At 44.5% G+C, this 71,694-nt stretch overlaps 2 protein-coding genes across 3 annotated transcripts; both read left to right on the plus strand.

Moving 5' to 3' along the window:
• The first annotated feature begins 8,559 nt into the window (after positions 1-8,559).
• Cadm3 (cell adhesion molecule 3) lies at positions 8,560-38,303 on the plus strand. 2 transcript variants are annotated; one of them, XM_038349601.1, is made up of 10 exons: positions 8,560-8,641; positions 26,317-26,418; positions 29,071-29,211; positions 29,781-29,933; positions 30,615-30,752; positions 31,103-31,273; positions 33,542-33,632; positions 34,031-34,200; positions 37,201-37,326; positions 38,089-38,303. In XM_038349601.1, the coding sequence occupies exons 1-10, from the start codon at positions 8,560-8,562 to the stop codon at positions 38,205-38,207; spliced, it is 1,293 nt and encodes a 430-aa protein (XP_038205529.1). In that variant the 3' UTR covers positions 38,208-38,303. The 2 variants fall into 2 exon arrangements, with proteins under 2 accessions (XP_038205529.1, XP_038205530.1); XM_038349602.1 differs by lacking the exon at positions 26,317-26,418.
• A 3,400-nt stretch (positions 38,304-41,703) lies between these two features.
• Positions 41,704-43,275, plus strand: Ackr1 (atypical chemokine receptor 1 (Duffy blood group)). Its single transcript, XM_038350122.1, has 2 exons — positions 41,704-41,844; positions 42,280-43,275. Exons 1-2 carry the CDS (start codon positions 41,824-41,826, stop codon positions 43,273-43,275), a joined length of 1,017 nt encoding a protein of 338 aa, XP_038206050.1. The 5' UTR covers positions 41,704-41,823.
• Positions 43,276-71,694: the final 28,419 nt, after the last annotated feature.

Genomic DNA, 71,694 nt, shown 5'->3' on the forward strand with positions numbered 1-71,694 from the left:
GCAGTCAGTGGAGAGGAAGCACTGAGAAACTCAATGTCAAAAGGCAGTGTTATTTCTTAGTGTGAACCATTCCTGTGAACTGTTCTAATGAGGTATTTACATGGTTTCCTTGGGGATCAATGAACTTTGTCAGGAGATGCAGCTGTAGCAAGTCGTTTCTTAGGGTTGTCAGGGTTTAGGAATCACCCACAAGCACTTGGCACTAGAAACAGGAATTTTTGTTATTAACTCATGGAACCAGAGTATCCTGGGGAATCTAAATTGTTTGAGTAAGTGCCTCCAAGTCAGTCTTTCTTTGATCAGGCAAAGAAAGATATGTTGGAATGACCAGAGGCTTTTAAGACATCTAAGATTTCTAGGGTTAAGGCTATGGCTTAGCTGGTTGAGTGCTTGCCACATAGCATATGGTGGCAGTTTATGTCCCTAGCATCCGGGTATATGGCAGGCAGATGTGATGGCCCTTTCAGTCCCAGTGTGGCAGAGGAAGTGACGGTATTCCTATACCACATTGGCTAGCTAGATTAGCCCAATTGGTGAGCTCTGAGTTCTATTAAGAGACCCTGCCTCAATGTATAAAACAGAGAAAAATTGGAAAATAAACCCAGCGTCAACCTCTAGCATTCACATGCAGGTGCAACCATACACATGTGACTATGAGCATGTATATACATCTACACACAGAGATATCACCCCTACTACTTAACATATAATTTATAGGAAACTACCAAATTGCTTGAGTCACAAATTCCTCATCTATAAAAAGGGAATAATACTGTTTGCATGCCATAAGGCTGTGCATAAAGAATACATAATGAAGAATATGTGAAGTGCCAAGCACACAGTAGGCACCCCATGAATGCCAAATAAAGAAATGTATGTATGAATATATTAAAATTACACATGAATGAAAAGTGTATGCATTGACTTTTTACTGTGCTTGCTGTTTGAGCCTATAACATTCTTTACCATCAAAGAGAGCTCAAGTCTCACAGAATGACGATGGAATCCAGAGCTAGGGACCAACCTCCCTCCTTTGTTTGCTACTTTATTTATGAACTCACCTTCCATTCAACTGCTCTAGCAATCACCCCTAGCCTTTCTCACTGCTACTGTCCCAAAAGAAAACAATTGACTCAGTTTCTTCTTGCCTGTCCAGTTTGCCCTTGACTTGACCCATGGTCTGGGCTCCTGGGGCTGCTGCTGAGTACAGACTATTTCTTCCAGGAACTGAAGTAGTGACCAGACATCCCAGTTTTAGCAGTAAAGGCTCTGTTCATGACCACTGGAACAGTCCAGTCTTACTACTGATCTACACCATAAAATATAAGCTGCTGTGAGCCAATGTCCAAGTGCTAACTGATGCTCTGGATATTTTCTCTAACTTACCCGTATGATCTAAGACAAGACCACACTCAGCGGGTCTTAGTTAGTGTCATGGTACTAGTTTTCTGGGACCCAGGGCGGTCAAGCTTTTGCAGCTCTTATCCATCATCTATCCAGCACTGCCTGCGTTATCGCTCTAAAATGGAAATCTGACTTGACATTTCTCTGCTTAAGCCCTTCAATGACTGCTTGTGTGCAGAATAAAGAACAATCTAGCATAAATTTCCTCAGAGTCTAGCCACAACTTCAGTGTTCCCTGATTCACCATTTCAGGATACACTAGTCCCTCCTTCACGTCTTTCATTCCATTGACATCTGGCCAATTCCTTGTCTCAACATTTCTCTTAAGTTTAATTCCCATCTCTCCTCCGTTCCCTCTGTACCTCATGTGTACACACTACCACACTATCTTGTCATGGTGAATGTGATTGCAAGCCTGTCCTTTCTTTTGGACTATGAATTCCTCTAATGTGGTTTTCATGACTTATTCTTCTTTGTATTTTGTTTTCCAAGCACTGACATTTTGCAATAGAATTTTAAAATTCACCTTCACAGAAGGATTTTTAAAAGCAACCCACTTCTGTTGAATGGTCTCAGTTATCAAGCATTGGTGTTCCCAAATAGTAACCTATTCTTGACACTTGTATTATTCGTCACAGGTAAATATGGTTCAAAACTGGCACAAGGTTGGAAATGGGGTAAGAAAATTGGCCTACTGAATATTTAATTTTGTAATTTAAAAATATCTAGCTAGGCATGGTGGCACATGCCTGTAATCCTGGCACTTGAGACATAGAGGCAGAAAAATTAGAAGTTCAAGGTCAGATACAGACAAAGTTAGAAGCCAGCTGAGACTTCTTGAAAGGCAGTTTCAAAAATGAATAAATAGACAAATAAATAAATAATGTGATTGCTTAAGCAATTTCTTAAGAGGCTACCACAAAATATCCAACCCCTTCCAACAGGCATTGTTCATCACATAGAAACTTCTCCAGAGGTTATGAAGAAAAGAAGTCACGATTAGGGAGTAGAGTTCAGATCTGGACAGAACGTGGTGGTTTCGTACACAGCCTAGGCCTGTTTATTCAACAAGTGTGCTTCTAAAGACTCTTGTGGCATGTAGTCTATATTTACAAATGCAGAAGAACGTAACTGTTCAGAAATGTTCTAGAACTTTCCTTGGGAACTCCCTTAGGAAGCAGCACATCAATCAACCAATGCCACTGACTATTGTTTTACAGACAGGTCTTAGCTTTTTCTATTGCTCAGAATGAACCACCAACTCACATACAAAGTGTGCATCCTTAAAGGTATTTGTCCAAATTACAAGTGATATTTAAAGGATGAGTGTTTTCCACAACTACAGCAGTACAAAAGAAAGTTGCATGAAGCTAAAAATGAGGCTCATGGGACAATGCCAGGTTAGCAAACTCCAAGACTAGGTTAGAACACAAGATGACAGACAGACAGGCGGTAGATAAATAGGCAAGTAGTACGCTCTAAAGTCAATTATAATAATTATAAAGTGCATCTTACACAGATAAAAGTATTTCGCATGTATATTAAAATCAGCCTAATCAGTTTATGAATAGAATATCCATACAACTAAATACATGCATACCTGTGTGGCATATGCCATCAAATTATGATTATATGCATGTATCTGCTTATGTGGAAAATGGTTGACTGAGCCTATGTTTGTAAACTTGACATTTGGTTTAATTCAGAATTAAGTAAACTTGCTATTCTTTCAGTTTTTACACTGGGACTCATGGGTACAAAGTTAGAGAAGAAAATTATTGCAAAATCTTCAGAACACAGTGAGAGATCTATAATAGTTGATGTATATATTTAATATAATAGTAGCACCCAGAAAGAAAGATTACCCTCAGGTGGAAGGCTTTACACAGGTGGTAGCACCTAATCAAACTTTGGATGGATAAACACAATTTTCATCAGGCTTGATGAGACGGGCAATCCACGTATAGAGAAGGGTATGTGCAAAGACACTGAGGCATGAAACAACTTAGTGTGTTTGGGGAATTACAAGCAGCTTGATATTGCAGGAACACAGAATCAAGGTGAGCAGTGTGGAAGCTCTTCACAGGAGAGGCTACCGATCCCCAGGTAACGGAAAACGCACATTTTCATTTGCAGAAGGTTATATATGTCTGCTGTCTTTTCATAATACATCAATCAGCCTGGAGCTGGAACAATGGTGACACACAAATTTATTATATGATTTTATTTTTGCTTGAATTTATCACAAAACAATTTCCCCCATCTCTGCTCCTATTTGTTCTGTTTCCCTTCTGCTCCCTCACGGTGTACTCATTTCCCTCTGTAATGTGGTAATCCCAGCCCCTTCTGCCTCACAGAGTCTCCTCCTATATCAATCTGAGTCTATCGACAGCCTCATAGGTCATCTTCTTGTCTAACGTCAGGCAACTCCGCTTCTCTGACATTAAGAACTAAGCCCACATGACCTTCAGAGCCAAGCTCTGAGCAGCTTTTCTGGCTAAGCACAAAGTTAAGAATGTAGACTTTGAGGCCTGGATTTGTGTCGTTCCCCATCATGGTGCAACCGGGCTTCTTCGGGCCTACCATCCTCATCTGTCATAGAGGTGATGAGCACTGCGCAAGGACATGTGAGTATTAAATTGTGTAACAAGTGTGGAGAATTTAGCTGAGAACCTGGCCCTTAGTAGTTATTGCTAATTATAAATTCCAAGTGTCTAGTGATTGTCATCCCTAAGTCACACACACACAGACACACACACACACACACACACACACACACACACACACACACACACACACACGGCGATTTAATTTGGTAGCTATTTACCTTGACTTTATCTGCTTGCCTGGAAAACTGTGGGAGGCAGCGCTGCCCTGTTACACAACGCCAATTAGAACGATGCCCCCTGGGGTTGTGCAATATGGCTACTCTGAGAAGGCGAAGGCGAGAAGGCTTTTCTCTGCAGTGAGTTCCTTTCTATAGTCTGAATATTTTAACTTCATCAATAAATTACTTTAATGTTTCAAAGTACCAATAGGGTCTGTGGGCAGGGACATGCAGGGATTTTGTAATTTGCTCGATCTCTACTTTGTTCTGTTACTTATTTAAAAATAAAACAAAAACCACTAATGATATGTAGAAGTCAAGCCAGCGGGTATTAGTTGAGATTTTAGGAGAAGACGGGTCAGAATTACTTGTTGGCAGACAGCAGGTGAACACAGGGTCATGGATCGAGCAGGCCTGGCTGTGGATCCCCTGATTACGAATACAATCATGTTACACCCTGTTTTACAACGGCAACGGAACTAATAAATTCAACCACATTAGGTAGCTGCCGGGACCCACATGAGATACTGTGTGTATAAAGCACTCAGCATGAAGGCTGTAAATGATGGCTTCGTAATTCCTGGGATCTGAGGCCACTTTTTATCATGTACATGTTGCTTTCCTCCTTGCCGGCTTGAACCTGGTTACAATGAAGATACTAGTTAAAACTGATAATTAAGTTGGGGCTGTTATTAGGACTGGTAGTTAGACTCCCTAATAGATTAGGGTTAGGATTAAAATTAGAATTCAATTAAGGTTAGAATTAAAATTCGTTCCGAGGTTATTATTAAGGATGGTGTTAATTAAAACTGGATAATAGAAGTAAGGGCTGGTACTGCCAAGTACTGGTTTAGTTGGGTGGAAAATTGAAGAGGAAAGCAGTGTAGGTCGGGACCTGCAGAGAGTCGACTGATAAGAGTCACAGAGAAGGAAAGGGTCAGAGTGCGAGGAAGGATCTGAGGGACTGCTGAGGCACATCTTCTCAGATGTGTTTTTTTTTTCTATAGGTGTTGCTGGTCCCTCCCAGAGGAGCACATAAAACTCACCCTTTATAAGCTAAGCTCCTTCTCGCTCCCCTTTGAGCAGAAGCTGCGTGGGGAAGGAATGCCCAGGGCCCACACAGCTGTGTCTAGCCCAGCATCGGTGCCAGTATCACATTCCACACCCCCAGATCCCCAGGCTGTTGCTGAGTGGACAGAGGCATGCAGGAGGCCATGCTCACCCTCTCTCCACTCCCCTTCTTGATTCTCCCCAAATTTCACCGTAGCTCCCAGCTCTGTCATCCTACAGACAATCCATCTCAGACCTTGTGCAAGTCTCTGGGAAATGCAAATTGTATGTCATAGCATTTTCGAGTGAGGAGTAACCATAGAGATCACAATCCAGCATAGATACTTATGTTCTACCTATTTTTATGATCGGATAATCCTTGTAGGTCAGTCTTTCTTTGTAATGTTCCTTTTTCTAAGCAAATGACATGCTTGTAAGATTCAAGGGGCTGATGCAGACAGGGAAATAGAAGAATTATAGAGAATGGGTTCTTCTAAGTGGAATACATTCCTTGTAGGAGAAACTACCATTTTGAGGTAAACAGGAGAAGGGAACTCTTCAAACTGGACGTTTATTTTTTGTTCCTGGGTCTGATCCTCCTCACCCTTCTTGACTTCAAAGGGTACTTACTATCTGTCCCTCACCCAGTCCTGCCAGCCTTCACTAGCTAGATATTGAACACAGAAAGCCACTTGGCTTCTGAGCTTCATTTTCCTCATCTGTTCAACAAAGACCCAGTTTAAAAGGATGCTCTTCAAGGTTCTTTGCAGCTCTAATACATTTTTATTCCATAACTCTAAAAGTCAACGGCAACTTCATATGACCAAGATCTAAAAGGCTGCCAAACTCATCCTGATGACGCGATGAAGGAAAGAGGAGCCAGTAGGAAAAGAGCATCCCAGAGACTAATTTGCTAGCCTTAATAGTGCCTCACCAAAACAGCTCTCCTTCTTCCTCCCACCCCTGGTACCCACCCCTTACAGTAGAGGGCGGGGCCAGAGTAGCAGTCATCAGAGAATTAAGGACAGGCAGAAGGGGATCCTGTGAAGCACCAGATGGAAAAGATGGCTAATTAAAGGACTTTGGGACTTAATCCCACATCCCGCCTACCCCCACCTAACTCACCTCCACACCCCTTACCCTGTCCTCTCTAAATCCAAGGCTAAACGTTTCTCGTAGCTCAAATACTCTTTATCCATCAAGAGCCTTTAACTAGAAAAGCCTGATCCTTCCCACCGAGGCTGACAGTTTGTTTTGTTGTTGGGTTTTGTTTCACCACCCTTCCGTCCTTTTCTTATCATACCCAACCCCATACCAACCTGGTCCCACCTTCATCAAGAAGTGTAATCTTCCTACAAACTCTCCTTACCCTGTCCAACCTCCCCCCCTTACATCCCTGTCTCCATGTCCCCACACTGTATGTTACTCCATTGTCACTGCTCAGACTTCCAGAGAGTAGAGAGCTAGGGGAGGCAAAAAGAGCCAGAGTTGCCAACACGGGTCAAATCAGACATTGTTCAATATTGTCTAGGAAAAAAAAATAATTACCACCCAGACAGTCAAGAAATGTCCAAGAGGCAAGCAGACTTCTTCTCTAGAAACTATAAAGTCCAGAAATAGTGAGAGGAAAAATATCAGAGCAGACCCAGACCAGCCTGCAGGCTTCCCTGAACAGTATATTCTCAGCCCCAACTTCACTGCTTGTGATTTAGACAAGGCTTTACCCGTTACAGATTATGTTCTGCAGGCTGTCCTCAGGTTCTTAGATGACAGGGACATTAACTACATCACCATCCAGAACTAAGAAACCTTGACATAGGGACAGAAAGATTACTCAAACATTAAAGGCTAGCAAAAGAACGCAGCATGGGAAATGGGCTGCAGGCGTTATTAGAGACACCCACATCTCACTTCTAGAATGAAACACCCTATACTCTTCCCTCTGGTGCCCACTGCTGTGTCTTCTGCTGTTGAGTGAATATAAAACCTGGCTTAAGATAGATCAGGTTTATTATTTTTAAAGAACTCTTAGCATACCTAAAATTGCCTGATTTTTAGGATTCTAAAATTTAGGAATTCATTCCCCAAAGCTAAATTCTGACAAAACTAACACAGAAAGATCCTTTTCTGAAACATACCAAAAAAAAAAAAAAAAACAAAAAAAAAACAAAAAAAAAAAAACCCTCTCTCAGAGATAACCTGGAAGAACAGCAAACACTGGGACTTGGGACTCCTGGGTGTGAGCAAGTGCACTGTCTTTCTCATCCATCTTCTATATAGCCTTGGGGAGCACAGAGGCATTCATCACACGGTTTCTTGGTCTGTAAGAGGGTGTGTGGGTCTGCCTTTCACCGTGGGTTCTTGCTAGCTAAAAGTTGAGAAGATGAGAATCTGTGGAAGGCTGAGAAGAAGGGGGTATTGAAGGGCTAGCTGGGGCTAAAGAGGGCATCGAGGAGAGAAACTTGGAGTTACTTTGCAGGACATTTCTTTGGTTTAGTGTCTGGGATGATGTCTTTGAAGAAGACTTGAGAGGGATTGAGTCCCGTGACCTCCTTGGGTTTGTTTTGCAAAGGAGATGGCCTGGAGCCACAAATTGTTGCTGGACAAGTAGAAGGTCTTGAAGAAGAGGAACTAAGAAGGCTAAGCTTAGGAGAAAGGCTTGAGTAAGTAGGTACCCTGGGGAGGTATACTTGGCCACACTGCTGATAGGGGTGCCCTAGCTTTGGGGATCCCGGTTGCCTAAGGAGAAGGCGGGGCCGGAGGATCTCAGGCTAGTGGGCACGCCCTTGCCCAGGCCTGCAGTGGACGCTCTCGCCAGCTGGCCCACCGCCCTGCCCACCTCCCCTCTCCCCACCCCAAGCCTAAGAGGGGTGAGCGTGGGGTCCCATTGCTGAGCCAGCTCCCTTCATTTCCTCTACACCCGAGTGATGCTGGAGGAGCTCCCGGGGGAGAAGATGGAAGGCACCACAAAAGCGCTGAGGGGGTGTGGGAGGCGGGGGGGAGTAGGGAATGCGGCATCCAGGCCCCCCCGCCACCAGCCCAGCCCCCCTTCACCCCCCCTCCACCTCCAACCGAATGGTTTGCTCCGAGCGCCCTATTTAATCCCGGCGACTGCAGCAGCGCCGGCTCCCTCCCGGTACCCGCCTCGGCCCCGGGCTTGGAAGCCGCTCCGGGGGCGCCCTTTTGGACAGCGACGCCGTCTACCCAGTGCCCCCGGCCCCAGTCCCCGGAGATCCAGGCTCGCCAGCGCCCAGCCGGGTAGGCGGCCAGGAAGCGCGATGGGGGCCCCTTCCGCCCTGTCCCTGCTCCTGCTCCTCGCCTGCTCCTGGGCGCCCGGCGGGGCCAATCTTTCCCAGGACGGTGAGTGAGGGAGGGGGCGGCGCCAGGGGAGGTGACCAATGCCCCGAGGTGGGGGTTCAGATTGGGAGTCGGGAGCAGGGAGCCTGTTGGCTTTGTTTAGAAGCGAGGGTTCAAGTCGCCAGCCTCTTGGAATACCCTTGTGTCTGTCTCTGAGCGCTGTCTCTGAGGACCGTGGGGTGTGCCGGCGTGTGCACCCTTCTATGTACAGAGCCCACTGTGTGTGTCTGCGTGTGCAGTAGGGGTCTGGATCTCGGGAGGTTGCTGTCTATTTGGAGCAGCCGGGGTCTGGAAGTGTTGATGTCCGTGTGTGTCTGGGTGTGCGCGTCTATGTTGGTGTCTGGTGCTGCGTTTCTGTGTCAGAGTCTGTGTGTATGTCTGTGTCAGTGTGTGTTGGGGGCGGAGTGAGATTTGTCGCTGTTTCAGTCAGGGCGTGTGTTGGGTGTTTGTGTATGTATGTCTGTAGGGGTTGGGTGGCCAGAACGATCCCCCAAACTGCTGCGTGCAAACATTTCTGCTCCCCCGCGCGTCCCCCACCCGCCGCGGAGCTCGGAGTGGGCAGGGAAGGGGGCCTGGGTGAGGTTGTCGAGGGGGGCGTGGGCAAAGGAGAGGGGCTTCTCCTTGAAGCAAAACAACAACACTAGGCGGAGGGGGCCCCAGTTTGGCTCTAGTCCTAGTGGTGGCAAAATCTGGGAAAGGAAACCTATACTTGGGTGCGGGGCAGCAAAAGGAGAGAGTAAGATATTTGGGGAGAAGGATCGATGGGGAACCCAAAGCTTTCCTGAGCTGAGCATCAATTTTCCCAAATTTAGGGCGGGGTAGCAGACTAGCCTCTTTGCCCCAGTCTTTAACTCAACCCTTCTTGGGTTTGGAAAGGTAAAGAGGTGAAGGAAGGAAGTGGGGGGGTGAAGAAAGGAGGCGGGGCCAAGGGAGAGGGGACTTGGGGAAGAGCCCCTCCCGCCCCAGGCCAGGCTATGTAGGTCAGCGCTGTGGGGGCACCTCAGCCTTCTTAAGGACTGCTCGTGGTTAATGGGGTGGCTTGAAGAAGTGTGTAGAGATAAGAAGAAGGGCACCCCAGCTTAGAGCCTCAGGTCCCTGGAGGAGGGAAGACTAAAGGAATGCATCCTCCTCCTCTCTCTCTTGGCCTGTCAGTGGTGGGCTGGGTGGGGAAGGGAAGAGGAACGGGAACAGGACCTCTGCGGAGAAAAGGGAAGTGGGGAGAGTAGAGGGAGGGTGGTGGCTATGCCCGGCTAGATGCCAACGGAAAAAAAAAAGGAAAGAAAAAAAAAAAAAACAGAAAGAACCGCAGGGGAGGAGAAAGGGGAGGTGGTTCCTGGGCGATGGACCCAGTGGCCAGCAGGGATGGGCACAGGGCGGGGCAGGGTGGAGAGGGGAGGGGTTGGAACTGGGGAGGATGATGTAGAGAATTTCATCTGAGGAAAGCCGGCTGGGAGCCAGGGTGCTGGAGGAATAATAGCCCCACCTTGCCTGACCTCCTCCCCTTACCCTGTCTCTGTCCTGGTAAAGGAGCTTCCCCTGGTGTGAGGACCCTGGGGATCCCCTCTCTACAGTTGGTTGGCTGACTCCTTTTACTCTGTACTCCCCAAACTCCCCAAAGGAAGTTCCTCCCATCACCACAGGGATGGCAGTCTCTTCTCTTGCACATGGAATCCCTGTCCCCAGAAGACTGCACTGGTGACCCTGCTCACAGAGGAGATGAGCAGTTGCAAAAGGGGACAGTGGGTGTTTGTGCCTCAGTAATGACTCTCCTAAAAGGCCTTGACTTTCAGTGAAGTCCCTGTCTTCCCCATACTCATAGGTGAATTAAAGAAGCAAGTGCCCAAACTACAGTCCTTTGGCAATAAGAACTAAGAGTGCCAATCTAAGACCTGAAAAGAGAAAATGATCACATCAGTAAGCTTCAGGCTTTTCTTCTTTAGAACATAAATGACAAACTGGAGTAAATTTGTTCAGTGACCATATCTTTCCTCACCCAATGCATGACAACTCTTTCTTGTTCTTCAACTTGGGAACCTAGCCCCTATTTGGGCTTAAAGTTCAGAAAAAGAAAATTGTTGTATTCTCGGCTTAGAAATAAATATAGTTAGAGCAGTAACTTGGAGGAAGGAGGGAAAGGTAGTAACTTCTGTATGAGGAACTAAAGAGAATGGGTCAGGAAAAGGGAAATAGTTAGGACACTGTTTCCAAAGAAAATTCCAACCAAGCCTCCAGAATATCTGTGCAGAGGGCAGTGCCTGCACTGTTTGAAACATAACCATTAAGTATCCTCCACTCAATTAATTCCATACCCTGATTTCTGAGTCTGGGAAAGTGAGTGCCAATGATGGAAAATAAATTCATAGATTATATACTCCATGGATGCCACTCCTGGAGGCCATTCTGACTAGCATCATGAAGGGTATATAGCACCCCTGAGTTCACCTGGAGCTCCTGAGCAGGGTGCTAGGTGATGCTTAACTCAACCTGTAATGTTTGACCCAATCTAGGAGAGATGTGGTGTAAAGACTTAAGGACAAAATAATCCAGCATGCTGAAGCCAAAATGGTCAAAGGTGCTGTGACTGGGAAGCTAATTCCACTGAGAATCAGAAAAACAAACTTCATGTGCTGCTGAGGTGTAAAAGCTCCTTTGGGTACAGCATAAATATTTCAGACTCATAAAGATGGGCAGGGATTGAGAAGTTGAAATAAGGTAGGGCTATCTGAACCTGGCCGTTAGTGCTGTGGCCACAAGCCTAGGAATTTGCCACCTGCCCTCCCTTCTGGTCTTTCTCCACTAGTACTGGCAGACGTTGGCAGCTCCAGTTTGAGAAACACAAGGTCTGTGAACTTAATGCACCCTGTGGTCATGTCTCTGGTGAGCAGCTTGACATTCAATATTGTGACCAGCCTTCTCAGGGTTCTTTATTCCCGAGTTATTTTCAGGACAGTGATTTAACCCAGTGGATGGACAACCTTGCTTTGCTTCATTCCAGGTTATAGCAACTTAACCTTTCAGTGTTCCACACATGCATTAGTTTTCCTTCCCAATGACCTTCTGTCCACTGCCATGCATTCTGCAGCCCCCTGGCCAGGTGCCCAGTGTGGAGATCATGCCCAATGTGCCGGAGAAGCCCAGCATTCTCTGTAGTGTTGCCCACGGATCTGCTTGGCAGATCTGCTCCATTGAGTTTCTGTTCCTTGTTATAGCTGTAAGAATTCTGTCTGTTTTTATTTCTGTTCTCTTCTTAGTTCCTGCTATAACTCTTGGGAAGGACATACTCTCCCTTAAGATTTGCACAGCATCTGACACAAGGAAGTTAAGGCCATCAGAGAGATACTGGGATGACATAGTTAATTCATTGACTATTCAGTTTGCCTAATGTGGGTGTGAAATGGCTACCCAGAAATTACGGCTAGATATCCTAGCCTAAGTTTGGCCTAGGCTTAGATGGCACTGTTGGTTTCGATAGTTTTCTCTGGGACCCTAGTATCTGCCTCATTAAGGAAAAGAGACCACCGGAGAATTGCCGAAATTAGTGTCTGTAGCCTTTGCCCCATTCTTGGCTTCTCTGTATTCTTTAAGTTACACCTGACTTTTGCTATAGTCCAATTTCTCTGCCCTCTGCCAAAAGTCAGCTGAGCCATCAGAGTGCACTTAGGCTTCCTTTCTTCCTCTTCCAACTGAGGAAAGAAGACCTAGTCCAATTTCAAGAGTGACATGTTGGAGATATTCAGCATCCTCTTGAAATGGGTGACTCATAGTTCTGCAGCCATGAAATTCCACAGATGGCATCTTTTTGGTGTTGTTCTGGTCATTTTGAAATGGCAGACAGGACATGATACCACTGCACTATGAATCTTTAGATTGGACTTAGGCATTTATTGCTGCTGCTCACTGCACTCTGATATGTAGAACGGTGTTTAAAGCTGTTTGTTCTTAAATCGTGTGGTAGGGGGAAATCTCACAGTTGTCAGAGAAAGAAAACCCTTGGGGCTGTGCCTAGTTACATTCCACACTGTCTCCTACTCCAGCGGAGCTGCCTATTGGCTCCACAATCATTTTTTTTTTTTTTGTCATCTGAGTCTCTGTAAAGGAATGTCATCTAAGGATGGCAGTCTAGGCTTTTGATTCTCCTGAAAGCAGTCAGCTTCTTGCTGAATGAAAAACCCAGAGCATTAGAAAATTGGAGTAATGATATCTTCTTTTTATTTTTTCTCTCTTTTGTAGACTCGTGAATACTTGTCAAGCTCCCCACCACTAACCTCTACGCTAGCCCAAGATCTTCTTTTATTTTTAGTGTTAGAGTCTAGTGCTTCCTGTTTAACCACTGGCTACAGGTCAATATACTGGAACGAGAGAGAGAGAGAGAGAGAGAGAGAGAGAGAGAGAGAGAGAGAGAGATCACAGAAGAGTCTCATAAACCACTAGGAAAAGATTCAAGTCTCTAAGAACACAGTCAAATTAAGAATAAACACTCTATATCATTTTCAAGTGGAGAAAAACATGTCTCCAGGGCAAAGACCCATCTCTGCTGCCAGGATCAGCAGTGGTAATGGTTCTCTATAAGGTCAGAAGCAGCTGGGGCTCAGGCTCTTACAACTATGCCAGAGAAATTTCAAGCCAGCACTGTGGTATGTGACGAGGAGGTCCATCCATTCTAATACTGAAAAAAAATCTATCTCTCAGGAGTAGAACACATACATCTATTGAGATATTTTTTTCCACACACAGTGGCTCATTAAAGCTATATAATCGTTATTGAACCAGCAAGTATTAAAGACTCACTTATTAATTTACCAAAATTTTCTTAAGTAAAAAAGCCAGTTACTAAATTTCTCCAATAAAAACCCTGGTGACACAACTCTTTTCTGGGGGAGGGGGTGTGGATGTTGTTTTGTTTTGTTGAGACCGGGTTTCTCTGTATACTGGGACTTGCTTTGTAGACCAGCGTGACCTCAAACTCAAAGTAATCTGCCTGCCTCTGCCTCCTGAGTGCAGTGATGAAGGCATGTGCCACTTTGCCCAGCAGAAACCACTCATCTTAAAGAGTCTGGTCTCATGCTTCTTCTCCTTTTTTCATCAAATATTGACTTTTTATAGAAAATTGGAGACTATCAGAACATTTGTGTATGTTATATAACCTATCTGATAATTATACACATTTTGGCTTCCTTATATCCTAGTGTTTCTGAAGGGAGCAGGTCACAGGAAGTTTATGTCATTTCCTTAACTAGACAATAGTCCTAACTTTATTTTTTAATAACTTGTAGCAAATTAAAATCTCTTCATCACCACTCACACTTAGATAATTTGGTTAATGATCACACACTAACTAGTAACTAGTAGTGGTCCTCAGTCTTCTGGGTGTATGTAACAGACTCAGAGTCCTTCGGGGGAAAAAAATTGATGGGCGTCATGTGATGCTAACAGAAATCTGGCTAAGTTCTGTGGGCACCAGAGCCTGCTACCTTGCAATGCCAGGTCCCAATCTCCTTTCAAATAAACTACCTGTGCTTTGAACTCTCCATGGTGCTGGCCCCTCATGGTAACACTCCAGGCACTGCTTGTTGCTCTCCATGGTCCTGCTCCACCTATGCTTTATCATCTCTGCTCTCCCAGAGCAGCCCTCAGAACTGGCTTTCCCTCCCCCCTCCCCCTTCCGAGTCAGAAATACATGCGGCCCTGATATTTGAAAAGGAAGTCCACACCCTGTTACAGAGATATAGAGTTCTCCTGACTAAACATCCCTAGGAAGGAGACAAAATAGTATTTCTCAGGTGTACATGTTCAGGAAATTGGGGTCTACAGTGTCCTCAGATGGCCTTGAAATAATTCCATGTTTTACTGTAGCTGGAACCATACTTTAAAATGGCCCTACAGATGCTGTGTTTTAGACTGAGATGACATTGTTCCTGTCTGATAATCACATACACTCCACAGATGTAGAGTGTAGAATGAGTCCTCCTCAGTCAGAAGCATGCCGCTCTCAATAGCACCCTGATTCTGATGCGAGTCCCACCTGTCCCTACCATAATGCTTGCTTTCCTCTGTCCTGTGCCTCAGCAATGCAAACACGATATATAATAAACTAGGCAATAGAAAATCCCCAACATATGAGAGGCATAGAAACTAAAATCAGAACCCTGATTCACTCCTTCCACTTTTGTAACCATCTTTTATGGAGAAAGTGGCCTTAAACACAAACGTCATCCTGGATTCATGTCCTTGGCCAAATCTCAGTAGTTGCATCTTTCAGATGGACTCTCTTACACATCTGCCCAATAATCTGATGACACCGAGTGCCATCCACCTAGCCAGCCTGTTCAACACTTTATATCAAATCAGGGCAAGCTCCTCTTCCCCTGAGTCTAAACTGTCCCATGTCGATTTCTACATGAATGACCCAGAGAAGTGTCTAGGAGGCTGGATACCTAAATGACTTGCCAAGGTGTCTCCTTCATTTCCTCACTTGAAGCAAGAAGAAGCTTCATCCATCAAGGGCAGATAATGTAAGTGATTTACCTCTATGAGAGAGCCTTCTGGAAGATAAGATTGAGGTTGCAGCAACAGCTGGACTATCTTGCATCCACTCATTTCCCTGGACACTCTGATCTAGTGAAGAGCAGACTTATTTCCAGAAGGATTGAAATGCAGATTCTAACATTTTTCAGTATGTCCTTCATCCCTGTGTGAGATCTTACATCTGGAAAGGTGTCCAGGAGAAATACACACACACACACACACATACACACACACACACACACACACACAAATCTATATATGACTGCATTTGCTAAAGAATTATTTTTTCTTTTCCCCAGCTAGGCTTGTACTAATTGTATATTGATTGCTAATTATAAACACCTTTAGCTCATTTACTTCTACTTCAGGGTCAAGAAGGTCGGGAGTAGCACCTTGCCCTGGGGAAAAGAAAATGTGATGGAAGTCTGTGTCACATCCACTCATCTATAAGTTGACCACTACCTGTCCCTCTTCTTTGTCTTCAAAATTGTCTCAAATATTAGCAAAGTAGGATGAAGAGCTAGGACTTTGAATATCAGGTGCTATTCAGAATGGGCAAGACTTTGTTTCCTGTGTTTGTTTATTTACCTTCCATGCCTCAGCCCTTTGCTTTCCAGCCAAAGCTCCACCCAGGTTAAAAAGTTCCTAAATGTGAATTTATTCATGGGGCCTCTGATTTAAATATTTGATACCCTTGAGAAATGCAGAAAATCTCTGCGTGCATCAGCGACAGATAACATGGAACTGACCATCGTGTCCACCCCTTTAAGGAACCCGAGGCCAAGTTCTTCCATTATAAAATGAAGGGCCAGCTTTACCATCTGCTCCTAGCCATTTGTCACTCGACAAACACAAAATTACAGTGGGACAGTGGCACTCACTAGTTCTCACACTTCCGGATAATGGCATCTTTCCCAAGGACATAGTATATGTTCCCCCTCCAACTGGCATCTTATAATCTCACACAAATATAAAACACAGCACCACTAAGCCCCCGAGCCTTCCATGTTTTCATTTGTCCTCAACTGCTGTCAATGCCAAGTCTTTTCTAGTTTCCAAGCCCTGGAGCCCGGTGTCAGTGACAGATGGACCGGGCCTCGGCCCTGGGGAAGAGAGGATTCTAGGCCTTTCCTGGGGAGTTTGAGCAGAAGAAAGAGACAACATTCTGCTTTGGGGGGGGAAGCTCTGAGGTTAAGCCATATGGTTTTCTGGAAGTAAGGGGTTCTGATTAATATGAGCATGTGAAAGGGGCTCTGTATCTGGGTCATAATAAAAGCTGTGTGTCTGAGACAGAAAAAAATAAAAACAGGCATATGAATAATGAGAATCATAGTGTGTTGAAGGACACGTGCTGAAGGAGAGAAAAAGGATGACCGAGTTGGAAAATACAAGCATCTTAGGGAGCTAAGAGCAGACATAACCGCATCAAAGCTGAGATACTCATTGGAGGCTTAAAAAGAGGGAAGGAGGGACCTTTCTGTCAAAACAGCGTTATTTGCCATTTTGGAGACTGTGGGATTTGTAGACACGGAAGAATGTGTCTGTCTCATAGAAGAGTTAAAACTACCAGAAAAGCACAAAGTGAGGCTAGTATGTACAATGCAATGCGGCACTCTTAAAAATACAGATTTTCTTTTTCAAGTGATAAGAATGAAGGAGAGAGAGAGAGAGAGGGAGACTAAGTCTCATTTAGTCTTATGGGAATCAGGGAACGAGAGTAGTGTGAGTGGGTGTAAGGAGCAGAACACATTTTTCTTCATGTAACACTCCTAACCATTGCCCTGAACCTGTCATTCACACCCAGCCTCTGATCATCCAGTGAAGGGAAACAGTAAAAACAAGTCAGGAATATCAGAACCAGCAGAGATGAATGCTTTCCTGCCTGCCTCATAACAAATTACGCTTTTCAGAGTATTGCTATCCTTCCACACCAAACCATCGCCCCAAAAGATCTAAATCACCAACGAAACAGCGATGTATAGGGTGGGACCCTGTAAGAAAGGGAATCTGCATATGCATGCAGACAGGTCAGGTACCAGGCACCAGGTAGGAAGAGACATGTTGGAAGTCAGACTTGAGATCTCTCACCGTCAGGAAATCTGTTCTTTGCATATCCCTGGTTTGCTGAGCTTTATCACTCAGTCTCAACCAATCCCCACCATCCCATACCCTTCCAGTGCACTAAATGAGTTCCAGGTTCAATTCTGTTATGTTTCCTTTCCTAACTGCTTTCTTATTTCTGTTTTGAATTTTTTTATTTAGTCGCATTTTATGTATATCGGCGTTTCGCCTGCATGCATGTCTATGTGGGTTGGATCCCCTGGAACAGAAGTTGCCTACAGTTGTGAGCTGCCATGTGGGTGCTGGGAATTGAACCTGGGTCCTTTAAAAGATCCCAGATGCTTTCCTACAGTATGGGAGAATGCATATTTTTTCTAGTTCTATTTGTGTGTATTGTATGTAAGAAATAACAAGTTTTAGGAAGGATATAAAACTCTTCTGCTCAGGTTAAGGGGGCATCAAAAACCTTCAGACAAAACCAGCCTCTTGGCTACTGTACCAGAGTACACAGCCCACAACAAACCTGCCCTGATTTCTGAAGAATGAGATCACTGTGGGAAGGCATGAGGAGTTGAGGTAACAGACCCTGCAAAAGGCTGCCATCATCCCAGGTACCATCCTGTACCTACACAGAACCTGTTCTCCAGAAGTTCTCCGCGATGAATTCCAGTGCTCTGCTCCCCACACCCTACCTCCTTCACAGACTCCTGCTGCAGAAGGCTAGATGTTTACTTAGAACCCACACTTCCAAAATAAGGGAGCTAAGATGAACAAGGACCTGTTTAGGATCAGATGCCCCTCCTTTATGTCTCCCAACTGCGTTTGTCCTTGTTACAACTCAATATTGGCTGCAGAGGGGCTTGTTTTAGTTGGGGGCCAGCCTAGGGCTCCCTCTCAGCGCTAATGCACCAAGAACACTGACTCAGTAGCAAATCAAAGCAACAGCTGTCCCCACCTCCTTCTCTGCCACCCACTTCCCAGTCTCTGCTCCTCAGAATCTTAACTAAGTCTGTGAGCATCACCCCCACCCCAGCCTACCACAAGCCCACTTCTGCCTCCAGATTTTTTTCTTTCTAGCTCAAGAATAGGACATGCTCCTCTGCTTTTTTTCTTCCCAGCTAGTTTAACCCCTCTCTCTTCCACATCACAATCATGTACATGTTCCCATGGCTGTGCAAGTTACACGCTTCAGCAAGTAGATTCAGGAGCGTGTGCATACATGTGTGTGTGTGCGCGCGCGCACGCACACACACACACACACACAGTATGCACAAAGTCTTATTCTCATGGCCACTGTGTTTAGCTCCTAAGGACACAGCAGTGGCTTCTGACTTTCAAATTCCTCTTTTGTGGGAACTGAAGTCTGTCTTATGGCCTGACATTTGTGAAAATGTGGCAGATGACACTCCTTTGTCTCATCCCAACTTCTCCAACCTGTCTGAGAGTTAGTAAGCTTACTTCCCTTGAACTTTGGGGTCCTTCCCATATGGTGATAAGAAGCAGAGTAGAAATCACCAGATAAAAATGTCACACTCAGTGGCAACTGAACCTCTGAATTAGCTATTCGACAAGGACTCCTACGAAGTGGTGATAAGCACAAAAGACCAGAGTCATAACTATAGCTCCCACTAACTGCCTGTGGGACTTCTTCCAATTCTCACACTTCTCGGGGATTTCAGTTCCTCGTTGTTAAAATGAGCAGCTGGATTTGGGGATGTGGTTCAGCAGCTTGTAAACATGCATGCTCACACGCACACGCACACGCACACAACGGTATTGGACTGACTGCTACTTATGATTGTGTCAGCTCTGAAAGCCTATACTTGTGAAAGTCGTGGAGGAGAAACCATGTTGCGTAAATTAATTGTAACAGAAAGAGGAGAAAAATCATTGCACTCTGGTGCCAGAGTCAGAAAGGCATCCTTCCCTTTCTGTCTGATAGTCAACGATTTTAGGAGTAACCAGCTCTGTCCATTAGGGGTCAGTAGAAAATACTGATGGAATATGGAATATGGCTTAAGAAATACAGCCACGTGCACATACATGTACACCCCACACACACCTGCATGACATCTTAAAATTTAGATTTTAACATTTTATATGAAAATTTTTTGAATGACTGTATTTTTTATTTACTTTTAATTTTAGTGAGAAAAGAGTATTAACACTGAGAATTTTTTTTTTCATTTTAACCCCATCCTCACACCTGCCCTTGACAAGCTAACCAAATTTACCTCATTTAACCTGGAAAACTTTTTGCTTCCTACCTGTTGAGGATGGAACCAAAATATGCCCCTGAAACACATTATAAAACCTGTTAGAATGCAGACTGAGTAGCTCCTAACCTGACTCTCAGATCTTCTAATAGTGTGAAAATGACAGACTTCTCAACTCTTGAGTCTCTGGTCCAGGCTTTATACCAAACTAAAAGTCAGTTAGCACAACAGGAAGTTCCTGGGGGAGAAAGGAGTGGAAATCTACCCTTCCCCCACTGTTTCCACTTTCTCTCCTGTGCCTCTTAGGAGAATCAAATCAAGCCGGGAGAGAGTAATGACTTTGGGCCCAAGAGGCTGCTTGACAAACAAGACTCCAGAAGGGAAAAAAACCAGACAGTAACAGAAATAATAGAAGGAGGACCAAGAAAGAGCATCATCTCCTCTCAGCAGCCCAGTGGCAAGAAGAGATCAGCAGGGGACCAGGGAGGCTAAAATCAGAGGGCAGCAGCTGAGGCAGGACTGAGGCCTGAGGTTCTGGCTGGCGGGAACATGAGCTAAAGTGCACCTGAGTTATGGAAGAGGGGGGTGTCCAAGAGGACTTCCTGGTCTCAATGCAGTCCAAAATCTCATTCCCGAAAGAAAAGGAAGACAGAGGTGACTAGAAACCAGAATAAGCTCCATCTCTCAAGGTCCAGCATCCCTCTGACTGTGCCTTAAAATCCAGGTATTAGTGAACCGAGAGCTAAGGAAAATGGGCAGAAATACAGAGGGGCAAAGTGAGGCAGGAATACAGAGGGGCAAAGCGAGGCAGGAATACAGAACAAGAAGAGAGCCGACCGCTAGCTGTCAGAGTTCTAGTCTAGAAACTGAGGAATGATTTTGGTAATCGGGCACAGTCGTGGCTGCCAAAAACCAACTGTAGGAAGCTGAATGTAAAGAGAGTCCTTTGTGAAGTCAGAGCGACTCCTGCAATTCTTGGAGTTATCTTCTAAGTCAGGATTCAGATGGAACTGGTCCAGTTTCCTCCAAATGCACATTCAAACATTTACTCTCAAAGAAAAACGTGGCTCTGAGGATAAGCAAACTTCCAGGGGCCAAATTCCAAGTCTCATTTTGCTATGGCCGTTCTCTGCTGTCTGTGACCTGCATAGCAATTCACTAAGAAGCCGAATTGGGGGAGATTCTTAGGTCTGGGAGCCTAGCAATGAGACTCCTAAAGGTGGATATTCCATTCTAAAAGAGAGTCAGTATTCTGGGCCACAGCCCCCAGTATGTTTTTTGCTTGGAGATAACACTTCTCCACCCACCTGTCAGGGTAGTCGTGAGGAATAACAAGTAGGCTGGGCTGAACATTATTTTTAACTCAGGAGTTAGAGAAATGCTGAGTCATCACCATCATCATCACCATCACCATCATCATCAACGCCTACTCAGAGAGCTGCTTTTCTTTAGAGTCAGGGAAGTGGGGCTCCGGACACAAGCACTAGAGAGGCCGGCTGTAGTCATGCAGCCCAGATCTCTCATCCCTTTGTTCCACCATCCCAAATGTGCACCCATGACACGGTTAATAGTTCTGCCAATATATTCTAGATCCCCAGAGCAAACAAGGCAGGGAAGATACATAAACCAAACAGTCAAGGGTGATGCTGGCATACTCTCATAGCCTTCCCTACCAGTCACTTAAGTTGCAGACATAATACATTTTTATTCATTTGAGTAACTCACTTATTTATTCAATAAATATTTATTGAGCCCTTACTATGTGTGAGGTCCCGTGCTTGCAGTGAAAAACTGAGTCATTGGTGCCAATGTATGCTTTGAAGAGACACATTATTAAGTCTGCAGTCCCTGCCTCTGCTACTCCCAGTATGAACAATCGATCAGAAGGAAACCACTATAGGGGGAAGGATTACTTTTCCTTTAAAATGCTGAGAATTCTAACGATATCCGAATCCATGGGTAAAGAAAAGAACTAAGAAACACTCAAAACGATTGATGCCAACGAGATAACCTTTTCATTTTCAGTCTAGGTGCTAGAATGTAATGAAAACATAAAAGGATTTTGTCAAAAGTTTCAAATAAACACATCTGTTGTTTGGTTAACCAAGGAGCCCCACACTGTAAGACAATTAAGGGTAGACAAAATAGATCCCAAAGTATGGAGTGAAGGCACATTATAAAATCCAGTTAAAAGCATAATTCACTAGATGCCAATCACAACAATGCCACCACCACAAGCACCATCTCTAGTCTGTTCCTCTGTGATTTTTTTTTTATCTTCCCTCACCTATTCCTAACCCACCACCACACATACAAGACACCTGATTCTGCCTCTTGGGGCAGGCCGTGCAGTAGGAAGATGCAGAAAGTCTGGGCTTCATGGCCAGAGAGACCTATGTATGAACCTAGCCCTTACTAGGAATATCACATAATTCCCTAGTTGCCTAGAGTTACACCTATGAACCTCTTAACTTAAGTCTTGAGATTAAAACTAGGTTGTGGCAGGGGTAGGTGAGGTTTGTTATTGTTTTTTTTTTAATATCAAGTCCTATCTTGTAGAAATCTAGATTTCCATGTAGTAGTCGTCCAAGCTTTGCTTGACCGACTCCTTCCTGTGCTTTCGGATTTGCTATTTTCTCCACGCTAACAGATTTTGAGCTCTGTTCCCACAACAGAAGATACCGATTCATTTGATAAATAAATATTTATTAAGCACCTTCTATGTGCAATAAGCTATATTGGGGCCATTATTGATACGAAGATGAATCAGATATCAACTGTTCTTGCAGGATCTTTATGATTTAGGAAGAAGCCCCAGTGGCAATGCAGGAAGAAGCTCTGCATCATGGAAAGAAAGCAGGGAAAGTAATGCAACCCAGAGATAAGGGAAAGAATTCCCAACTAGGCCACCAAGGAAGCCCTCTTGAAAGAAGAGCCGCGCAAAGTAGGCTTAAAGGCTAGAGTTAAGACACGTGAAGATGGGTGAAGAGCATTTAAACCAAGTTAGTATAGAAAAGGGAATGGACAAGGGATGGCCAATGCTTTAAGTGGAATTCTAAATAGCTCCTATGTCTAGAATGTGGGATCAGTGAAGTGGAAAAAAGACGAAGTTTACAGGTGGGTAGACATTAGACTGTATAGGACCTGGAAGTCAAGGCTAACCAATGTGGGCATTATCTACAGAAAATGTAAAGTCAGCTGGGTATATGACTCAACAAAGAACTTGCTATGAACCTAAATCCAGGTTTCTAGCACTCGCGTAAAAAGCCTGGAATAGTGGCATGCATCTGGACACCCAGAACCAGTGGCTGGGGTGGCAGGTGCACACCTTTGTAGAAAAATTAGGTAAATAGCAAGTTAAGATGGTAAAGAAGCTTATTGCCAAGGCTGACAACCCAAGTTCAATCCCAGGACCCCTAGGGTGGAAGGAGGTAACTGACTCCTGTAGGTTCTCCTCCAACTTCCACACAGACACTATGGCATGTATCCCCACACCACCCAAATAAATTTAATTTTTAAAATATAAGCTGGAGAATGAGCAAAGGATGCACACCATGTTAGCTCCTGACATCTACATGCGCAGCTGCATGTGTATGTAGGCACATACTCACGAACCCACAAGCTCACATACAACTCTCTCTCTCAGACATACACACAGACACACACACACACAGAGAGAGAGAGAGAGAGAGAGAGAGAGAGAGAGAGAGAGAGAGAGAGAGAGAGAGAGAGAGAGAGAGAGAGAGAGAATGGAAAGTCAGAGAAGGCATGTGAGCAGATAACAATATGACGAGTAAGACTGACCCCTGACGCTCCCCAACTCATAAGATCAAGACTGGAGCTTTCCTCTTTCCTTCATGGCTCTCCCCACATAGGGAGGGTGTTCTTCACCAGGGGCTCCGTGCCAGCAGCTCCTTCCAAGGTCCCTGAGTAGAATCCTTACTAACCCACTTCAAAAAGTCCATATGTCCCCTTTAGAATACTCCTCAGTTTCATCCCTTTCCTGTCCAAACATTTTGAGGGAAATCATGGTGATGTCATAAATGACTGGCACAATTTTAATCCAAAGATAGCTCAAGCTTTTCATAAACCGGTTTATAATTCGGGCGACTTCTCCGTACTCCTGATGAGAGCATTGCAGTCACTTACCTGCTCCCGCAGGAACGGCCATTCAGAATCTATCACCAGTAGCCTACAATTTCATAAAATCGGGTGACTTTCAGACATGCTAACAGAATTCCCAAGACTAGAGATAGAAGATCAAAAGTACATTTCAGGATTGGAAGATCTGTCATGCACACCCCCATAGAAGGGGAAGCAATGCCCCAGCCATGTCTTAAACAGTTTCCTAAAATGCAACAAACCAAAGTGAATTCTCTGCAAACATATAGAGGCAATAAATCATTCACATCCCAAACATGTCATTTATTGAAGGTTATTTGTTGCTTTCTGCCTCTGAACAGTTCAGCTATGTTTAAATGATGTACATCACCATTTGACGTATTTATCCTGTGCAGAGAGGGAAAAAAGCAACATACAAAAGTGGGAATGGGGAGATGACGGACAAGCATGAGCAAGGAGAGAGGTCACTGAGGAAGATGCAGATGAAAGCACAGATGTGGGAAGCAGGAGAGTGGAGACCAGACACTGGTTCCACGTGGTTAAGGTGCAGAATGCCTGGTGCCGAGGCAGCAAATCACCAGACAAGTCACATGCACCAAGAGCTCACCAGGATGGGCGGGTTAAAGAAATGTAGGTGAAAATGGTGATGTTTCTGCTCCCAACCACCTCAGAATTTAGACACAGAGCCTGGGAACCAAACACACCCCAGTGAAGTGTGCAAAGGCGCTGGAAAACGGGCTGTTAGAAGCTGAGAACCCCACAAGGGGTAGAGGGGATTTTTGAGAGTTGTGCTATTCGAGTTCCTTTAGGTGAGCCAAGGAACCTCTTCAGATGTCAACTTTAAAAGTGATTATATCTGGCTGCCTACCGCTAGCAATTGTTTTGAGATTAAATGAAATCACGGGTGAAAATCCGCTCTGCAAACTGAAAGTCCCACACTGAAGTATGACAAGGCTATTTCCTCGGTCCATTTGGGTAAAAGCTTGTGTAGTGATTCTTAGATTGTGTGCTGGGTTACCAATGCCCTATGAGGGCGCTTAGACCACTTGCCTTGCTCCTCCCTGTCCCTCAAGGAGCCCATGCCTTAGCACGATCAATCCCTGTTTCCCACTTGATGTTGGCACAGCACACTCTAAAATGTATAACCTGGAAAATAACACTCACCAATGTCCAGTCGTCTTCATCCTTGGTGTCCCCAGGATGAGAGCTCTGCACCCCAGGACTGCCTCTCTGCTGAAACTGAGAGCCCTGCCCTCTGTTTTCCGCACCTCTTTTGCCTGTCTTCATCAATTCTTCTTTTCCTATTAGACATGTACCTGGTCTCTCAATGTCACTCAGAACCAAGTAAATTCCCAAATCTTCTGGGAGAGCCAGGTCAGGAGCAGTGGGAAAGGCAGCTGTCTACACTACAGCCCACCAACCCCAAAAGCACTCTTAGAGCTTTATCTGATGCTAGGACTCTCCCTTTCTCCTTTCCCCCTTTCTTCCTTCCTCTGCCTCACCCTCTTTCTCGGCTACCCCATCTTCTCTCTCTTTTCCCCTCACCGACTTGCTTTCTTTTTCTTCCGATTAATCTTCTCTCCCTAGTGCTCTCTCCTTTCTTCTCCGGAGAAGTCCATACCCCACTTTAGTCTTTTTTCAGTTCTGACCCACCCACCTGCTCTCTCTTAGCCCTACCTCTACCTTCTTATCCTCCCCACCCCCACCCAGACCGTGGCGCCTGTAAGGACCTTTGACAAACTTCTCCCAGTGCGCTGTCCCAGGAAGAGAAGCAACTCCAGTGTCTGCTCAGCAGCTGATGATCTCACTGGTTTTGCGCGATGTGATTGGCCACTCGAGGGCTCTGTGGCGGGAGATCTTGCAGAGGGGCTTAGCTGGTTTCTTTGTCCCTCTGCTCTTTCCATTTGGTTAGGAGCTGTGAACCCCAGACACTACTGTGTTTCACGAGACAGTATAACAGCGATCTAGTCCTAAGAGAGATGGTGACTATTGCCCGGGTAACAAGGTTTGGTTGCATCAGAGCGAAGTACAGTCTCAGTGAGGCAGAGCCCTGGGAACCTAGTATGAAAACTTAGAATCTGGGCGCAGAAGGTAAGACTCTGGCAATGTGTAGTGCAACTTATAGCCCCAACTTCAATCTTTCCTCAGCAAGAAAGGTGTCTCACCTTAGAACAAAGAGCATCGGATTTGAAAGCAGCCATTTCATTTCTAGTGTCCGCTCAATTTGTATGACTTTGGGCAAGTCACTTCATTCTGCTTCCACCCGGCAAAACAGGAATGGCGATACCAGCACTTTTCATAGGTCAAGAGAAAGAGTCAAATGTGAACATAGGCTCTAATGTGTTAACAGATAATGTGGTGCAACCAAAAAGAACCCTGGATAAGGAGTTTATACTGCGTTGTTTGGTTTTCGGCTTTCAATTTTCTGTAGTGAGTCCCTCTCAATCTTTTGGGGACTCCTTTGTTCTCTTCTGTGATGCGGGAAAACTGGGCTGAATGGTCTCCAAGTTCTCTTTGTCTCTCACAGTACATGGTTGGCAGATAAAACCGTTATCATCCTCCTTTAAACGGCCTATCAGAGGAGAGTCTTTCCCTTTTCCAGAACTCTTGCTAATGTCTCACTTTCTCTTAGGTGTGTTGGCGAAGCCACTTTCCATAGGGGCCTAGCCCCTCCCACACCCCCACAATGGAAGTGTAGACACAAGCTATAGTAGTGTGCACAGGGTTCATCCCTGATGCAGGTTCTCTCCCCAGGCTACTGGCAGGAGCAGGATTTGGAGCTGGGAACTCTGGCTCCACTGGACGAGGCCCTCAGCTCCACAGTCTGGAGCAGCCCTGACATGCTGGCCAGTCAAGGTGAGAAACCAGGCCCTTCATCTCAATGTTCTCCAGATGCCTCTCTCACCCATCCTCACATCATCTCCCAGTCGTGGTACTCCACCCCGTGTTCTCGCGCCTCTCATTACCACACAGCTTTCTCCTTCCCATTTGACATTTAGTCCTCAGTTCTGCATCCACCACCACATTCCCATGCACCAACTCCCTCTCTCACTCTGGCACAGAGACCTCTGTAACCCTACACCTCTTTCCAAAAATAAGATGCCTGGAAAAACAAAGAGGTCCTGGAAAGACATTGTCAAAGAGGAATTCTTCAAGTGAGACAAGGACAGAGGGATTAGAGGTTGGAAATTGATATATGTCTATTGCAAATGAGGGGCCTCAGCCACTTTCCATTGAGAAATTTTGAGAAAATTTCACTTTCAAATTTGCTTAGTGGCTATACAACAATCTCAAAATCCAATTATAGTCTTAATTCTCCTTTCAGAGGGTCACTTCAGGAAGCATTCCAATGACAACAGCTCCATATTGAGGACAGAACAGAGCTAGAGTTACAGTGTTGAGAACTGGCGGGCTGATCTCAGGAGTCTCTTCGCCTCTGTTGCCTTGCTGCCTGTGTCTACGAGATGAGGGAATTGGATTCCTGGCCCCAGTGGCTCCCTCACTTCCGGCTTCTACAGTTCTAGGCAGTACTAAGCATCAGGCTTCATACTCCAACTCGGAAACTACCAGTCCTTAATGCTGTATCTTGCTTGGCATAATTTTCAGCATGCCTTCCCTTCTGAGGGCCTTCTCTTGGCTAGTATTTCCTGGAAATGCAGGTCAGGTGACTAGAAAAGTAAGAGAGAAACAGGCAGGTGGGGTCAGTCTGTGGTAAAGGGAGCATCAATTTTGTTTGTTGGCTGGTTTTTCGAGTCAGGGTTTCTCTGTGTAACAGTCCTAGCTGTCCTGGAACTAGCTCTTGCTGACCAGGCTGGCCTTGAACTCGCAGAGATCCGCCTGCCTCTGCCTCCCAAGTGCTGGGCTTAAAGGCGTGCACCACCACCGCTCAGGGCATCTGTTTGTTTTTTATAGTGCTCTGTAGAGGATGTGGTAAGCATGAGTCCTGGTTTCCTACTGAGCAATGAATAGTGCTCGTTGAGGAATTCGGTGACACAGAACAGACTTTTGGATGCTCCTGAAGCAGAGAAGGGAGGTGATTATTTTAGATTAGTTCTGAGGAGGTCACCGATGTTGGGTCACTAAAAGCGATTCTAAAGATGAGGGAATCAATACTAGGAATCAGAGCCCATGCTGTGAGAACTGAGCACAAGGCCTGGTGGGGGAAACAGATGTCAGTATTGGAGAGGTTCACAGCTAGGCCTGAGGAGAAGGTTGATTTGGCATTAAACTGATCTATCCAAAAGATACCTGGATTTCTTTTTCCCTCTCCCTCTCTTCCTTCTTTCTTTCCTTCCTTCCATCCTTTTTCCTCTCTCTCTCCTTCTGTGTGCATGTGTGTGTGAGTGTGTGTGTGTGTGTGTTATTGTGTGTGTGTATTTTTTTGATATAGAGTGTATGCAGTCCAAATTGGCCTCAAATTCAGTATGTAGCCAAGGATAACCTACAACTTCTGGTCATCTGTCTCTACTTCCTGAGTAATGGGATAACATATGTGGTTCATCACAACCAATCATTATGGTGCTGGGGATCCAGTTTAGGGCTTCCTGAATGCTAGGCAAGGACTCTATCAACTGAGTCTGTGTTTTGTTTAAATTTCTCTAAAGGAGAGAAGAGTTATAAAATATGCTTTCAGCACATCGAGGGGGGAAACTTCAGTCTTTTACTCTTTAATGATATCAGGGTGGTAACTTGGGTTTGTATTTGGAGAGACAGGAAGAGTTACCAGGAAAGAGAACGAACGATTGGATGTGCTTGTGCATGCTTATAATCCCAGCACTTAGAGAGCAGGGGCAGAAGGACTTTGGTAAATTCGAGACTGTCATGAATACATAGTAAATACTAGGCCACCCAGGACTGTATAGTGAGACCTTGTCTCAAGAGCAGCTACAACAATTAATAATAATAGTGAAAACTGATGATGAATTTGATGATTGGATTGAGGTTATGATTGGAAAAATTTTAAAGTATGCTAAAATGTTTCTGTTTCTAATTTCTGTTTTGTTTGTTTTGCTCTTTTTGTGTGGATGAAGGTATACACACTAAGATCTGGTTTAGATTTTTTTCCCCGTTTCAGTCTTAGATTAGTAGTCATAATTGCTTCTAATGGTTTTGCTCTTACAATAAGTGGTGACAAGAAGGCAGAACACAGGGTGGCAGATATGTATGTGTGTTCTCAATGATGGATGCTAGAACCATACCTAAAAAGACACAGATGGAGTACTATGTTCAGATCTGGGTGCCTTTATCCTTTTAGTGTTTGTGACCCTGCCTGTTCATTCAACATCTAACAAGGGATGATGCTTTCTGTGTGTCCACAGTGAGAGAGAAGATCAGGTGTGTCTCCCCTCTACTGCCACAACCACCTCTCTATCCCTTCACTCATGAAGCCTCAAGCATAGACAGAGACCAGAGCCTTGGGGAGAAGGCATTAGCTGAGGCTGACTGTGGCCCAGTCATGGGTAGACATCCTCGGGACTCTATGAAACTAACTCTGCTCTACTCCTGCAGATAGCCAGCCCTGGACTACTGATGAAACAGTGGTGGCTGGTGGCACCGTGGTGCTCAAGTGTCAAGTGAAAGACCATGAAGACTCATCCCTACAGTGGTCTAATCCTGCCCAGCAGACGCTCTACTTTGGGGAGAAGAGAGGTAGTGTCTCCTAAGTGAGCTTTCTCCATGGGAATCATGGGCTAGGAGAGAGGGACAGCAGAGGCTAAGGCTATTTTTGTAGTCCAGAGGCTGAGAAGCACAAGGTATGTTCTTTGAAAAAGCAATAAACTGTGGGATCCTCTGTTGTTTGCGGAGAGAAACCAGCACTACAGCTCTGATCTTAGCCATGCATAGTGTTATAGGTCTTATAGCCTCATAAGGTGCTGGAGCACCAAGCTCCAAAGAAGTGCTTATGACAGCTGATATCAGGCAGCCCCAGGCTTTTCCTAAGTAATTACACAAAATACAGATTATAATACTGGTCTATTAAGCTACCATGTTTAGTGGTTCATGAAAGTCACTGAATTATTCTGTCCTAATTCAAGATGGGTTTTTTTTTTTTTTTTGCTTGTTTTGGTTGGGGTTTTTGTTTTTTATTTTCTTTTATTTTGGTTTTGTCTCCCACCCCCACCATTCCTCCCTTCCCCTCAATGACGTTTAGCACAGGAGTAGAAGATGAGCATGCAAGGTACTGGTAGAACCCTGACTCCCCATTCTGATTTCCCCAGCTCTTCGAGATAATCGGATTCAGCTGGTTAGATCCACTCCCCACGAGCTCAGTATCAGCATCAGCAATGTGGCGCTGGCAGACGAGGGCGAGTACACATGCTCCATCTTCACCATGCCTGTGCGGACTGCCAAGTCCCTTGTCACCGTGCTAGGTGAGGCTCCTCAACCCCTGTGTCTCTGCGGCATGCTGCTTTGCAAACAAATCTCCCTCATTGATCCCCCAAAGCCTCCCAGGACCAGGCAGGCCTCCAATAAAATCAGAAAAGGTCTGCACGCTTTCCTCTAAATACGAGAAAAGCAGAGTTCTGATCTGCTGTACTTACTATTTGTTCTGGAACAAATCTCTTTAAGCGTAAACTTCACAATTTATAGCAGGGAATGGTCATTCCCCTTTACTCTGAAAATTCCATGTGGAGACACAAGATCTATATAAAATATCTTATTTTAATTTTCAAGAAAAGTTCTTCAGTTGTTTGAATGCAGTTATCTCCATTCTGTATTCCAATTCACATCTTCCCTGCTCTGGTCCTTTTACTATCTGCATGGCCACCTAGCTGGACTCTGGGATATCCAGTCACTATCGTGCTCAGGCACCGCGTTTCCACTCCTCCTAAACTATCATACCTCCTCACCTTAGTCTTCCCATTTTGTCCTCAAGAAGTTGATCCAAGAGAACACTGACCCTTTGTGCTTCTACCCATCTCTCTAAACCAAAACAGAGCTCAGATATTCTGCCCCTTATAGTGGACGTATCTCCAGGGAGAACTTGAAGTATGACTTCACTTCAAACGGTACCTTTCCTTCCTATCCTGGCCATTTCCTCTCCATCACAGGAATCCCACAGAAGCCCATAATTACTGGTTATAAGTCATCCCTGCGGGAAAAGGAGACAGCCACTCTAAACTGTCAGTCTTCTGGGAGCAAACCTGCAGCCCAGCTCACCTGGAGGAAAGGTGACCAAGAACTCCACGGTGAGTAGCTCCTGCTGTGGGGTTACAGAAATGAAGTGGTGCAGGGAACAGGGTGGTGCAATATATGTATATATGGCACGTAAGACATAATAGAGATGAAGAAAGTGAATGGCAGTGACATCGTGGATATGTGTATGTCAGGATCTACATTCTCTTTACACATTCATATCCATTTCAAAAATTTTCTGAGTCTGTCCAAGATAGACTCAGAATCTGTGGGTCCCAGACAGTATTTGTATGTTAAGATACAGCCTATCTGTATGTACTGACAATGTATCTCCTCTGTGTGTGTGTGTGTGTCTGTCTGTCTTGTCTGTCTGTCGGTCGGTCGGTCTTTTTCTGCATTCTAGGAGAACAAACACGAGTCCAGGAAGATGTCAACGGAAAAACCTTCACTGTGAGCAGCTCAGTGTCATTCCAGGTTACCCGGGAAGATGACGGAGCAAGCATCGTGTGCTCTGTGAACCATGAATCTCTAAAGGGAGCTGACAGAGTCACCTCTCAGCGCATTGAAGTTTTATGTATGTCATGGGCTCTGGGGTGAGAAGGACCAGGTGTGAGGTAGGGAGTAAGGAAAAGAGAAGCGTGTTGCTGGCTACAAATGAGGCAACACGCTTAGTGGAAGTAGCAAAGCTACAGTAAAGAAGTCCCTACAGTAAACACTGAAGGCTTGGAGAGCTGGGGTCTTTGTCTCACTGAGTTGACTCTGCTTGTGCTGCGGGAGAGCAGCCACAGACAAAGCGTAAACAAATGAGTTGGGCCGCATTCCAATAAAACTTTATTTACTAAAGCTTGCAACTGGCAAGATTTGGCCCACGGGCCAACTTTACCAGCCCTTGGGCTACGCTGGTTAAACGGAGCTAGGCTGTAACTTAACAGTGGTAAGAGTAGCAAACCCATAGACTCGGGCTGTAGTTTAGTCTGTACTCCACGCCACGCTGGTTATGTGGTGTGAAGACAGCTCTCCTCCACTGATCGCGGTTGTTTCCTTCTGAAACGAGAGAGGTGAGCTTGGATATCCTTATGGCTTCTTCTCACTCTAACATTCTGTGATGCCAAGAGTTGTGGGTGGAAGCGAGGCACAATTCTCTCCGCTCTTGCAACATTCCAAGGACTTCTACCTCCCAGTCACATCTCTAGTTGGCCCCCTTCCGTGCTTCTTCTTGGGATTCTGACCTAAGGTGGCCCTGGGCTCGCTGCTTCTCACTTTCTCCACACCTCTGCATCCTCTTCGTGGACTTTGTCTTTAGTGCCAGTAAAGAATGTCGAAAAGCTGGAGTCTCTGCAGCTTTCTCATCTGGGGAAATCTGGAAGCCTTTCAAAGGAGCTTTTCCATGTGGAAAGGAAAAGGAGTAATGGAAGTGTGGAAGTCAAGCATGGAGGCGTGTGCAGCCATGCATTGCTTCCCCAATTTACCAAAAGGCTGGGGATTTTCAAAAATAGTGATAGCTTTTAATCTCCTTATGGAAGACACAAGCTGATTAATTTCAGTGCCATTTAATCAGTGGCTAGACTCTTTATTCAAACTTTAACATTCGTTAATTTTGGACAGTACCATAGTCCATTTGGATGACATTCAATGGACAGGCTGATGAGTAGCCTCCTAGCCAATACTGTCACGTACTAGCTGTATTGGCTTCACCCAAGCATCTAATCTCTTGGTGAATTTGCCTTACTCCCCTGAATTATATTGAGAATAAAGGAATAATATGTATGGAAGAACTCTATTAACTTCCAAGTAGTAACTTGCTATAAAGTATTTCTGTATTTACTAGTTCCAAGTGTGAGGTCCTAGGCCTAGGGCAGTTCTCTTGAGCCCTGGTCCCCAGCCGTAACTGAAGAATATACTATTGGAGTCCCACAGAGTCCTCTCTTAGAAACCAGGCCATTTGGTCAATGATTACTCTGCATAGTCCCCTTCGGCTTGTGATCAGCGGTCAGTCAACAAATGCCCCATTCCAGGTGCTATGCTAGAGGCCTCTTCGGTTGTGCAGCCCCGGAATACCCATTTTCTCACCTGACCTGTCTCTCTTTGTCTTTGTCCTGTGTGATTTAACGGACGCATGTTCATTAACTGCTTGTTAAGGTTGGCTCTGTCCTTAGGGATAGCACATCCTCTTTATCTGTGGTTCCAAACCAGCGTCTGGTCACATTGTTCTAAGCCGCCATCTGGACCCAGCCTCCTAAGCAGCCTTTTGCCATCATTGACAGATGTCATTATTCTCTCACAGAGCCAGCCATATTGTCTCAGGCCTTTTTTTTTTCCAGCCAAAATTTGACCCTCACCCCTTGCTGTTTCTATACTCTCATTTCCATGTTTGGGCTGACCGTTCAAAGGGATGCTTTGTGTTCAGGAGTTGCTTTCACTCCAAGCTCCCTCACAGAGCAGACAGAATTGAAAGGTTGTGGACTCAGTCAGTGTCAAGTTCACTTCCTTTGTTCCTTTAAAAATATGTATTAGATCCTGTCTAGGTGCCAGGCAGTTTGCTAGGCATGAATAAACCATGGGTTCTCCTCAGCTCTGCTAAGACATCTCATAGGCCCCCTCCAAGGACAGGCCTGCTGGAATGCCGTCACTCAGAGGTTGAGATGCACCTGCTTGTTCTCAGTCAGCGGCACTCATAGTCCGTGTTCACTAGAGCCAGGAGGAAGAAGGACTTGTTCACAGCCTCTCACACTTCTGAGACTTCGGGAGAAACTATAACGTGTAACTAGGTGATTCCCACAGTTTTAGGGATCTCCTATGCAGAGTGAGGAGCTTGGCGCTGCTATTCTGTGCTTCTCCGCAGACACGCCGACAGCCTTGATTAGACCAGAGCCTGCGCATCCCCGGGAAGGCCAGAAGCTGTTGCTACACTGTGAGGGGCGTGGCAATCCAGTGTAAGAAGAGCAGTCTGTGGTCTCTGATACCCCTCAGACAACCCCCCCCACCCCCTGAGTACCTGCCGAGGCATAACTTCTGGTCCCCTAACTGTACGACAATGCTTATCCTTTATTTCTACAGCAGAAGTGAGGTTCAAGCGCTCCCTAGCTCAGCTCCTTCTGTTCCCCTAAGCAACAAAGTCACAGTAAAATATGGTTCAAAACATCTCTGCCTTTTCTAAATTGTACCCAAGACGCATACCCCCACCCCTCCACCAACACCTACCCTCTGGCCCCCACAGCATCTTAAACCTCACCATGCAGTTTCTGATTTCCCTGCTACCATGTTGTTTTTAATTATTCCAGCCCTTTGGTCCAGGCCATCCTGAGCACTTCCCATCTTTCTATCTCAACAGTCCCCAGCAGTACCTGTGGGTAAAGGAAGGCAGCGAGCCACCCCTGAAGATGACCCAAGAGAGGGCTCTCATCTTCCCCTTCCTGAACAAGAGTGACAGTGGCACCTATGGCTGCACAGCCACCAGCAACATGGGAAGCTACACAGCCTACTTCACCCTCAACGTCAACGGTGAGTCACTTCGGCTTCTCCCTTCGTTGGCCATCTCTTGCTCTCTAGATGGCAACCTCCTCCCCTTGAGTGGTAGTAGGGTGGATGAAAAATGCCCGCTACCAGAAGGCACTGCCCTTAGGCCCTAGGGATGTGTGACAATGGTAAGCCTTATGGTTTCTTAATGTAACAATAAGAAAGATGGGCTACCACCGTCTCTGTCTGCAGGCAGTGGCTCTTCTGAAACCATCCTTATCACCTGATGGGGAGAATGTCAGCTTCATTTAGAGGCCCCTCTTGATGGCAGGTGTGCTTGCTGAAGAGCTCCTCCTCCGAGGACTAGCTACCACCCGTTTCCTTCCTGAGGACCCTGTGTGCATTAGAGTTTGGCAAAGAACAAAAGAAACAAGTGTGCATGCGCTATGCCGAGAGATGGCCGGAGTCTCTTCTCTGGTACTTCACCTTCCTAATGAACAAGAGGTTGCTTTTTTCTGAAGTACTTCTCAAAAATTGGAGCTACCAGGTGCCTAGAATGTTGGGTTGATCAGTTGAGTCCCTGCCAGTTGGAGCCAAACAAAAACAGGTGTGGGAGCTCACATTGTAAACCCGGTGCTGGGGAGGCAAAGACGGCCTATCTTACTTGATGAGCTCTCGGCTAGTGAGAGATGACCAAAATGACCCTGTCTCAAAGAATCAGGTGGATGGCATTCCTCTGACCTCTATAGTGAGTGCACAGACATACAGTGTACATTAGCACACATATGCACATTTACACACATGTGTGCACACACACACATATACACACACACATGAAAGATACGTTCAAACCCAGTTTCAAGGGAAGTGACAGGCTAGGACAGCTGTGGCTTTAGAGGGAGATGATAAGGACATTTTTTTTCTTCTTTGGAAGACATCAAAGCCATTGAAGTCCTTCCAGAAAGTTTTCAAACCTTTCTGCAGATTAGGGGAACTGCTGAAGAAACTTCGGGTCTTTCCTCATTTGAAATGCTCAGTAAGGCAGGGAATGGGTGCTTAACACCCAGGTTCCCAGGCATGAGAAAGAGGCTTAGGTGCTTGAGACCAGAAAGTCTACATCCTGAGTCAACCTTTCACCCCAAGTGGAGCTGCTCGGCACAACAGGGCTAGTGTAAGATTCTGAGAGCTACAACAAGGCTCTGAGATCTCGACTCATCCCCTGGATCTTTCCAGACCATTTCTGATGGTGACCGACAGTGAAAGAAAGTTAATATGCCCTGCAGTTGGTATCTTGTTGGTCCTTCTGCCCTGGGATAAAAAGCTAAGCAGGAGTAGGTTAGTGTTTGCTACCAGTGCTGGCGCCTGGTGGTGAAAAGAGTTACTGCAGCCTCTTCAGGAATCTTCCTGAGTGAAGACCTCGGAGAAATGAAATGCAAAGGTGCATTATACCTGCAGACAGAGGGTGGTTGTTGACAATCCCAGACTTCATTTTGACAGTGGAAGACTGAGGTTTTTTTCCCAAGAACATTTTTGCTTCTCTAGCTTCCGGAGTAAGTATCCAGGATTGATTTTCACAGTGGGTTGCATCTCATGTTTCTTCAGTCATCCTGCACTGCATCATGCCAACACCCCTGTCCCGTCATGGAACTCCTAGTCCATCCTCCATCTCCCTCCTAAGCAGAACATTAAAGAAAGAAGTACAGATGTGTCTTTTCAAATAAGGCATTCGATGTCAAGGAACTAAAAAGCTGGCCCAGTCAAGCCTGAGAAAGCATAAGGTAGGGAAGAAAAAAGTCTAGGCGTCAATGAGGCTGCAAGACTCAAGCTGAATTCAAGGAACAACAGGAGCTCTCCCATGGGTGGGGGAGTTAGAGCTGCAGCTAATGTAATTGTGGAGATGTCAGAACTGTCCTGGGTTTGTGCACTTATCCACAGACATTTGGGCTTCTGACCAAGGTTAAGGTTTTTATTGATACTCTTGGTCCGGGTTGTACTATGAGATTAGTCTACACCTATTATGGATGACAAATTTTGTATAGTGAGTGAATGGAGGAACACTAACATCATGGGAGAGATCAAACCAGTCTTGTGCACAAACTTTTGGATGATGTCAGAGTAGAGATGAAATATTAAGCCTCTTTCCTTCGATGGGTCAGAAGATTGGGTTTTATTGAATAAGTAGTCTTCCTTGCCAAGAAGGAATGACTGAAGTAAAAGACCAGATATGTTTACGAGCATGTGGGTTGGAGAGCTTAAAGAAGAAAGAATGAAATACCTGGGAGCAGGGGTGCTAAATGCTATGGGATAAGGCAGTTGTCTAGGTCACAGCCCAGGAATAAAGAGCCTGGGGTGGAACTTGAGGTCCTGGGCTCATCCTAGAGAAGGAAGATGACTTTCTAATTCACATCAGACTATTACCTTGCTCTCTAGGGAAATTTACAAGTCTTATACAGGGTGGAACAGTCTAGCATTTTCTTTGCAAGGTGCTTTCCAACTCTTAATTCTTGGCTCCATCAGTTTTCACTGTTTCTTCCCCATCTGATCTTAAGACTAGGAGAGTGGCAAAGAAACCCCTAAAGGGACTAGTGCAGACTAGCAGACAGGATGTGAGAAGACATGAGAGATAGTCAAGGAGCAAGAAAATACAGATGCATCTCTCTCTCTGTGTGTGTGTGTGTGTGTGAGAGAGAGGGGGGGGGGGCTGGGGTGGAGAAAAGGGAAGAGGAGAATTTTGATATTACTCACAGCTATTAGTAATTATCTCTGAATAAGGTCAAGCTTTGATGCCAAGAAGGCAACTTGGATAGTGGAGTGAGAGCTGGTTTGTGTATTGCCTCTTGAATACATCATTTCTTTTCTTTTAAGAATCACCACATTGCCAGTGTGATGATACTCACCCGAGCACAGACTAAGGCATGTTCCCTGTGCTTGCATACACCTCCTGGATTCCCCTGATGTTGATGTCTCTTCTGTGATATTATCTAAGGCCAAAGCAGCATGGTCCTCACCGTCCCAGTTCTAACTATTTGCCTCTTCTCCCTGCAGACCCCAGTCCGGTGCCCTCATCCTCCAGTACCTACCATGCCATCATTGGAGGGATTGTGGCTTTCATTGTCTTCCTGCTGCTCATTCTGCTTATCTTCCTTGGACACTATTTGATCAGGCACAAAGGTCAGAGGCATTAAGGAGGACTTGGGTGGGTGGGGAGACCGGTCAGGAAAGGACAGATAGTAAGAGTGGGCTTCAGGCAGGTCCCTGAAAACCCATTCAGCCCTTTAGGGTGTCTGAGAAAGAAATACAGCCACCCAGGCAATGTCAATGCTGTGATCACTGAGCAACAGCAACCCCAGAGTCAAGCCTGGCCACTTGGTAAACATCCAAGTACAATCAGACCTGCCCACTTCGTCAGCTGCTCCTTGCTGCTCTGCATTTGATCTAGCTCCTTCCTTCTTGCCCTTGCCTTCTTTTCCATCTCTTTGGCTTCCCTTTCTTTCTTTGTTCTTCTTCTTCATCCTCACGCAAATCTTTTCTTTTCTCTCTGTTCTACTTTCCCTTCTATTCTGTTACTACGTGCAACCAGTAGCCTAGCTGCCTAGACTGGCCATGCCTAAGTCATATCTCCACTACGCAGACGCGCGCGCGCACACACACACACACACACACACACACACACACACACACCTCTTTTATCCCTTGCCTACATTATAGATGAGATTTTAGTTAAGGGTAGGATTCATTATTCATGGGGGTGTGGTCAGGTGAGGGATGTTGGCAGCGAAATGCAATGCAGATTAGAGAAAGCTGGGTGCAAGAAAGCTCCAGGCAAGAGAAAGACGAGATGAGCGCTATGTGAGTGGGTGGGTAGGGAAGTGGGCAGGGTGGACTTCAGAGACAGAGACACTTCTGCAAAGAGAAGCTTCTGTCTTCACACAGGAACCTACCTGACACACGAAGCGAAGGGCTCCGACGATGCTCCAGATGCAGATACGGCAATCATCAACGCAGAAGGCGGGCAGTCAGGCGGGGATGACAAGAAGGAGTACTTCATCTAGGGGCACCCACTCACCTCCTGTGCCCCACAGGGGCCCCATGGGGACTGCTGGGCTGTCACCAACCTGAACTTGTACAGAGCGACCCCAGGGCCGCCTCTCCCGCTTGCTCCCCAGCCCACCCAGCCCCCTGTACAGAATGTCTGCTTTGGGTGCGGTTTTGTACTCGGTTTGGAATGGGGGGGAGGAGGGCGGGCGGGGAGGGGTGGGTTGCCCTCAGCCCTTTCCGTGGCTTCTCTGCGTTTGGGTTATTATTATTTTTGTAACAATCCCAAATCAAATCCGTCTCCAAGACTGGAGAGGCAGGGGCCATGGGGGTGAGGAGAGCAGCGCATGTGCAGTGCTCGGAGAAGGAAGTCGGAGGGATGAGAAACGAGTGAGGAGCAGGGCTGGTTTGCAGGTGGGGGCTCAAGATAGTCCTCCTTGCATTTTCACCGCAGACCAGCTCCCCAGGTGTCTCCGAGGAACCTGGGAATGGAAGCAGGGGGTGGCGGCAGCTCTACCTCTGCCAGCCATGTATTGTGAGCTACAGCAAGGGAGACGGGCGTCACGCCGACACCCCTCTTGCATTACGTAAGAAAGGAGTGAGTAGGAAAGTCCTCAAGAAGATGTGAACTGAAGATGGCGTGCAGCCACACAGGGATCCAGGGCTTCAACACGTCCCTCCCAGAGAGAACAGATTTCCAGAGAGAGGATGGCGGAAATGGCCCTGTCCATCCAGTGCCCCCACACGCTGAATGAAGCTAGGTTCTTTCCACAGAATTGGCCCTTGGGGGACAGCAGAGCTCAGCTTTCTCTCCCAGCAGTTGTGAAAGAGGCACAGCTTCTGGGCCTGGACAGCGTCTGCTTCCCCCACCTCGGACGGGGCCCCCCACTCTTACCCAAGCCCCTGGACTGTTGCACGGCAACCGCGCCTCTCATGGCATTGCTCAGCAACTACTCCTCCACCCTGTGTCACCCTGTGCCCTCTCCTGTTCCCTGTGCCAGCCCTCGGTCCCTCCTCCCTCAGCAGCCAGGCAGACATGACAACAAAATTACTAAAAGGAGCTTCATTGCAGTGAGCTGTTTCCTGCCCAAACCGAGGGAATAATGTGAACTTTGTGCATGTGTGTGTATGTGTGTTTCTGTGTGTACGTGTGTGTAAGTGTGCATGAGTGTGTGTACATGTGTGTTTGTGTGAGCAAGAAGTAAAGGGATTGAAGAGAAGGACCAGGGATCTTGGGTGGGCGCCAGGGCATGGAACACGTAAGGCATGAGGTGGGCTTTGGGAGTGAATGGTTCCTAGTCAGGGTTTGTGCCTCATCTAGGGGGCTGCTCCATCCTAGTCATTTCTGAACCACTCTTGATGCCTGTCTCAGAGAGAGGGGGAGTCCCAAGATGTGGTTTGCCCAGCTGTGCATTTTGTCCCTGTGTGAAACACCACGCATTCACCACCCTTCCCTGGACCTCCCATCTCTGAGCCATGGAGCCAGGGCCACAGCCTCTGCTATGCACCCCTCAAGCCTCTCCCGGGCACTGACTCTAGATTCCCATCCTCTGTACCCAGAGACTAGAGGACTGGGTTCCCATCTCAGCTTTTGGTTTATGGTCTTCCTTCTATGACCACGCTGGTTGCTGTGGAGTTGAGATTGCTCACCCTCTCCATCCTGATTGGTCTGTCCCTCAGACTCAGGATGCACTTGGCATCACTCTTCCCCCTCCTCCAGCATGTCCTCCCTGCTCTGACAACAGGTGTGCAGAATGGGGCAGCTGCAATGCAGCAGGCCTGCCTACTCCTTCCGTTCAGGTAATACTTTTCGTGAATCTTCCAGCCCCTGGTTAGGGTCCTGGGTACCCCAGGCATCCCCTCGCTTAAGCCAGGGATTCTCCTCTTATAGCAGCAAGGGAGCCCTGGGCCCCAGGCCTGTCCAGGCTCCTCATCTCCCAGCACCCGCTTTTGGGAAAACGACTTTTCCTCTTCGAGCTGAACCACTTTGTCCATATTACACAGAAGCCATATTTGTACTGGGCGGGCGGGGGGGAAGAGGGGCCGTCGTGCTGTGTGTGTCTGTCTGTGGGTGGGGGCGGGGGAAGGGAGCAGGGAGGGGATCGTGTATCTTTATAATCTTTCTAACTCTCCTGTGCTAATCTCAGAGGGACCACCCTCAATATATCTGGATTATCCGTGTGGTCAGGCTGCTTCCTTTCTGCTATTCTCACTGCTGGCTGGGTTCCATGTAACTAAGGGCTGTCCTCATGTCCCTGGCACCTGGCTCTCAAGGGTACCGCTTCCTTGCCATGCCACTCTCCGGAACGTCTGTGTGTGGAATCTGGAGAGAGTGTCTGAGTCATTTGCTTTCCAGAGAACATTTGGATTTGAGGCATGTCATCCGACTGCTACCCTGTTACCCAATGCTGGCCCACACCATGATGGAGGTGATGGCCCCACTCACACTACCCAGGAAAGAGAGCTTCACCCGTTTTTGTCAAACCGCCTTTCTGTCTCCCTCCTGTTAAACCTGAAACTTGACTTGGGTGCTCAGCCTTTTGCACCTCAATCTGAGGGGGTTAATGGGAATCCACCTACTGAACATGGATTCTGTATTTCTCCTGGCCAGAGAAATTCTACGTCCCACCAGAAACTCCACTCATTGCAAAGATGGCAAGCCAATGAAGCAGTCTCACAGCCTGTATGTCTCACAACAAAATGAATAGAGATTACCCAGTGAGCTATGCTCTCACATCGAAGTATGCTGTCCCATGGTCCCCCAGAGGCTATTTTGATGTGTCAGACACCATGTGTTTTGCTTGGTGTGAGAGATCCATTCGTTGAGTCCATAGGTGGTAAGGCAAATGCCCCATTGCTCCCTGAAGGAGGGTCATTACATAGACTTGACAGGCCTCCCATCTTCTGTCCCTCTTAAACTGAAGCACCCATGTCTCTAGATAGCGAGGCACACACCCAGGCACCACCTAGCAGCTGGCACTCAGATGGGGCACACTGATACTGAACCCAGGGACACAGAAGAATAGGTGCATTCCCTGGCTCATTCCACCACACACAAAAGACATCCACTTAACTGCATATTGTCAGTCTAGGTAGAGCCAACAGCCAATGCCATTAGCACACCTTCCCCCACAAACAGGGGAACTTTTGAACTCTTTCCTTGGATCTCATTCAAAGGAGTAGAGAACAGAGAGAGTCATCAGATGCCTGGTCACTCCAACTTCCCAGCATCCCTCTCTTATCTCTTCTTCATATGTCACCCCTGGCCCCTCATCCTTCCTTATTCCTGAAGGACCCTCCCTTGCTGGAAAGTTCACAAGACTTCTTCCTTGCCACCTTTGGGAAAATTCCCCGTTTGTGGCCCTCACCATGCTGAGGCCATTCTGACCAGCCAAATCCGACTTCAAAACAGGAAGTCGCAGGACAGTGGCCCCAGCCCCCCCCCCATGTTAGCCTAAAGTTTAAGTAGGCAGTAGGCGTTGGGTAGTTTCCTGAGTGTGACCCCCACACACATCCAGTCTCTGCCCAGAAGCTGAGAGCGTTCATTAGCCCTGGGCACTTATCTCGGAGTCACAGCTGCTGACAGAGAGGCCTCCTTGTTCCTTACTCTGCCTGCCCCGAGCCTGCAGTGCCATGGGGAACTGTCTGCACCCGGTGAGTGTGGGGGCCGTGCTCCAGAACCCTTGTCTCTGTCTTCTCAAGATTTTATACCCTTTCGTTTTGTTTTCCCTTACCATATCCCTGTGCCTCTTTGTTCTGTTTCAAAAATCATTTCTCTTTCCTTCCCTCAGCCTCCTATCCCTATTTGTTCTTCCTCCTCCACCATTTGGCCAGTCCCACACTGGTTCCTCCTCACTTCTCTCTGTCCTTCTGCTTCTCCAAATCTCGACATAGCTCTACCCAGGCTTCTTTGTGGCTCTGACCCTGCAGGTCCCTCAGCTTCCCTTCTCACCATGCCTGCTGTACCCACCTCCTGTAGGCAGATCCCTTGTTCTCCAAACCCAAGTGTACTCTAGCCTCTTCATTGTTGTGTTAGATGCCCACCCCCCCCCCCCGCGACTGACTGTCCTTTCTGGGTGTACCCTATAGGTGGAAACCTCCTTTCCAATAGACAAGACCGGAACTCAGTATACTGTGGATTTTTCGAATTATGCATATGAAGATAACAACACCTATGACTCAGCTGATAGCTACGATAACTACACCATTGGAGCAGCTGCTCCCTGCCACTCCTGTAATCTACTTGATAATTCTTCACTGCCCTTCTTCATCCTCACCAGTTTCCTGGGCTTGCTGGCAAGTGGTGCCGTCTTGTTCGCAATTCTCAAACCTCTCTTCCACTGGCAGATCTGCCCCAGCTGGCCTATTCTGGCACAGCTGGCAGTAGGCAGTGCCCTCTTCAGCACTGCGGTGCCTGTCCTGGCACCAGGATTAAACCGTACCCACAGCACAGTCCTGTGTTTCCTGGGTTACTGGGTCTGGTATACTTCAGCTTTTGCCCAGGCTCTGCTGATAGTGTGCTATGCCTGCCTGAACCCCAGACTGGGTATAGGTCAAGTCCGTGGCCTCACCTTGGGACTCACTGTGGGACTTTGGGGAACAGCTGCCCTGCTAGGGCTGCCAGTCACCTTGGCCAGTGATGTCTACAATGGCCTCTGCACCCTTGCATCCACCAGGGCCCTGGAAGCTTTGAAGTCCACACATTCTGCAATCTGTTTTACCATTTTCACTGTGTTACCACTGGCTCTTTTGGCAGCCAAGGGGCTGAAGAAGGCATTGAGCAAGGAGCCAGGCCCTTGGGTTAGTATCCTGTGGGTCTGGTTCATTTTCTGGTGGCCTCATGGGATGGCTCTTATATTTGATGCCTTGGTGAGATCCAAAATCGTGCTTTTGGAAACATGTCTGTCCCAGAAGATTCTAGACGTCATGGTGAGCCTGGCAGAAGCCATGGCTATCTTGCACTGTGTGGCTACACCCCTGCTCGTGGCCCTGTTCTGCTACCAGACCACCCGTAGATCCTTGCCCTCTCTGTCCCTCCCTACAAGACAGTCTTCTCATACGGATGCCCTTGTAGGCAAATCCTAGTTCTTTCCCCACATGTCAACCTAAATTAAAGTCTATACTGCTTTTATGAAGCGGGTGCTTTCTTATTTCATCTGAAACTAAAGAGGAGAAAGACCATGGAGAGAAAGGAGGGCAGTGCATGCCTGGCTTTCCTGTTTCTAGAGTTGCTGCGGAAGCAAGAGAACGGTGGATAAACATCCTCAGGGAATACAGATGTTCTCTTGAGGTGAGTGAAAACTGTCTTCTTGTGGGGACAGGAAAAAGAAACAACATGAGTGGAAAAATGAACTCCCCAAACAAGAAGACAAGGCTTCACGAGAAAAAAAAAGCCATTTCAGAAAATAGGTGGAATAGGTATAAAAGCAAGGGGGGTGGGGAGGTCAGAGGTGAGGGGCAGAGAGCAAAGCTCAAAGCGGTAGTGCTGCTCTCCTGGCTGACCCCTCCAGGCAATCCTTACTTGGTTGTCCTCTCTGACTTTGCTTGAAGGTCGGGTCAGAGGGGTGGGTGGAAATGAAAGAAGCAAGCTCAGGGGCACTGGGGAGCAGCTACCCTGTTATGGCTGCCAGTCACTTGGCCAGTGATGTTACCATGGCCTAGACTAGGACATATACCAAGAGAGGATAAAATGCTGCTTCCTAGGAGCTGTCTTTTGCAAGCTAATTCTTCATCATGACCTGGATACCACCCCAATTTTCCACCTCCCCCCTCTCTTTCTCTCTCTCTCCTTTTCTCTGCATGCATCCACATATGCACACTTGAAGGTTTTTTCCCCCATTACCATGACCTTGGTTCCTCTGTATGCTTGTCTCTTTCCATATGTGAATGCATGTGCGCTTGGGGAAATGTGTGTGTGTGTGTGTGTGTGTTCTTGCAGGTTTATTCTTCATCATGACCCTTATTGCTCTTTCCCCCTCCCTCTCTCTATGAGTGTGCCTATACATCTGTCTCTCAATCTGTTAGGGCCTGTAGTATCCATGTTATAATGGATGCATGCACTCAGTGAAACGTGTCTGTGCATGAGCGTACATCTCAGTCAGTATCTGCAGTACACATACCATACCCGTGTGTGTGTCCACAAACCCCTTACAGAGCCCCCTTCCTAACTTAGTTCTGTGCTGCACCTATCCAGGGTGTGAGGGCAGAAGTCCTTATTCAGTAAATTCCCTCCCCTTGCTGTTTATGTGCAGCAGGTTTGTGTGTGGTGTGGCATGAAAGAGATCAGGAAGGCAGAAATGGTGAAACAACTGGAAGGCAGACACCCTGCTCCAATCCATCGTGTGACACGAACGCCCACGTTTCCCTCTCAAAGGAAGCCTTTACCTCGCACCAGTCTTTTTCTCCTCCTCTTGCCCATCCAGTATCCTAGGACATCTCTCCCCCACACTTGCCTGCTTCTCTGTGTATTTCTTGTGACTTGAGAGGGTTGTCGTCATGCCCTGCTCAGCGAACCTTTGGTAGTGTTTAGGAGGACAGCAAACAAGACCCTCTTCCTATGGAGCACTCCTGCCAGCAACAATCTCATCCTCTTCCTGGAAAGACCACAGATTTCTCCCTGCAACCAACCTCCAGCCCACCCAGGAAAACTTGAGCAAATACTTCGCATCGACCTGAATCTACTTCCAGTCTCCATACTTTCAAAGATGTTCTTTACTGTCTTCTTTACTAACATATCTATGCATGATATTCTGGGTTTTACGATTTGAGAGGAAACTGTAGGAGAGGGGCAGGGATGACTTAAAACATCCTGGGCTAAGGGGTGCATAAGGATCAGGGAATTTTCCTGGGTGGGTGCCTTGACAAAGACTCTAAATCTCCCTCCTCTGGTCTCTTAGCAACCACCAGGTTTAGTTCCTGATTGGTGCCTCATAAATTGAAAGGCGGGATTATGGGACCGATTGAGACGCGGGAGACATTCTGAAACATAAAGAAAGGAAAAGAAAATGAGGAAAAGGGCAATAATTTACAAGCCTAAATTATGCTCAGGTCTCCAACCATAGTGATGGTGAATGTGTCCTGGTGTTTTCATTTTCTATTTCCTTTCTAGTTCCCTTTTACACACACACACACACACACACACACAGAGAGAGAGAGAGAGAGAGAGAGAGAGAGAGAGAGAGAGAGAGAGAGAGAGAGAGAGAGAATCTCCAGCTGCTCTTGCAATCATTCCAGCTGTTGCTTTCCTCTCCTACGAGGAACAGGATTTAGAGGTTGACCTAGTTTAAGGGATGGTAAGGCTGTTTTGGTTCCCTGATTCTTCCAATACTAAGGGGAAACCTGACCTAACTGTCTGTTCTACACCTCGATCCTATACTCCCAGCTATATCTCCCTCCTTGCTCACATAGTCGAGGTTGAGAGAGTCCTGGTCATAGCTGACAGCTATCTCATCTTTTGCAAAGGGAAGGCAGAAGAAACAGAAGCTGGCAAATGATAAGAGGTCACAGTGGGTTCAGAAACAAGAGCGCTTAAAGTTTTCTCCTTCTCATTCCCCTCCCTGACCCTTGCTGTCTTGCCCCAAGCCCTTTGGGACTGCTCTTTCCCTGCCATTATGCATACTGCAGCTGTATAGCTCATCCTTATGTCTAACTCTGACCTTAGCCAATTCTAGAAGCTTTCCATGAGGACCTGGTATCCAAACCATTTAACCCAAGGGGTATCACTAACCACTCTAAATTGGGTTGGAACTCGGCATCTTTTGTGCAACCCTTCAGGAATACAAATCCTGTTTCCTTAGAATTTAATCTAAAGGTTGGCAGGGATTTTAGCTACGTATGAGTTATTGGGCCTCCTAGCTAAGGAAAAAAAAACTCTCAGAAAGATGAGAGTCAGGAAAACAAGCTCTTGGGAATGCAGAAAGCCCCGGGGAGGGTCAATTTACATTAAGGGGAGAATTCTTTTCTTTTTGAGAAAAGTTTGAACTTCACATTGATGCTTCTAATTCATTTACTTCTGGCCGAGCCCCACACCCTAGAGGATTTAGGAATCATGCATTTGTCTCCTAAATCCTTTCATCCACCACCATACCTCTACCCTCCTCCCCTGTCCCCCAACACCTTTCTTTGACAGCCTCCAAGGAATTCTCACTGAGAACTTCACTGGGATTTCAAACCCAACTCATCGTCAACTCTAATTGCCGGAAATTTGCATGAAAACCATCCTATGCTATCTAATTATTCTGACAACAGCAGTCCTCCGTCTGGGCACGAGGAGAATCGCAGTTTTAATTAACAATAATGCACCTTGCAGATGAATGTGGCTGTTTAGGTTAATTAACAAGTCCAAGTGTCTGCAAACCATCATCTAGACAGTTAGGCGATTTGGGTGGGAGAGGTATGGAGCATACAGGGGATGGGGGTGATCTAAAAACACATCAGTTCAGAAAAACATTCATGTTGGTTTTTGATATCCGTTAGATGAAGGGAAGAGAGAACCCCAGAACAGAACTCCCAGATATTTGGGGTAGGAGGATCTGGGGAAATATTGTTGCAAGAGATGGGGTATCTTTGTGCCTCTTTTACATTTAGAATTTAGAATATGCTTTCTATACTTTTAAACGCACGACAGGGTTATGTCTTCATAACTCTCAGATGTCTCCAATTCCTTGTCTACCTGTTTGCTAATTTGTTTTCGAGCCCGAGAGCATCAACTTCCCTATCACTACCATTGCTTTCTACTTTCCTTTGGTGCATCTCTAGCACATTCAGAGCACCCAAAGTTGCTCACACCCAAAGACACCCTACATGGTGTCTCAAGTCACCCCTGTGTCTCCCCCATCAAGAATGATTACTTGCATAACTGAGTGTTGGAGAAATTACATTCCACCCCTTGTGTCTCCAGTCTTGCTAATAGCATGTACCTTGAGTTCCCCTTGAAAGCAAGTAATGTTGACGGGAGGCATACACACCTTAGGAAATCTTCTGAAAGTCACAGAGTCTATCTTCAAAAATTATGCTATCATTTCTCAGAGTTGGGATTTAGTCTCCCTATGCTGACTGCTCTCGGAGTTCATGGCTAGCATTGTGCCCACTGCCTCAACCCCTCTTGGAGTTTACGGCTAGCACTGTGCCCACTGCCTCAACTGCTCTCGGAGTTTGCGGCTAGCACTGTGCCCACTGTCTCAGAGTTTTGGTAGTTAGTCTGAGACTTGGAACTTGGCTTTTCCTCTTGTTCGTGAAGTTTTATTACTATTGACAGTTTCTCAATTCTTTGGATGGTCAAGTCCCTTCTGTGTGCCCACACACGCACACACACAGATTCATTTTGGTTTTATTTTAGTGTATGTGTGCGCCTGTGTGAGCACGTGGAAGTGGATGCATGCACAGGGAGAGAGCAGAAGAGGACGGCAGATCCCCTGGAACTGGAGTTACAGTTAGCTGTAAGCTATGACCTAAACTTGGGTCCTCTACAATAGCAGCAAGTGCTCATGAAAATAGCCCTGCCTCAGTCCCCCAAAGCCTTTAGTCACCCTGTGTTCTCAGTCATCCCTCTCCTTCCCAGTTACAAAGCCCTGGTCATTGACGGCACCACCAGAGATGTTTTTCTGGGCAAGTTAAGAGAAAGACATGTTGGGATTCCAGGCATGAGACACCACACCCAGCTGATGCTGTTTCCATAGCAGCAAGAATCCCACATCAACACTGTCTTGGTTTATTCGCTTACTGTCTGACCCGTTTATTGCCCATCCAGCCCTTCCTTCCACTAGTAGGTATTGAGCTTCAAGAGTACCTAGCCTGGGCATTGACACAGAGATCAGTAAACATTTGATAAACATAAGCAAATGAGTTAATTGTATATGGATAAAGCATAGTTGCCCACAATGGAGGATTCATGGTCATCTAGTGCTGACAGGAACAGAGATAAACAAGAAAATACTTTTTGGAGAAATCTGTAAATTCAAAACAAAAAAATAACTAACAATAACAAACCCTTACTTTCTCTGAGTCAAGCTAGGTCTTTCTCTTGTTAATTACTCATTTCAGGGCCTGCGACTCCCCTTTCTGTGACAGCTCATGCCTGACAGAACTGATGGACTTCACCCCAGTTTTTGAGCCATGTAACAAACAATAATACTCTGCTTCCTTTGGGGGAACTTCTAGGCTTGGGATGGCCTGGAAAAGGAGGGAAAGGTTGTCATATTTCATCTGCACACGAGGAAAATTGGATCATGGGACGCTCCCTGAAGTTCTTGGACATGAAGTCGTCCATTGGCTCTGAATCACATTCACATTTCAGTTCTCTCCTCCTCCACATTTCACAGAAAAGAAAAGTCATTTCGATCTACATAGCAACTTTTGCCTCGTTTTCTCTACTAAGTAATTTTAATTTAGCATCCCCATCAGCCTTACCCCTTATCCACCTCTAAACTCTATGCCCCTCCCTCGTCTGTTGTTCTCGGTGACCCCCGTTCTCTGGGGGCAATCTATCTTCCACGCGTTTTAGGTCCTTGGTCAATGTTAGCTTTTGAAAGCGCAGCATGGATGTAATGAGAGAGTGATTGGGAGAGACAGCAAGAAAACTGGCAGTTTTAATCAACGTTGTCTTGTCGGACCCAGCAGGTCCTTTTCTCTCTTCCTTTTCTCCCAGTCATGGTTTCTCAGTCGTCCGTGAAACAGCACTGGACTTCTTTGGAGTCCAGAACCCACATCTCCAGCACCCTTAGTCAGCAGATCTTCTCAAGTAGGCTTCTTCTTCACAGCCGACCTCAAAGTTCGGCCAGTGCCTGTCTCACTGGCATGTTTCTCCTGAGCAGACCCAGAGACAAACATTTGCTGTCACGCATGTTTGTAAGGTGGTTGTGGACGATTCTGGAAGCCAACACACAGAAAACCAATTAGCCAGAGCAGAAGGGATGGGTGTGGACTTGGAGCAGAAGCTTAGCGCAAATGAGTTGGCTGGCTCTCTCTGCCTGTAACCTGAGAAGGAGGTGAAGTGGACTGATTATGTTTGTCAACCTAGAACCTTCCAAATACACAGCCTTGTTCTGACCATCCCCCGCCCTCCTTTCCAGCTTTGGTGAGGGGTGCTTCTTCCTTCCAGATTGAGTTGATTGATGAGAGGAGGCTCACAGAAAGTACTGGGGAATGTAAAAGGAGCAGACGGAAGGAAGGACAGTGTGTTCGCAAAACTTGAAAGAATTAAATAAAATTTAAGAGAGATGAATAGAAACCCGCATTGAAAACATCAACTGCACAGAGTAGGATGAAAGAGACCTGGCTCAACAAACAAAAGTCTTTATATTAAAAACAAAAACAAAAAACAAACACTTAGAGGCTTCACTTGGCTGCAAGCTAAGAATGATTCAATCGTGTGTGTGGCAGCCAAAACGCTAATGCAGTCTCCAATTGCATTAGGAGATGCAGCATCCAGGACAAGGGAGGGCATGAGGCTACTCTTGCCCTGACAGGATGTATACAGAATGAGAGCTCAGATCGAGGTTCCACATGCTGAGAGAACCACCAACAAACTAGAGCTCTTAAGAGACATTGACCAGAATGCTGATGACATAAAAGAGTCCATGTTCTGGACACAAGGATGTTCTAAAGGACTGCCTCAGAGGCTGTGGAAGGACTGCACTGAAAATGTCAAGAAAACACCTGTCTGTGTTAAAGGAAATGAAAACTGGGGCTGTGGGGAAAAGTCTAAGAGAGAATGTGAAGCTCCAGAACTGGACATAGTGGGTGGAATGGAGTCACAGGGAGAATGATGAGGGATGAACTGCGGGAAATGCGATCTAGGGTGGGGTCTATGCCACCGAGAGTAGCTGTCACACTGTTCCTGGGGGAAGAAAGGAGGGAGAAAGAGAAGAGGACAGTCGGAAAGAGAGGACCCCCTCCCCCCCCCCAACTCACACACCCATGAACAGAAAATGGAGCTACACTGCTTTGTGTTCTGTTTAGTGATTAACCGACCAGATAAGAGGCATGACCTCGTGGTGTCTAAAGATCAAAATGAAAGGCAGAGATTAAATGCATAAACGCACAAATAAATTACAAATGTTACGAGATGAAAGGGCCGGTAAGGATGGGAATAAGAAGAAAACAAAGGGGCAGAAATTACTAGTGCTATAATTTTTATGCCCAGAAAGAACTAAAGCTTCGGTTGGGTAAGAAAAAATTCAGAAGGCAGAGCAGGGTGCCCTGTCATAGGGTGGAGCCAAGAAAGCCCTAACAACTAGCTCACAAAAGCAGGGACCAGACCACCCGAATTGACCTTTATCAATCATGGCCTCCTTGGCTCAACAAAGATATTCTGATTCAGGCTACTCGGCACAAAACAGCCCTTGATCCCTCTGATAACATGTTAAATGGCATAGCTAGATAAAGATGTATTTTTTTTATTCAGATTCCCAGGTCTCACATTGATTTTAATCTCTGTTTGGATTCTGGAACAAAACATCAAACCCAAAGCTGGAACAGTTTTGTTGTCTCTCTACCTGGCTTAGAGAACAATGAAAGAATCCTTAGCCAGATGTGGACCTGACCTGAATTTTTCCAAAAGGTGGGGACCATTCCTGGCACAAAATGACTGCAGAAAAAGTGTTGCTAGTGCCTGGGCGCCCTCTAGTGTTCAGAAGCTGTCACTTCGACTCCCACTTCTCCCAGACCTAGGGTGGGTCCTAAAATTTACTGTTAAAAGCTCTAAAAACGAGACCTATTTTTTTTAAAAAGGGGAAAAAAGCAAAGAAGCCTAAAGATGTGTTTTTGAAAGTTCTTCTCTGTAATTAATGTTAATAATAGAGGTGGGAGACCACAAGGATTGCATTCCAAACTCGCTTTGCCCTCTTTTGCCTTGCGTTGGTTATTCTAAATTTAAACAAGGAGATTGAGAGATACTCAAGCTTTATGGATTTAATAAACAATTCTCTAAGGATATGAGACATTAATTGGGAATTCCTAAGGTCAGTTTTGTTCTATGAGAAAATACATAAAGTGGTAGGTGACTGGATTGAAACAGCGGGTAGAAATGGAGGGTTGGGTCCTGCGTTCTGTGCTGTGTCACCTACGTTCTGAATTCTCATTTTCTTATCTGGGAAAAATAATGACGCTTGCCCTACTTAGTTCACAGGTCTGATGTCAAGATCAAATGGGCTGACAGATGTTGAAGATGTAAAATCAGTTATAGCTGGGAGAAAAAATACTGTAATTGGCATTCAAAACGAGTTTGCCCAGCAGGTGATTGGGGAAATGCCCATTGTCTTTTGGAATCATTCCATCTAAATGCACATTTTTTTTTTTTAAAAAAAAATACTTGATCATATGGGAAATGAACTTTTGGAAGTTACCCCTCCACCACTGTCCTTGTCTCCACTCATGACCACAGGGTTACAAGTCTATGGGAGAAAATATTTAGTTGCAATCTACAAGGAAGAGTTTCTTTAAAAATGGGAGCTAAGAGTCAGGCGGTGGTGGCACACACCTTTAATCCCCGCACTCCGGAGGCAGCGGCAGGCGGATCTCTGAGTTCGAGGCCAGCCTGGTCTACAAGAGCTAGTTCCAGGACAGGCTCTAGAAACTACAGGGAAACCCTGTCTCGAAAAACCAAAAAAAAAAAAAAAAAAAAGGAGCTAAGCAGTGTGGAAAGGAGGTGGTAGTGGTACCTACTTGGAGCTGGGCATGCTGCAGCCTTTGGGCTGGCTTGGGCTACATTATAGCATTATTTGGAACAGATCATAAAATGTTGTTGTTCTGCCAAATAGCAACAGTTCCTCTGCAATTCCCTTCACTATACTAGCCATACTTAAAGATCTTAAAACCATCCTACTCTGACTTACCCTGAAGCCCTGTAGTTCCCACCCCTTGCAGGATATTTAGTGTAGGGAGGTGGGCTCAGGGTCACTAGAAGAATGTTCCTGTTCTGTAGCTCAACCTGACCCAACTCAGCAAAAAGGATGTAAGCGCTGCCTGACCTACTAATGCTACTTCAAGTGTGGCCTGTGAGTCACGACAATGGTGTCACCTAGGAACCTACAGGGAATACAGACTCTTAGGACTCCCACCCCCAAACACACACCTCAGATGTGCCACTGAATCAGAATCTGCCCTTTGATAAGATCCTTTATGTGATGTTTTTGCACAGTAGAGTTTAGAAGGACTCCCACCATTGCTTGAATTATAGCAACTCCTCTGGGGCAGAGAGGGAAGCATCTCCAGTCCTCCGAAGGCCTCCCAGACTCCAGCTCCACCTACTCTAAAACAATTCCCCCTGCAGACAAAGAGATCTTTAGAACGTGTCAATCAACTCATAACTTCCCTGAGGACTACGGGCTTCTCATCATCCTAGAGTAAGACCAAATTTAGCATAGTACCCATTGCTTCCTGCACACACCAACACCCCACCATCCACAGACTCCTCCTACCTTGCCATTCATGATAACATGCAGACATGATAGATTAAAAACTGTCCCTTGAAAACAAGCCTGCTTCTTTGGGACCTCTGTGTCTTTACACAGTATGAATCCACTGTCCCAGACACCTCAACAGCTCCCTTTATCTGGACAAGGCTTACTTGTTCCTCAAGACTTAGCTCAGGTTATCCCCTTTTCCTACATCCATTCTATGTGCCCTGCTGGCTGGGTTGGGAAATTAGGTGTGCATGCTTGTCGTGTGCTCCTAGAGCAACTTTGGCATTCATGAGTAACCACTGTCCCTGTGGATCCCTCCCACAAGTTCCTTGGGCAGACTCTGTGGCTTTCTTGTCTTTTGATTTCTAGAACCTAGCCCAGTGCTAGACACGACACACATTTTAAATGTTGCATGTATCAATTAATATTAAGAGTATATTACTGTAATATACTCTTATAGTGAAGAAAATGGCCCATTCCAATCAGAAGTGAAGCAACTTTTCCAAGAATAAACTGTTAGGAGTCTTCAGAATCTAAGATCTGAACCCACGTCTGTGTTCCAAAAAGACTTCCAATCCCTTGCTCTTTCTCTTGCTCTCAGATGGTAGTGACTCATAACACACACAGCCTCGGTGTTCTGGTTCGCATTATAAATTCAGATGTGACCTTCTGGGAGAGAGCTTTGAGTGAATCAGGTTCATTCTTGTACAGAAGATGGCTGAGGCCCATAAACACGGAAGGTTTCTCTTTGTCTTCCTCCATGCATCAGATACTGTCTTCATCACACTGTGGACAGGGTGGGATGGCAGCCAGTGGGGACGAGGCAGGCAAAGGGAGTCTGCCTCCTCCACTTCAGAGCAAACTGAGGCAAGCCAATTGTACCCGAATCTACTTAGGTGATCTGAGGTGTCTCTGGTCTGTGAGTAGAAGATGAACAGAAAGACAAAGAAACTCTGCCCTCTGCCCCAGGGGAAGACTGGACAGAATCTGTCACTTAGAGCCCATGTGCTTCTGGCCTCACCACAAGGGGCCACATCCAGATGGAGAAAATGGCTAAGAGGGTCTGGTATTTACATACATTTACATATGTTTACATACGCCTCTAAGAACAAGTAGTTCATTCTCCTGCAAGTCTCGAGAAAAAGTGATTCTTGCCATCTTCAGGTTGTCTCGCATAGATTTTGCTCTTCTCAACTGCCTTTCTTACAGGCCCGCAATTCCTGAGCTGATTCTGGACGTGCTGAGTGTGCGCCAGCGCCCTGGGAAGGGCACCGGTTAAGAGAAAGCAGTAGCAGGGGGCACAAACAAGGAGGTGGTAGGGATAGCCTGCTGTCAGAGCACTGGCAAGCACACTGGTACTCTATGTCCACAACACACTGTGGGGGCCGATTGCACACATCTGCCCTGTTCATGCTGGAATAACAGCCATGCTGATTGGAGGATCTCAGCGGGCGACAAGCTTTTTCACAAGGAAGGTGGCAGCGCAACAGTGAAAACTGTTTTGATTCAAAGATGGTGGCCAGATGATGAGCATAACATGAACACAAGCTGTGAAGTCACAGCTCAGGTTCATGGGCCCTGTAGAGGAATTTCCTCATCGCCATTACACTAAATCTACTCCTCTTCTCTCTTAGTATCAGCTCTCCCTAATTTGTGGCTCATGCTGGATTCTTTCCAACAGACTCCTAATGGTGCTGGAACTGAAGAAGACCAAAAGAGCCAGCCATTTCAGTCTTTTGGGGCCTCTGATAGCCCACAGGTCCTGTTGGGTGCTTAGAGGACACGGGAAACAAAGGATCAGGCTGTTCCTCGCAGCTTTTCTTGTCTCTGGGAGGAGACTGGGGCACGCTCTGCAGGCTCTTCTCCACGGTGATCACTGAGTGACCAATTTAAACGAGAGCGTCATTTTTACCAGCTTCACAGAATCAGAGTTCTCCTGTTTAAATCTGTGAAACTACAAGCGGAAAGCTATCTTCTGTGTACCTCTGTCAGCCCCGAGCCTGCTAAGCTACCCCGTGCATTACTGTGTGAGTTACCACAAGCTTCAGGGGACACTCCATAATCATCTATGCTGCTGTTGAGAGCTTCAGAGACAAAGCAACAACAACAAAAAATGAACAGAACCACCATCCAGAAATGCAGAGTCTATAAAGAAACTTGAAATGTTTGTTAATATTTAATAGCAAAAGGCATGCACGCAGTGGTTGTCTTAGTTTGGACTGACTGCAATAATAAAATACTGAACCCTTAATGGTTTATAGACAACACCTAGAAAATCTCTGATGTCTCTTCTTTAGGGGAACTAATCCCAACCTTTACAACCTAGTTACTTCCTTAAACTCCTCCCTAGACTCTCATATAGGGGGGTGGACTTTCAATACATGTGTGGGAGTGGAAGGAAGCAAGCAGGGTGCAGACACCCAAGCTAGGACATCCGTTTAGAACAAAGACATCGTGCTTGGAAATTGAAGTTCAGTTCTCTTGGGATGAGTCACTAAATTTCCCAGAGTCTCTGCTGTCTCGAAAGTAGAGTCAGAAGCGTCTCTAACATAGCATCCCATGTAGGTTAAGTTAACTAACATGAAAAGAACCCAGTACTTTATTTGGCACTAAGAAAAATTCTAAGACGTTAACTAAATAAAAGAAAGGCATAATTAAGTACTGAAATACATGGTTTAGAGTTGTACAATTGTCAAAATTACAACAGAAAACCTTACCTTTAAAAACTCTCTAATCCAATGTTTCTCAAATAATTGTGTGTGGATTGTTGCCAGTTTTTGATTTCTTTTTTTAACCTGGGTACAACAAAATAGAAAAGCAGAAATACAATGTCGAGGCAAACTATTTTTTTCTCTGATGTGGAAATCCAGGTAGTAAGATCACTGACCCATCTATAATCATTATTTTGTTCATAAAATTAAATCATTTAAGAACCCTTCTGTAGGCAACCTTACATGTCATCATCTTAGTTCCATTTGAACTGTGGCTCTGGAAAATTCTATATACTCTAGAGCTCAGACATGGGCAAGAAAATACACCTCACCCTTCTTCTGAAGAATTGTTCTTCAGGACTTTGAAGTTAGGAACTAGAAGGGAGCTTAGTATGGAGGCTAGAGCCTTTGATATAAAGTAACTGCACGTCTGCTAGTGTGTTTGCTTCCATCTAACCTTCTATCAAGTGGATTAGGAACATCTCCCTCAGAAGAATGTTGTGGGGACCAAGAAAGACACAGATGAGGTATGAACATCATGAATAATGTTGTGTCTATTAATAAGACTCAACCCCATATCCACTGAGAGGTTTTCTCAAACTGCAGCCTCTATTGTACATATCAGTTTTGACTCCTCTGAACACAGGTTAAATATGATTATTCAATACTATCTACAAAACATTCTACCCATAACTGAACATAATCTTCTGACCTAGCTGACTATATGGATAAAATAAAGCAAAGAACTAGGTTGGATGGTCTTCTGGAGACATAGAGTCTATGGCTGGTTGTCCTATATGCCTTTTATACTGGGTGTTCTAGTTTGATACACCCATTTGAGCATACACCAATCTTGTTTTCTTTCTCACCAGCTGATATTCCTAAGATTCCCAAAGAAACTAGTATTTTGAAGAAAATAGATTTATTCTGCATACTTTGGCTTCAAGATTTCCACAACTTAAAACCTATCCTTCTCAAATTAAAAAGCTTTCTCTTTGGAGAAAATAGCAACAAAATAAGAGTTTAATAGACCTTCCTTCCCTTTCTTTGACATCTGTTTTCATATTGCCACCTTTATAACCTCTTGTCGTTTGTTCTTCATATCCTTTTAAAAGCTATTTGGAACTATTGTCCCACCCCCGAATCTATGCATTCTACCTTACCTGCAACACGGTGTCCTGGGACAGTTTGGGAGAGGTAAAATTTAGGGATTAAGAATGTCAACTCCCAACTGGGCAGTGGTGGTGCACACCTTTAATCCCAGCACTTGGGAGGCAGAGGCAGGTGGATTTCTGTGAGTTCAAGGGCTGGCCTGGTCTACAGAGCTAGTGTCAGGACATTCAGGGCTACACAGAGAAATACTGTCTTAAAAAAGCCCCCTCCCATTAATTCCCAGCCCATCTTATTTATATTCAAGTTTTAAGTTTGCTGCATATTGGTCTTATTGACCTTGGGACAGTCACCACTTTATTTCTTAGAACCTTTATCTGAAAAATAAAGATGAAATATTATTAAATATTATTTCCTTTGTGTTTCATTGACTCTGAGAAGTCAATGAGTTAATATATGTAATGGTGCTAGGAGAAGCTCTCAGCAAGAGGTAAATACATACTGAGTATTAACACTTCGCTTACATTCCAGGACCTTGTGGACTTTTGGATTTCTTCTAAGTTATGATCCCTCCTTATACCCTTTGTACAAGTCTTTATTCAATCTGAGTTCATCAAAGAGATTTTTATGGATCCCCGTGGGTTTTGTTAGCTTCCTTTTCCTTTCTTCATCAGGATAACTCATGATTATTTTATTTGAGCTTCAGCTCTTAGAAGTGCCCACCCCATTAAAGAATTCTGTTATTGTTTCGGATCACAGGTTGCAAGTTCTTAATTCTTTGTTCTGAAACTTCCAGAAAGTTGCTTTCTTAGTGTCTGGAGTTACACCATAGGGAATATCTTCATTCATTTATCCAAGTCACACCCGTTTACAAAACGAAATTGAAATTCTTATCATGTTCTAGTTTAACAAGGGCCATCCTATCACTTAGGATTAAATTTGGGAGACAGCATAAATACTGTCCCTTTAGTTGAATACCATATACACATCCTTGTCCGGGTCCTCTTTATTGGTTGTAATTAAATGTTGAGTAGCAGTTCTCCCTCGCTGCTTTCTCTACCTAGTGAGAGATGACGTTATCAGCAAGACCAGGCAAAAATCATCAGCTGTTCCGCAGGAGCCTTCTAGCAGATGCCAGATTAGTTGAGGTTCCCTGTCCCCAGTAGATCTTGCTTTTCTGCCAACTTTTGCAATTCAGAGAAAAGAGATTAGAAAGATATCTATGTGCCAATTTGCACAAGAGCCTGTCTTATCTCCTCCATGGCAATGAAAGTCACTAGAAGATTCCCTCTTCTAAATAGCCGTTATAAAGGCCTAACATTCTACTATTAGTTAGCCAACTGCTCTCTAGTTCATAGTATTGGTTTTTTCTTTTTGTTTTTTAAACACATGAAGCTTGAAAGAAGCACATGTTTAAGGCTCCCTGGGCACCTAACAGTGTTCAGCATGAGTCAGAGTAGAAGCCACACCTCCATCAAAATCTACCCCTTATCCAGAATGCCTGAGAAAACTACAAAGTGTTTGGGTTCCTGGTGGACTTCTCATACCTCTGGCTGATGCTGAACTCTCACACCCTGGGTGATCATTCAGCCTACCTGAGCTATTGACTATTGGTTTGTTAGAAATATTTCTACACATCTTCCATCTTCAGAGTATTTCTGGTACCCCCAATTAGCCCCCATGTATACTAAATATGGGTATGTGCACTTGGAATAATTGTGGTGAAATTAAACATAACTTCCCTGAGGGTAGAGGGCAGCTTTCTGAATTACTCCAGGCATCAATGGAAGTTAGTAAAAGAAGCACAAATGTATTGAATATCTATTATGTGTCAGACTCTGTTGTTAGGGTAAAGAATACAAAGACGAACAGAACAATAGAAGCTCTTAAAATGTCTTACTGATAGAGGCATAAAAACAGATCCTAGCAGCACAGTGTCGTGAGTATAATCCTGCTAATTGCAGAGCACAGAGGAATGGCCCCAGCTTAGCCAGGGAGCAGGCAGGACAGAAATACTGGTTGCCACGGTGGCTTGCAGTCAGCCTCAATGCAGAATTTCAACCTAAAGCTTAGTAAGAACATATGACAGCTTCTCACGTATTAGAGGGTTGTTTTGCCATGCAACATGAATCCAACTTCCTCTCATCTTTGATTAACTGTTAGGTTCAAACTGCCCTTCTACTATCTATGGATACCCCAGACAAAGCCTGTAAGGAGAAGGGACCAGTCTTGGACTTGGACTTGAGGAAGACATTTGAGTGAAGAGCTTCTCAGTCCTGTCCTACTCTGTGAGGTCACCATGTACCAAGCCAAGCACCAGAAAGACCTAGGTTGGTTAATAGGAGAGTGAGCGGGCTGCTTCAAGTGATGGCTCCCGAAGAAGCCATTCCAGCAGAACCTTCTGGAGGGCTTGCTGGAGATTCTTCCAGCAATGTCTTCTTTGGTTGGTCAAGCCACATTTGAAACCCTGATCATTCTTGTTCCTTGGGAATTTGGAGTCAATGCAAGCAATCTGGTTTATACCTTGAAATTCCATCAATCATTCATTCTTTCTTTTTTCATTTTTACGTGCTCTATTTATTTTAATCTGGGCTTCCATAATGTGCAAAAGCCTTCTCAATGATTAAGGGTGTTGGTTTCACGGAGTGTGGCTCAAGACATGGCATTCCTTCCCCAGTTGCTCCAGCTTGCTTATGAAGAAATAAGATAAAGTGGATGTTGGGGTGGGCTAACTCATAGCGCTGGTTCTGGGCCTGGATGATAGCTGGGTTAGTCAGTCCACCAGCTTTCTCTCATTCTCACGACCAGGGTGATCTCTCCAGCACTGCCCCAGCTAGCTCATCCAATGTTAAACTCCCCTGGAAGTAGGACCAGTGCTCTGGGTCTTACACCCTCCAGGCCAACTCACCTGCACAAACACCATCATCACCCTCTAACCCCCAGACCCTGTCCCCTGGTCAAGAGGGTCAGCTCTACTCTGCTGCCCAGGTGACATGCAATGCAAATTCTCCATGGGTCCGTTTCCCCACCTATACAGGCAGCAAGGGAGACAGGCGAGGGGGGCATTCTTCTATCCCTGGCCCAATCCACCATATAGCAGTTGAGAGGTGTGGCTAGATTTTCCACCCACTTTCTTGGGGGTGAATCATTTATACCCCTGTCTATTGTGCTGCTTGGGTGAGGTGCAGGACTTCCTCTTCTGAGTGTTACAGCCAGTGAGTGGCAGCGGCCAATAATTGTTAATTCCTGCTATTTTATTGTTGTTGGAGTGTTGGTTGTGTGTGTGTGTGTGTGTGTGTGTGTGTGTGCATGTGTGTTTTGTTAACTCTCTGAGATTTGTCTTTTGTGTTGTAGACTGTTTTAACTCACCTAAGCAATGCTTCTGCTCATACAAAAAGTAGGAAATTTTTGATTCACAATGAAGTAATAGATAGGTTCTGTTGAATTTTCTTCTGTCATTATATGGTAGACAAAGAATTCAAGAACCTAATTTTAGTCTGTGAAGTGAGCAATCTAGAGACAGATGGAAGTGGATACATCTATTACCAAAGATCCGGACCTATCCTTTTAAGCAGAATGGAGCTAAGGACTCTGGAAAAGGCAAGAAAATGAGCCTGCGCAGGGAGGGATGGTGTCGTGGTCTAGCTAGAGAGCGGCAGTCCTACATCTGGAGTGGGAAGCAGAGGATTACAGGAGAGATAGGAGGCTTTAGGAACAATGAGAACTTTGTGGAAGAAGTAAGAGAGCATGGATTTTATCTGGTCTGCAGTGTGGACTCACAGGATGTTTTTAATCAGAGAAATAAGATGAGCAAGGGTTCATAAAATTTAATTAAAAAGAAATCATAAGCAAATCACTTTGGAGATTGTTGAGGCAAAGGGCCCATGGGAAGAAATTATGAAGCATCTGTAATTGGTTAGTAAGAGGTGAGTGACCTGAACTAGGAAAGCCATGGGTTGGCTGGGGAGACAGTGTTGGAAGAATATCTTGGTCACAAAATCAATAGGATGAAACTGGAGCAGAAGAAGAAGTTGGAGAAGTCAGCAGAGATATACTGTCTGCCACGTGGTAGGAATTTGATAAATATTTATGCAAGTGTAGGCTACTCTTGTGATGGTTGGTTTTTCTGCAACTACTATTGAATGCCACTAAAGAGAGAATTCTGGTCACGAATCATTCCCTATGTGATCTAGAGAAAGCCACGCTGTTTCTTCTATAAAATGGGTATTGAACCAGATAAATACTAACACCTTTTTTTTTTTTTCTGTTTGACTTTTTGGAAAGCAGCTATAGGGCAAGAGGGGAAACAGGACATAAAATGTATGACAATGTTTCCATACGAAGATATATTTCAAACTTCAAATGAGCAGCTTAATTGAATTTTTGGAATATCTTTTTAATTTGAGGACTGCCATTACGCTTTTGTGTAATTTCCTGTCCCTTACCCACCAGATAAAATTTCATTATGAGTATTCTTTAATTATGAGTATTAACATCCAAAAAATGCAAGAGATTATGGTGTATGTTTCAAATCACCTATAATAGTTGGTACAGTGCTAGGTATATCTTCACCATCAAAACATTCCTTGGACTATGTTACATCTCTTTGCAGGGCCTTAAGTTTGCTACCAAATGCTTGAAGTAGGCCTTCATTCATCGTGCATTCATTCTTCCACCCAACTAACAGACGCTTACAGAGTGCACGGTCAGATGCAGAATGAGTAAGACTTCCACAGTTTACACATAGAGCGAGCAGTGCACCAAAGCAGCTAAGTATGCGGGATGCCATAATGTATGCTGGGGAGTGAATAAAGCTATGAGAGAGAGAGAGAGAGAGAGAGAGAGAGAGAGAGAGAGAGAGAGAGAGAGAGAGAGAGAGAGAGAGAGAGAGATGAGGTGATGTGGCTGTCAAAAGAAGAGAGTAATTACTTTCTGTGAAAAGACTGTAGTAAAGGCAGATGCCTCGGGGAGATAATATGCCAGTTTATGCCCACACAGAAAATTATGGAGCTGTTAACCCTGCCTATAAGTCCTCCACTGGAAGAGCTGGAGATGCCTGGCTTGGCACTGGGGTCTGTGCAAGCCTAGGAGGCAGAGTTCTGATGGAGTGAAGCCTGCCAGACCAGTGTGTGGTCAGATTGCACCGCCTTTGGGGTAACAGGGAAATTCTGTGCACAGGACTGGAGATTTGAAATTAGAATTCTGAGGATTTTCTCGGGACAGGGCACTTAACGTAGTGACCTTTGATAAGAGGTGTGACTAATTTTACCCTCCAGGTGCCTCATCTGGAGGATCAATTCAAATGGCTGTTTAGTTTTTTTTGAAAATCAATAGACATGATGATTGTTATTAATGCTCTAGCTAATAGTCTCTGAGCGCTTGCTACGGGCTGTGCAACTGTCTAAATGCTTAGATGTATTCACCCACAATCACCCTATGTAGTAGGTCCCCCTGAGTACCATTTTTTTTTCTAATAGGCAACACCAGAATACCAATAATCATACAAAATGATGTAGCTGGGAAGTAGCAGAACAGCTGCTAAATCCGGGTCCTTTGGCCTCTGAACCCATGCTGGCAGAGAGTTATGCCCTCTTCTGTGGCAGCAACACCTCACAAACTGGAACGCAGTACTTTATGTAAACAATAATATCGCTCTAACGAAGCACCTCAGACGCAAGGTCACCAGAGGTGGCCATAGGGAAAAGAAAAGGGTCACATCAAGTAAGTCTTGACAATTTGTACCTGCTTTTTTTTTCCCTTGGTTGGTTGCTCGGGACATAAAACTACAAATTACACCTTCCACACAAACTTTTAGCACTTAGGAAAGACTTTGGTTTTCCAGTTTAACCTTTCCATCATGCCATTAAAGGTATGCCCCAGAACTTTCAATGGCCCGGGTGAGGGTGCAGGATGTAGAGAACAGAACACTGTTTAGTGATTATATGATTTAGGATGACTAGCTAAGAATAGGTGTAGGCACTGGTGCTGTGTGCTGTTTATTGATTGATGAGCTGGGCTCCTGTTGGGGTCTGTTTCCTAATAATTGAACTGTTTCTCTAAGCCAGGGTGAGACACGTGCCTCTCCTGACAGGTACCGCTTCTTGTAGAAGATGACAAGGAGAATCTCACTGCACTGTTGCCTGTACTATCTCACTTGCCCTGTGGAAGAGAGTATCTAAGAACACACCTTTTATAGTCTCAATATCTAATGGCCGCTTCTTCCGTGTGAAGGATACATTTCACTGTGGATGGGTTTGTTTCCCTTTGTTCTCTTAACGAATTTATCTGTGTTTGGTTTTTTTTTTTTTTTTTTTTAGCACACTTGAGCAAGTCAAAAATACCCCTTCAAGTGCTCTTCATTTTGGGCTCCAGAAACACCTCGACTAATGGTAACATCCTAAGGCTCTATTGCTTTGGGTTTTGTAAGTGGGTGAAATCAATCTGATAAAATAATGTAAACTCTTTCCCTGGATGAGAGTGGCTTTCTGTGTGATTCAGATAGGATGTGTGCTTCCACGGGAATTTAGGGTGCTGGCACAGAGCCTCTGAAGAGGTAGAGCCCTGGAGAAGAGGCTCTAAAATAGGCTGATGCTAAATGCAAAATAATAACAAGGCGTAAGTAACACTGGTGATTATCGAAGACTGGATCAGAGCCAGAAACACTTGGGATTTTGAATGAGGGTTTCTTAAATGTTCTTTGGGAAAACAATAAAGATCAGACATACTGCAATTATTTCCGCCCGCCTTTAGAGCGTCTGTAAATGTATCCAGGATGCATAAGCTCCAGGCATTATGTAGATTGTGTGTTATTTTCCTGAGGCTTTTTGACTTTCAGGGAAGGAAAAACTTTTATCTTTGGGTAGGCTAGACAAAGCATAGGCTATAATCCTTCATACAGAAACCACAATTAACTTGGGAAGTGACCTTTTTCATTAATTAAGTAATCAATGCATTAGCTCTTTAAATAAATCTTCATTAGTCACTTTCATGATGGCAAGACATGGAGAAGGATGTATGTGGAAAAAGAGTGAGACTCTTGTTTAGACTGGAGGCTACCTTGGCCATGGCAGAGAAGGGAGGTGTGGGGCTTGTCGGTGAGTGCCTGGGTGGTAGGCTGCTTCACACCAAGGATGAAGAAGCAAGGGTATGCAGAGAATGCATGCTGCTCGGTGACCCACAGTGGCAGCTCAGTCAGGACATAACCTTTGGCTACTGTTCCATGCCCACACGTATAGGATGTTGGCTGAGGACCAGGTGGTGTCCATCTGGGCTGGTAGAACTACCTGATTTCCATGCACACGTGATGTCGCAGCTGCCCAGAGCAGCTTCTGGCCAGAAGGCTCTATGGTCACTTTCGCCACTGAGCACATTTCGGTCTCTCCTCTAAAGAGCATGCCCCGGGACTGGCTTTTTGCCTCATCGTTTCTTCAGTTCTACCCTTCTCCCTGGAGCTGTTACAGAGGACAAAGTCACTTTACTGCAACGGACGAGGCTCTCTGGACGCAAATGTTATCTGCGTGAGGAATTTTAAGCACAAATTTGATTTCAGCTTGGCATTTGCTGAGACAAAAAGCAAATCCATGATTATCCCCTTTCTGCTTCCTCTTTTTCACTTTTATTCTCTGCCCATTCATCTCCAGTTCCAGAGCTATTCTCTTTACTATCCTGGGTCATTGACAAGGCAATGTCCTTTCTGTTTGCCCTCAGGTCTGTACTTAATTTTGAAGCCAAAGCTAGCAATTGCTTGATTCCAACCTGGTGAGGTTACACTGTCTACACCCAAGATTTTCCTAATGAGTTGGCAAAGTGTCTGAGAGAGTTTTCAAGTACTGGCAAGCACAATAGGTACGGAATTTCTGGGCTCCTAAGTAGGAATGTTATCCATGCAGAGGGTCCAGGGTACAGTGTTACTGGACTCCTAAATGAGAAAGCTATCTATAAAAAGGGAAATGGCTCTGGTGTGATGTGTCATTGGTCATTTCCTAGCTACAGAGTTGGTTAATTGTGTAGAACATTATCAGACTTCTATGTATGGCTTATTAAAGGCAGAGAAAGCAAAGGTCTGGAATCTATAACTAATGCATTTAAAAGCATTTACTGAGGAGCTCATGTTCATAGCAACAACTGGTGGTCTTGAGCCCTTAATGTGCACAGGTCAGCATTCTAAACACAGTCTATGGTCTACCTAATTTAATCTCTCCGGTGACTATCTGACTAAGGAATGAAAATCATCCCCACTTAAAAGCAGGGGATTGTGTGGCTGCCTAAGGTCATAAAGCTTCCATGTGGCTAATCTATAATTTGAACAGAAGGAGTCCATCCTGAAAGCCTATGCACTTGGTATCAGTTGTGAACTTGTGTGCTTTGTGCTGTCCTTTCAAAAAAGTTAATGGATAAGACAAACAGCATGTCTGTTCTTGCAGATTACAGTCTAATAGGAGAGATAACCCAATGAATAATTACCATACACTGATAAGGCCTGTGATAAACACGAGGCTTCTTCCTCCGGCAGGACATCATTGGCCTGTTTGCTATCTGCTTCTTTCCTCCTTTACCATGCTGAAAATGAGTATCGCATTCTTCTACCTAGGGAGGCAGATTCTCACAATGTAAAGACTACAGTAAGCTAAACACTCTTCAACTGGAACATGTTCAATCAGAAGAACCAAAAAGGATTAAGGAAGTTTCCTCATGAAAAGAGAAAAAAATCAAGGCAGATACACTAGCCATTTTTTTTACATAGTGATCATCAAAACAAGTCATTGATGGCTCAAAGCCATCCTCAACCTGTGAGGACACATCCGTCACCCACCTTGTGCCACTGTTTGTGTTTTGTGCTGGGGATACAAAGAAGAACTCCAAAACTTAGCATAAATTGTATGAAACGCCAAACTAAACATTTCTCATTATTAAAGTGCTTTTCAGGTACTGGAGAAGATCAATAATCTCATTGAGAGATGTAAATGAGGAGATACAGTCGGCACGGAGAATTCAGCAACCATGGAGAGATCAAAAATAGCTAAAAACAACAACAGATGAACACTAATTTTATTCCTTAACTGGGAATTCGGTTCTAGTACAAATAATAGTTAATCCAGGTTGCCAGTCTTGCCACAGTTGCTTTCTAGCTAATAAAATAGTTGAATTTTATGAGCCAATGCTCTTCACTTGTAACCATGAACACAACATTAAACAAGTCAAAGACACAAAGGACAGAAGGTTGACAAATTCTTCTGTTTGTGGAATGGGACACCAAAACATTTTCATCTTCGTTCAGTCTTTTATGCAACTGTCATGGGGACTTGAGCAGGGGAAGCAGTGTTGAAATGCTGAAATAAAACACAGAAAGAGGAAAATCAAAGATAGCTGAGAAGGTTGTGTATTATTTGGATGTACATTTCAATATACAACCTGGACTAGATAACAGAAAAATGACCAGACTGAAAGAATGTCATGGTTCATGTAACTCGGTGATTCACGGTAGGTGAGGTTGAGTACTATGGCTCCAACAACATCATAAGGTGTCTCCTTTAATCTCTTGGCTCTTATACTTCTGTTTGGGGTCTCTTTCCTTCAACATTTTCTAGTCAGTGACAAGAGTTGCCTTTGGTGTCTGTAGGCCTCCACGGTCTTCAGCTTTGACAGTTCTGAAGAAGATAAACCTTAGAAGCTATACAATCCCTGGAAACTTCTGTCCTTGTTGGGATTCATGTTTATTTCAGAGCTAATCATTATTTGTAGATAAGGAGGCTGAAAACTCACCATGAGCAATGTGCTCAGCACAGGGCTAGGACCACACTTCTCCCAGGACTAGAAGGAGTAAAGCATCCAGGTTAGCCAATCAGAAAATCCCATTGCACTGAACTAAGCCCAAACAAAGTTAGGGCCTTTCAGTTATTATGGAAGACTTTAAAAAAAAATAAAAAAACAGAAGTCACCAAAGATGGAAGTGAATGAAAAGTATTAACCAATAATGTCCATTACAAAGAACTCAATAAATGTTAGAGGTCCCAGAAGAGGTAAAACCGAAAAAGGTTCTATGATAGTTAACCATGACTGTCAACTGGCTGGATTAAGAAACAGTTTTCGGATTAGTAAACCACACGTCTAAGTAGGCGTCGGGGTGGGACATCCCAAAGATAATTAGATCCAGAGGGCTCTGACATATGGGTGTTATGGTCTACTAATAGATTCAGAATATGATGGTATTAGCTGGAGGTGATTAAAAATACAGTAGGAGGTAGGCCTGTATAGGAAGTGGGTCACTGGGCATGCGTCTGTGCACTACCCTGGACCCTTAACCATGCTTTATAATGTTTCTTGTCCTCCAGAGTTTGAATTCCTCAGGTCCTGCAACCCTCCCCACTATGATGGACTCAATCCTCTGAAACCATAAGCAAATAAATCTGTCCTTAATTTAAGAATTTTTGTTGTTTGTTTTGTCGAATATTCATTCACAGTAAGCAGAGAAGAAACTAATACTCTTTGTCAACACTGAAGCATATGCAAATAAGCTTAGCTCCTCACGCCATTATCATGCATTTATTGAAAATAACTACCAGAGTCAGGGAAATGTTTTATGTTGTGCAAAGTAATATTACCATAGGTCCCACACTTTAGCAAGAGCTGAACAACATAAATAGCTAAAACTGAATTTGTTAAAGCACATACAATATACTTCTGCCCTTGGGATCAAGTATCTAGTGGTGCTGGCCTAAGGAAGCAAAACCCTAACATCTGTTCTAATAACACCTTTCACTCCTCCGGAGAAATGCTCCTTTATATCTCCTGTCCTTGTTCTCAAAATAAAAGGCAATTGTGGACAAATATAATCGAATTGGTAGGTCATGATGCTGCGAGATGGATATTCCCCAGCATGAGAAGAAGTTTGAACGGCAGAAACTCTGAACAGCAAAAAACAAATTAATTAACTTGTCAAATTTGTCTTCACAGATAATGTGACTGCACTGAATTCTTGTATAGAAGATTATCATTTCCCAGTAGTGTCAACTGTCCATTTCCTTGCCTCTTTTTGCATTCCAATTAGTGATTCCGCAGAGACTCACTGACTTGCACAGGTTGCACATGGCAGATGAGAATGTTTTGCAATCTTAAACAATTCATATTAATATTAAATATAAGTATTTGTAGACAATGTATTATGCACATCATTTTGAAAGGGTGACATTGTTTCTTTATAAACACACACACACATTGAATATTCTAATGAGATGTTTAGTAGTTGTTGTTTGTTTTAAAGATTATTTATCATTGTGTATGTATGCAAGTTTTGCCTGCATGCACTTCTAGGGACCACATGGATATGCACCTGTGCACCGTCTCAGTGCCTGCTACCTGAGGAGGCCCAAAGAAGGTATAAAATCCTCTGGAACTGGAGTTACTGACAATTGTAAGACACCATCTGCATTCTGGGGATCTAATCTGGGTCCCCCAGAAGAGCAACAAGTGCTCTTACAGCTGAGCCATTGCTTCCGTCCCTCCCAAAAGTGTTTTTTTTTTTTTTTAAATTTAGTTTCTTTGTATTTTGTGTGTGTGTAAACATGTTGGTATACAACAAGTTTGTGGAGGTCAGAACTTTCGGGAGTCCGTTCTCCCTTTCCATATGGGTTCTGAGGATGAACTCAGGTTGGGTTTGTTGCTAAGCGCTGTAATCTGCAAAGACATCTCAATGGCCCAAGTAATTGAACTTTAAAAAATAGTTTAAGTGATATTGGTAAAATCTTAAAAATATTAAAAATGAAATTTTAGTTTACTATAATTTTGACTTAAATGTTTGACATTTATTAAAGGTGTCCTTTATTTGCTCAGTACTTGGAATATAAAAAGTTAAGAATTTTGGAGTAAAACTAGCCTTTTTAAATACATACAAAATATGTTGATCAATTATTTTATATTTCCTTTCATTTTCATTTTATTGAAATGCATTCAAATTTTGTATACTTTGAAACAAAATGTTTTTAAATTCCTTAAGCAAAGAAGATGAAGTCTAGATTATGATTAGTAAAGTGAAGAAATTAGAGCGATAGCTCAGTCCTAAGAGTCCTGGCTGCTCTTCCGAAGGACCTGGGTTCAATTCCCAGCATCCACATGGCAGCTCACAACTGTCTGCCACTCCAGTTCCAGGGGATCTGATGCCCTCTTCTAGCCTCTCTGGGCACTGTATGCATGCAGTGTACAGATACATATGCAATTAAAGTTCACATACAATAAAAATAAAATGTAAAATATTAGTTAAAAAAGGAATTTGAGCCTTCTTTTAAAAAACCCACAACAATTTTATTTGAAACTGTAAACAATAGAATTCAGCACGTTTCTGATCGCAAGACCTGTGAAAAATTGTGACAAAGGGACTACAAATTTTAATTTCATGAAGATTTAGTTGTTTGTGAAAATAATATATTAACAAGAAAGTTAATCTTACTAAGTCTGTGTCTTGATCAGATTAAAGTAGATCTCTGTAATTCCCTACTCTTTACTAAAATAAGAATTTAATTGATAATCAAAGCAGTGAGAATGAAAAGGGGAATTATTCATTATTTTAACTCAAATTTTCATTTTAAAAACACCAAATTAAAATTTTCTGCTTCAGAAAGTCACATTAGTTAAGTCAGAAAATTTTATGATGAAGGAAAACTAAATCTCTCAAATATTACTGAATGAATACATTAAACAAGCTATAGCATCCTTTCTGACATTAAAAACATATTTTGTGCCATAAAGTTTTCTATTCAAACACTGTACCAGTGAAGGAATTTTAGCCTCAAATGCAGGAGATACATAATGAAGTTGTCACTAAATATATGTCCCCAGTTGTGCCAGTGCCCAGGACAATCTAGGGAACAGCTCAAAGTTATGTGCAACATTTTTTGAGGTCTACCAAGACAGAATATTTTGATGAAAGGCATGTCAAATTTAACCATAAAGCCACTACTAGAAACATGATGGAAATGGTAAACAGATCTTACACCAAACAACAAAACAAACAGCCACTAGCAGCAGCAGCAACAACTATAATAAAAACAACTTTATTAAATTCAGGTTAAACTACAAAAATAAGTACATTAAAGAAATGGTGAATCATAATAATTAGAAAATAGATTGAAGTATCATTTATACTATCCATGTCCATTGAGTAAGAAATGGTGCTTGCTGTCACTTATGTTAGTCTAAGCAGTATCAAACAAATAAAAACATTCCTTAGTATTTTAGAAAAAACTGTGACCCTTAAATAAAAAGAAATTGTATGTGAAACTTACCACAAACTAGTATTCTGTCAACATAAAAGAAATTCTAGGAAGAAAAGCATGCAAAGAGCATCGCCCTAAGTCCGAAGGAAGGGACTCGTATATAAATATCTCAGCATTAAATTTTGTGGAGATCATTTTTAATTCCTTTAAACATAGTGATACTGTCTCAGAGAGAGTATCTAGACATTGTACATGTGTGTGTTTCTTTACAGTATTCCAGCAAAAACATTTTAAAGAGCCTTCATAACACTAAATCTAGATAATTACTTCTGGGGATAGTAAAGAATTATGATATAAATGATATCAATCTATATGATGAAATTAAAATATTTTATAGCACACTCTGATAAAGATAATTCATGGTATTGACCTCATCACAATGTTTGTACATAGCACCAAAAATTATAGTTTATTTCCAACATTAAATATTATGCTAAGCATTTTCTTGTCAGTTCTAATTGCTACTGCCGAAAAAAAGCAAATTTTCTGCACATTGAAATTAACAAAAATTACACAAAGACTACAGTAACTCAAGGAAAACTGTCATCTAGCAATGCTTTCCATAAGATAAATACTGTATGAGAATATTGATTAAAAGAACAAAATTATTGACTTTTCTGGAATAAAAGAAAGAAACATAAATTTCTTGGAATAAACATGCATTTTAAGAAATATATATATATATATATATCCTTTCTATTTTCATCCAAATATGGCTACCCATAAGAGGCTCTAGACATATGCAACAATAATTTTATTCATCCCTTGGTATACTACAAACATGAGGCCATATCAAAATAATAACCTTATGTATAATTTTAGCTTGAATTGAACGAAGATACACTTGGCTAGGTAAGGCTTTGGAACAGATTTTATTTGTCATTTTTCATTTAATTTGTAGTGTTTTTATATTTGTACAATATTGCTCCATTGGTATTTTTCCATGTTTCACATTTGTTAGGGGCAGTCACAGTTAGTGTAACTGAGTATTTAGTTGGAGTAATCTTCCTTTCAATACATTCAATCCCATTTCAAAAGCTATGGAAGATTCTATCCTCCACTATGATCTCGCTGAATCCTCAGAGGTCTGTGGGCTCATACTTGTCTCTGGTTCCTGCTTCCTTGGGTTTATGGATTCTTTCTGTGAAGTATGATTCCATGTTTATGAGTTCATGTTGTTGTTGTGCAGCCCACATTTCTTCCTCTTAAATTTTCTCACAAATGGTGTATGCGAGACTTCACTACAAGTTAGGAAAGGTGATTTAGAGAAGCAGCGGGTACAGAAATTCTCATCTCCCAATGTATATTCGTCTTCTCACCTTCGGCTACTGTTACCACATACTTATGAAGTCCTTCAAAGTATGGCACTTGCATATCGGACACAGATTTCTTGCTGTTTTTTGGGTTTCTTTATTTCCCATTTTTCACCCTATCTTCTCTTCACCCATCTCTCTCCCACATCCTGTCCCTCTTCTCTGCAAATCGACAAACTCTTAATTCCTTTAGTCTTCAGCACACACACACACACACACACACACACACACACACCAACACACACCACACACACATACACAGACACACTTCTAGTTTCTACTCCAAAACTGAGATCTAAGCACATTTTGACTGAACCAAACCCCAGTAAGATATTTTGAAAGGGACCAACATTAGTAGAACATTAGTAGAACAAAAGATCAGATTATTTTTAATAAGACTCACCCTCTCCACACATTTGATAGCTAATGTTTTTAGTAGCAATATTTCTCCTTTGAACCATCAGTTTCATTATAAACAATTTCATAATACCATAAGAATATAGGCCTGTGACCCATCAGGACAGAAGCGTTAACAACATGACTCTTGCTGGTGGGTGTTTGATTCATACAGAATAACACAAAAATTAAACCATTAGCATAACTTTATTTTGAAGAAAACTTCCTCACACAACATAATGGACATGAATAAAATAAAAATATTGTCATGGATTAAAAAATCAGTTTTTATAGGCCCAGTCAT

This window comes from Arvicola amphibius, chromosome 12, assembly GCF_903992535.2.
Source record: "Arvicola amphibius chromosome 12, mArvAmp1.2, whole genome shotgun sequence".
Taxonomy (NCBI): domain Eukaryota; kingdom Metazoa; phylum Chordata; class Mammalia; order Rodentia; family Cricetidae; genus Arvicola; species Arvicola amphibius.

Bases quoted from the DNA above. Each gene is read 5' to 3' on its own strand.
- Cadm3 (XM_038349601.1), top strand. From the start codon at position 8,560: ATGGGGGCCCCTTCCGCCCTGTCCCTGCTCCTGCTCCTCGCCTGCTCC. The intron at 29,212-29,780 runs GTAGTGTCTCCT...TGATTTCCCCAG, and splicing joins CTACTTTGGGGAGAAGAGAG to CTCTTCGAGATAATCGGATT. The intron at 33,633-34,030 runs GTAAGAAGAGCA...CTATCTCAACAG, and splicing joins GAGGGGCGTGGCAATCCAGT to TCCCCAGCAGTACCTGTGGG.
- Ackr1 (XM_038350122.1), top strand. From the start codon at position 41,824: ATGGGGAACTGTCTGCACCCG. The intron at 41,845-42,279 runs GTGAGTGTGGGG...TGTACCCTATAG, and splicing joins TGGGGAACTGTCTGCACCCG to GTGGAAACCTCCTTTCCAAT.